This window comes from Nyctereutes procyonoides, unplaced genomic scaffold (genome assembly GCF_905146905.1).
Source record: "Nyctereutes procyonoides isolate TBG_1078 unplaced genomic scaffold, NYPRO_anot_genome, whole genome shotgun sequence".
NCBI classification, from domain to species: domain Eukaryota; kingdom Metazoa; phylum Chordata; class Mammalia; order Carnivora; family Canidae; genus Nyctereutes; species Nyctereutes procyonoides.
In genome coordinates this window covers 10887780-10956733 of record NW_026575037.1, presented here as the reverse complement: position 1 = coordinate 10956733, position 68954 = coordinate 10887780, and the positions used below count along the sequence as shown (strand labels likewise).

Below are 68954 nucleotides of genomic sequence, written 5' to 3'. Positions count from 1 at the left end.
TTGAAATTCGTAACAGTTTTACTCTCCATATTTTATCTCTTAAAAAGAGAAACCTTTTTGAAATGAGAATTTGAAATTATCTGTGGGTTACCCTTGCCAATTGATCAGTTGGTTAAGGGTTATATTTATGGCTCCTCACTCTTTTTTTTTTTTTTTTTTGCTCAGGAATGACATGTGCCGTTTTCTCCTATTTCCTTCTCCTTCAAGAGTAAGACATCAGAGTAAGAAAGTGAACTGCAGTGACTTATGTGAGCTTATATTCTCTCACTGAAACTTTTCTTTATAGCCATTAATTTGAAAAGGAAGAAAAGGGAGATTTTTGGTTGAGGAGGTGTCATATCCTTACATAAGTATACTAAGGCCAAATTAATTTTTTCAATGAAGATAAATCTTGACTATCCACTAAAGAAAGAACTCTGTTTTTGTTTTCATTCTTCTGAAGTCAGTGCTTAGATAGCTTGAAGATGTTTAATGAAATCTTGTGAACACAAAGAGAAATAAGAGAATTTTTTTTTAATGACCAGGGTTGAGTTTAGCTCTGTGTGTTCTAACATCCAACTCCTTGGAAACAAGTTTTACACAGCAATAGTTACTAATAATGCCTTTTATCAAAAGTAAACTTTTAGAGTATTATAAATTTACTGTTAGATTTGAATTTAGTTTTTAATATTGAAACTAAAATAATGATATGAAATTCTTCACTCAGCACACTAAAAGTGGATTTTTAACCATGTTTGTTTCAAGATAGAATTCTGAGATTAATTCATTGAGGCTGGTGGAAGGACAAAGTGATTCCAGGGACTGGTTTTACTTAGAATTTATTCACAGATGTAGGAAAATGCCATCTCACTAGTGTACATGGGGAGTGGGTAATGCATATTCTTCCCTGAAAGTCTGTTTGCTACAACTTGAGAGAAATTTCCTTTTTATGATCCATGAAGGGTACATAAAATCCCTTCTGTCAGGACTCTGAAGCCTGAGAGAAGGCTAGGTTGGGCTGGGATAAGGGACATCCTAAAATGACTGTAGTCCAAGACCAGGACCCAAGTGGGCTCCCTTGGGCTTTCACATGAGGAAGAATGGAGTGGGACTTACATGCGTGTCAAAGTAAGAAGAGCAAAGAATGGATCTAATCCATTTAACCACTATCTTTATCACACGCTCACTCAACCCAATTTCCTTCAGTTAAACTAAGAAGGAATCTTGGAATCAAAGTTGTACAAATGGCAGAGCTAAGCCCTAGGTAGAGGTAGGGCATTGCCTTGCACTCTGGGTTCCTGGGGCTGAGAAATGGCTACTTGGTGGACAGAATAACCCAAATCATGTTTTCACTGCCAACTCCTTTGGTGACTCTTGAGAAATCATTTGATACATAGGACACTTTTTTAGTACTTTAAGTTAGACAACCAGAAGGAAAACCTTACAGAAATTTCCTAAATCTTAATCACACATTAGCTTAGTAAAGATAATGGAACAGATTCCACAAAATGCACAAAATGTATATAGAGCCTATATCCAGCAGGACTTGTTAAGCTGTGTCTATATACCAATTACAGAGTGTTCAAGTTCTATGCCAGATGGAGCACCTAGGTGCTTGGACATCATGTTCACCTCCAATATTTATTCTGCACAGCAGCTAGAATGACCTTCATTAATGCCAAATTCCCAGATTTGAGCCAGATGTTGGATGAAGGCCTGTAGGCACAGAAGAAATTTTCAAATATCAACCTTTGATGTGAGGGACGGGCCTCTCACCCATCAGCAAGCACACATAACCAAGTTATCTTTGAGGTCCTGGAAGCGGGCTCCCACTGACAGGCAAGCATGTCAGGGTCTCAGAGTGATGGAGAGTCCCAGTCTAGTTGGCCCCGCTTAAGATCCCATGTCTCAGGTAGGAGGAGGTGGCACCAGGACAACACACCACATTCCTGGAAATGCTCAGGCTACACTGCAACCAAGTGATCAATCTCAGAACTTGAGGGAATGGGCACAATCTAAAGCATCTCTTACTAAGACTGCAGGTAATATTCCCAAGCCTGGGAGGTCTGCAGGTTGCAGTTGCTATCTGGACTCTCCAGTACATTGACCCAGTTAGTATTGTCCTTGTCCTTTCCCTAAGGAAATCACTTCAGTCAGCCTTGAGTTCCCAATGTGAGCAGCCCTCCTGAATCCTTCCACTGAGTATTCTCTACCTTTTGCTGCCTCTCTTTCTCTGTCTCTCATGAATGAATGAATAAAATCTTTTAAAAAAATATGCTCCTCCTCTAGGTTTGTTTTTTATTGTTATTTCTGTTTTACTGTCTCTGTTCACTTTTCACTGCAGGTGTAAAGCATTCTGACTTCTGAGTGCATCCCAGCATCTGCACTTTAGGCAGCCTCCAGGCATTGTGTCCTTTCTCCTAAGCCCCAGGCAGCTTTCAGTGAAAGAAAGCCCAAGTCCATCTGGGATCAGCAGTCCTCAGGGTAGATACTTACTTACATCAGGTTTCCTTGCCTCTTCTGATTCATTTTTCCTTTCACTTTTGTTTACCTTTAAGGTATATCTTTACTTTCTTGGCAGCACAGCTATGCATTTTTTAAATTATATTCAACATTTTTTTGTTATTTTTTCATTAGGTTTATTTGGAACATCTCCATTTTTTTTCAAGCTGGAATCTTTCACTGTAGATGTTTCTTCTAAATAGAGCAAACATATTTTGCTATGTGTTCCAATCTAAGAGTCATTTTCTCTTAATAGGTGAGTTTATCCCATTTACTTTTATTTAAAGTTTTTTTTTTAAAAAGGGCACCTGGGTGGCTCAGTCGGTTAAGTGTCCAACTCTTATCTCCGTTCAGGTCTTGATCAGAGGGATGTGAGTTTAAGCCCAGTGCTGGGGGCAGCCTGGATGGCTCAGTGGTTTAGCGCCGCCTTCAGCCCAGGGCGTGATCCTGGAGACCCAGGATGGAGTCCCAGGTGGAGCTCCCTGTATGGAGCCTGCTTCTCCCTCTGCCTGTGTCTCTACCTCTCTCTCCCTGTGTCTCTCATGAACAAATAAATAAAATCTTAAAAAAAAAAATTAAGCCCAGTGCTGGGCTCCATGCTGGGCGTGGAGCTTACTTTAAAAAAAAAAAGAAAGAAAAGTCTTTCTAAAGTAGTTTGCAGAGGGAAACATATTATTTTGTTATGACAAAATGACAATACACTAGTATCCAATGGGAAATTAACAATTCTGGATATGTGAAACTAACACTGAAAAAATGTAAAAATCTCACTATCTTTTAGATATATATTAGTATCCATGAAAGCTGATATAAGCAGATGACAAAATGCTCCAGTGCATGGGAAAATAAGCCCCACACCTTAATATGGGAACCATTAAAGCAAATGTTAATATGATGTTTCAGTGGCTACATAAGTGAGAAGCAGCCAAACTGTTAACTAAATTTAAACAGATTCCCATAGAAAAAAGGCAGAGAAAGCAAATAGAATTGTAAAAGCAGAACAAAGCAAGTTGCAAAATCCAATGACCTTGAATAAACTTGTAGATAAACAAATGGCTCCATAGAAACTGGTACAACAGATATAGAAAAATAACTCATGTGAATGATTTCCAATGTCATGTTTGCTTATTAAAAAAAAGCAAGTGTTCACTGATCAATATGCACAGCAAGCCACAAAAATGAATTCTAATAGAAACTGGCATCCATGAATACCGTAACTACATGACATGGAAGGGAATAATTTTAAAGGTATCAGATATGTTACGTTCTTCATCCTCAAAACCTATATAATCATTTCTGTTGGTATCTGGATTATGTACTTCATCTATGACATTCACCACATTAAACAAGTCATCCGTCCTTTAAATCTCAAGCTGTTAATAGTACCATTATTTATTCCACTTTTAATAAATGATTGAACTTTTGTTTTATTATGTTGTATTTGCTGTGTTTAGCATCTTTTGGGCCCTATCCTCACTCCAAGTCTGTATTGTTTGCTCAGGTAGTGAGCGTGCACAATTCCACTCAGCAGCATCTCTCTCTGGATCTATAGCATTAAGTTTGAACTTAATGTTAGCTCAGAGCCTCCCTGGCTTTTAAGCCATCAGTTACTGTAGTTAACACTTTTCTTGTTAAGTGTATTTTAGAATTGATACAACATAGCATCTTCCCATTTTAAAAATGAAGTAACTGTAGCAAGGAGAAGTTAAATACCTTATGGTCACACATGGTCTGTGGCAGAGCCAGAATATGAATCTTAACTGGCTGACACCAGACTACATTTCACACCGAAAATCTTAAAACCATATGTCTACTTTTAACAATACTTCCTAGCTAGTGTTCTCCCTAAGATTCAAGCCCAAGGACCTACTGATGTAGTGGAGATTCAGGTTCGATATAGTATGAAATGACAAACACTATACCATATTGTATGGCAAGCAGATTTGCCTCATGGTTGTAAGTATATGCTCAGATCCAGGCTGTGTGGGTTCAAGTCTTGGCTCCACTGATTACTATGTATCTGACCTACAATATTTTATTTAACTTCTTAGTCTTTCAGTGATCTATAACAGAATTAGTATACCTATCTCTTGATGTTATTATCTATCTCCTGGTTTTTATGAAGATTACACCAAATAATACATATAAAGTTCTTAGAATAGTATCTGGCACAGCATAAACACAGTGAAGTATTAGTTTTTAGAGCTATCCAAGGCATTCAGTATATGCTCTTTATACAACAGAGAAACATTACATCACTGCTAAATCTTTTAACTAATAGCTGGCAAAATAAAGTAGAAAATGATACTAAACCTGAGGCAAGAACTGCAATAGAAATTTGCATTTATTATTAATGGACCCCAGATGATAGTGCCAGTTTCAGATTTGTTTCCTGGGTTGGGAAGTTTTTACTGTTTCCATCTAACCATAGAGGGTAGGAAATGAAAAATATCTGTGGGCTCTTGAATGAGCCACATGTGACGATTTGGAACAGTGACTTATATAATGAGACAATGCCTTTTGCTAAGTGATTTGAGAGGAACAAGCAGATCAAAGATGCATGGATGGGAAAAGGGAAAACAATGAGTCATCACTAAAAAGATGTGCATATGAGATAGTGAAGTACGTGACACGACTTTGTATTAAAAATTTCACTCTTGAAGCAGTGTGATGAGTAGACTGGAAAGCAAAGACAAGAAACAGGTAGACCATTTGGTGGTCTATTGCAATTGATACCCAATGGTGAAGCTCTAACTAAGAAAGTGGTAGCAAGGAATGAAAGAAGAATAGAACCTAGATACAGAAGATAGTTGCATTTGTTATTTATTCCATATAACAAATCACCCCCAATCTTAGCAGCTTAAAACTACAAACATTTATTAACTCACACAGATTCTGAGAGTCAAGAAGAATCCAGGAGAAGCTTAACTGGGTGGTTCTGGCTCAAGGTGTCTTACAAAGTTCCAGTCAGGCTATAGGCCAGAGCTTCACTCATCTCAACATTCAACTGGGGCTGGAGAAATCTGCTTCTTGGTTCACTTATATAGTAGTGAGCAGGCCTCAGTTCCTTGCTGGCTGTTGGCTTCAGCTTGCTTTCTCTGGAAAGAGAGAAAGAAAGAATGTGCCAGAGCCCAAAACAGAAATCATAGTCTTTTAAAGCAATCTCAGGAGTGACCTACCATCCCTTTCCGTATGCTATTCCCCAAAAAGACCAATCTTAGACCAATGTAGGACAAGACCAGCCACTTAAAACCCTTCAATCCTAGCAATATAAAATTTGTTTACTCTTCCTAAAGCAAATAGGACCACAGTCTTTTTAATGTTCTACCAAGAATGTGACCTACAGAAATGTGACATAATAACCAAGTGTTAAGTTACCAAGTTTATACTAATTTGTTAAGTAGCAATAGAAAACTAAACTTTGAGATGATTTTGTGGAAATGGCCCTTTCAATCCACATTTTCTTTTCCTTTAGCCTCTGAATTTCTTCTTTAATAAGCTGCCCAAAGTCTTTTAAGTTCTTTCAAATCATGATCAGAAAACTCAACTATTTCTAAGCCTTCATTGTTAATAATAGTTGAATTAAAGTTTATAGAGCTGGGGCCACATTTTAATACAATTATTAAATATTGCCTTGTTGGAGTTCTAGTACTGCAAACCATTCAAAAGCTGTCATTTCTCCCCATGCAAACAAAAACTAAAACTAAAAGCAGAGAGGCCAAAGATTTAATCAGAAGTGTTCATAGCAACTCTATTCATATTAGCCCAAACTAGAAATTACTGAAATCCCCATTATCAGGAGGATGGATAAACAAATCGTGGATAATAAGATGGGGTACTAATAGCAATTTTTTTTAAAAAAAAAGTATGGCTATATTTAACAGCATGCATGAATCTCAAAAGTATTATGTTGAGTGAAATAAGCCAGATGCAGGGATCCCTGGGTGGTGCAGCGGTTTAGCGCCTGCCTTTGGCCCAGGGCGCGATCCTGGAGACCAGGGATCGAATCCCACGTCGGGCTCCCGGTGCATGGAGCCTGCTTCTCCATCTGCCTGTGTCTCTGCCTCTCTTTCTGTCTCTTCTGTGACTATCGTAAATAAATAAAAAAAAAAGTAAAAAATAAAAAAATAAAAATAAGCCAGATGCAAAACAGTACATACTACGTGATTCCACTTTTGTGAAGTTCAGGAACAAGCAAAACTATCACGATAAAAGTCAGAATGGTAGTTTCCTCTGAGACAGGACACAAGATAACATAGTGGATGATAGGAATGGCCGATATCTGGATTTGGGTGGTAGTTCTATTGGTGTACGTACACACAGGCTAAAAAACAAAAACATGAGGGGCTGTACATTCAAGGTTGTTCATCTTTACATATGTAAATACCCCAGTTAAAAGAAAGGGACCACAATTAACTGAATTAATTATGTATGAAAATTCGGGGTGAATTCTTTTAGTATAGTCTGTGTATAACTAAAAGCATGGTGACCTGCCAAAACAGTTCACTTCCCTTGAGGGAGTTCAGGAAAGACTTATGCTTGTGACCCACAGTCAAGGGAACCACAGAACTTTCTTATAGGGGATTCACGAAAAATGGATCAGAAGGAATGAAATAAAATGCAAAAACTGTGGCCATCAGCTCTGCTTCCAAGGGAGGAATTTGGATCATATGAAGAAATAACAGCCATTTATTTCCCCACCATCCTCTCCTCCCAAATATCCAGTTATCTGTGTTGCAGACATTTCCTACTAAGAGCTTAGGTGTTTACCGTAAAGAGTTGCCTTGGCCTGTGGTAGAGTTTCCCTTGGAAATGTCTTGTTCTTCAACTGATAATCTTCGGAACTGCTCGGCTGGGAAGATCATGGTGCTCAAGGTACTTTGAGAACACAGACATTGTTCTGTTTCAAACTTTATTCAGCCCTAACTGACTTGACTTGTTACCTCTTTTCCTCCTTACAAGGGAATATAAGAGCCTGCAGTTCTCTTCTCCTGATCCTCACATGGTTATCTTCTTGTCTGCTTTTCAGATGTTGGCTTAAATATTAACTTTTCAGAGATGATATTTTTAACCATCCAGTTTAAAATAGCCACCCAGGCAAATTCTATCTCAGCATTAGCATTACATTTAATTCTCTGCATAGCAACTTATTTCCAGTGAATATTTTATTTGCATTCTTTTTTATTGTCTGCTCAAATCCAAGCTTTCATTGAATCTGTGGTTTTATGTCTTCATTGGTTTTAGGTAACACTTCTTCAAATACTGCTTTTTCTCCATTCCTTCTCTCCTCCATTACTGAAACTTTCATTAGATGTATTCTATATCTTTTCACATGTTCCATTCATCTTTTAGGTTCTTTCGTGTATTTATCATTTGCTTTTCTCTGCAAGGTCCAACTGGATATTTTCTACTGATCTATTTATTTACCATTGACCAATCCTTTTTCCTGCTATATACAATCTATTAACCCATTAATTAAGTCCGGAATTTTGGTGATTCCATTTTCACTTTTAAAATTTCTATTTGGGGGATCCCTGGGTGGCGCAGCGGTTTGGCGCCTGCCTTTGGCCCAGGGCGCGATCCTGGAGACCCGGGATCGAATCCCACGTCGGGCTCCCGGTGCATGGAGCCTGCTTCTCTCTCTGCCTGTGTCTCTGCCTCTCTCTCTTTCTCTGTGTGACTATCATAAATAAATAAAAATTTAAAAAAAAATAAAATTTCTATTTGATACTTCATATTTATTCCAGTGTTTTCATCTATTTTCTTGAACATACTAATTGTAATTTTTATAAAGTCTCTGATAATTTCAGTATCTGAATAATTTATGATCATAGTTCTATTTTTTCCTCTTGATTTTCAGTCATTTGTTTTGTCTCCTGGCTTGCTTGGGGACTTTTTTTTTTATTGAATTTGGGCGATTCTATAAAAAAATTATAGAAGTTATAGGTCATTCTGTCTTCCTCTTCTGGCAGAAAGAGAAAGCTAGGGCACTTTGGTCCAATGAGGAAGTGAGATGATTCAAGGCTGGTTTTCATTCACCTGAGTTTGTCCTTCCTTTTAGAATGTTCCCCTGCAGGAGGTATCAGATGAAAGTCTGGGCTCTCTGCTTTGGTGAACTCCAGGTTTTGTTTCTCCAGTACCATGAGGCTCCTGAATGTTCTACCTAGCTTTTCAGCCTTGCAGCCTCTGTTTGCTACTTGGCTTCTCCATCTCTCCCGAGGCAGCTTAGGAATCAGCAAATGCATCAAAGTGAAAAGTGACACAAAAGCTCCGATGTTAAAATTTTTTTTTTTAAAAAAAGCACCGATGTTTCCCCTTCCCCAGGATATTAGCTGCCTTGCCTCTAATGCTTCAAATAGCTGTCTTGTTTTGACTTTTTTTTTTTTTTTTTGCTTCAGATTTTGGAGTTGCTTTTGGCAAGAGAATTGGTTTGATAAAAGCTACTCTATCATACGCAGAAGTCATCTCCAAATGCAAGCTCTGTGAGAAAAGGATCTCACACCTGTCTTATTTATGGCTATTTCCTAGTACCAATAGTGCCTAGTACCAAAACAAAACAAAACACCCTTCAATGAACATTTATTTTAATTCATGTAAGAACTAAACCCTATACCTGTCCTTGACATCTATATCATTTACAGCCCTCCATATCTATCCAAGGGAGTCTAGGGTAGGTAGCACAGCACGGGAAGAATGGGGTCTGGATCTCCTTGGCAACCGGACGCCACGCGCGGGCACGGTAGCCGCGGCCCCGCCCCTCCCCCCGGGGCGCCCGCGGCCCCGCCCCTCCGCCGGGGCGCCCGCGGCCCGAGCTCGCTCCCTGCGCATGCGTACGCGCGCTGGCCCCGCCCCCCTGGCGCAGCCGTCGGAGCCATTTTCTCCGCCGCCTCCGCGCAAGCTGCGGTGCGTTGAGCGGGCGTCTCTGAGGGAGGCCGCGGCCACGGAGGGTTCTGAGAGGGCTGCGTTCTCGGACACCGGAAGGCGGACGCCGGTAGGGTAGAGACGTCTTTGCCACCCGTTGTGGGGCGCGGGGCCCCGCGCTCCTGCAGCCGGGCTTTGTTGCGAAGCGCGGGCGGCGGTGGCGGGTGGGGGAAGGGGCGAGGCGCCCGCTGGGTTCCCGGATTACGGGCTGCCTGCGGCTCGCCGCGCCTCCCCCTCCCTCCGCTGCCCGGGCCCGTGCGGTGGACCCGTTACCCCCTCCCCCACACACACCCTTGTCCGCAGCCCCGAGCCCCACTTTCTCCCGCGGCCTGCACGCCCTGGCTGCTCTTGGCCGGGTCGCGGGGCTGGCGAGGCCGCCGTGACGCCGCGCACGCCCGAGGCCCTTCATCCATTCATTCCGGCCACAAAGACCGGGCGCTGTCCTGCGGGTGCGGTGGCGGGGCCGTGAGCACGTGGGGGCGCAGTCCCTCCCTCTTCCGCGGGGAGGCTTCGGCGGTGGGAGGAGGCTCCGGCGACACCAGCGTCTGCAGGCTGCAGTCAGAAGCTCGAGAAAATGGAAGGTCGTCGAGGGAGAAGGCTGGTGTCACCCGGGGGGGGGTGGGGGGGGGCGGGGACAGAGAGGACTTGCCGAGCCGACGAGGTCGAGGATGCGTCAGCTCCGAGATGCGGGATCAGTTAGCGCTTGAGGGCGGGACTTGGGGGAGAAACGGCAAGGAGGCCCTGGTACCTCGAGCGTATTTTGAGGGGTGGAGAGAATGGGTTTCAGGACGGTCAGCGTGAAAAACGGCGATCTAGATACCTAGATCCAGGGCGTGATTGCAGGAGGCTGGGGGGTGCGGCAGTGGTGGCAGGGGGACGGACGGACGGACAGACGCGCGGGGGGTGCAAAACTGGTTTTGGAGGCGGAATGGCGTGTAGGTCAGGAGTCCGCCTACCCGGCTTGGAAGTCTGGCTTCTCCCAGCTGAGAGCTCTTGTCTTCTCTGGGGCAAAGGATTTTGGGATTTTTGTGGGTTTTTTTTTTTTTTTTTTTTGGTCTCAGTTTATTCATCTGTATGTAAACGGGGAGAATAAGTATTCTCATCCGTATAATTATTGTAAGGGTCTAGGAAAAGTCGTTTACATGTAGATGACCCCCTAAGGCTTTACTGCCTGGTGTGCACACGGAGAGTCCTCCAAGGGATGGCTGTGGAGGGTATTATTTTTTTTTTTTTTTAAATTTTTATTTATTTATGATAGTCACAGAGAGAGAGAGAGAGGCAGAGACATAGGCAGAGGGAGAAGCAGGCTCCATGCACCGGGAGCCCGACGTGGGATTCGATCCCGGGTCTCCAGGATCGCGTCCTGGGCCAAAGGCAGGCGCCAAACCGCTGCGCCACCCAGGGATCCCCTGTGGAGGGTATTATTAAGGGAGCGTAGGACTCCCGGGTTGTGACGGGGGTAACTTGGCGGTGCCATTTCAGGAGGTGGAAACACTTGGACTGCGGGGAGGAAGGGGCAGGTGTGGAAAGGAAACGTCTGTTTTTACTGAGATGTCAGGTTAGCGTTTGCACGTGAGTGCCGTAGTTGGATGATACTTGATTTTGGAGCTTTGAAAAGACTATTTCAATATATATTTGGGCACGGTCAGCGTATAGTTGATAATTGAGTATAATGGCGTTCGTTGAGACTGCCCAAGGAAGGAATTTGATAGTGTAGTCTTTCATATTACATGGTACTCCTTCACCCTGAGGTTCTTGCTTTTTGGCTTTGTTTCTTTTTGTTTGTTTGGTTTTTTTTTAGTTGATTATTCAGGGGTGGAATTTACAGATGGACATCGGGAGCTTTCCACCGCTTTTCGGTCAATAGGATTTACCCAGGTTGACCTGTGGCTACAGAATAACCTTATACGAGGGTCCAGTATCATGATGTTAGATTTAGGTGCTAACAAAATGCACTGAACAGAAGAAGTAATGGGGTTTCTTCTCACACACAAGCTATTTTTTTTGCATATTTTATCCAGATTAGATTTGGTCTTAGATATCTTGCCTTTTTTTAAATATTTATTATTTATTTTGAGAGAGAGAGCGCGCGCACGCACATATGTGCAATGAGGAGCAGAGGGAGGGGGAAAGAGAATCTCCAGCAGACTCCCTGTTGAGCTCAGAACCCACCCAGGGCTCTATCCCATGACCCTCCCTGATTGTGGCCCTAGCCGAAATCAAGAGTCAGAGGCTTAATTGAGCCACCCAGGCATCCTTCATATATCTTTTGATTTAGATTCAGATTTTTTTTTAAAGATTTTATATATTTATTCATGAGAGACACACAGAGAGAGAGGCACAGACACAGGCAGAGGGAGAAGCAGGCTCCAAGCAGGGAACCCGACGCAGGACTAGATCCGGGGACTCCATGATCATGGCCTGGGCCAAACGCAGGTGCTCAACTGCTGAGCCACCCAGGCATCCCTAGATTCAGATTTTAGACTCATAGGCTCCATATCATTTGGTGTATTTATAAACTAGTTTAGAGGGAGAGTGCCAACAAATATGGTATGGTGCATATCAAGAAAACATAGTATCCTCAAATTATAATGAATAAAAAGGCCTAAAGGAGAGATTGGGTACTTAACAGATTAGTATTTTTATTTTTATTATCTTTTTAAGATTTTATTTATTTATTCATAGAGACACAGAGAGAGAGAGAGACAGAGACACAGGCAGAGGGAGAAGCAGGCACCATACAGAGAGCCTGACGTGGGATCCAGGGTCTCCGGGATCACGCCCTGGGCTGCAGGCGGCGCTGTACTGCTGCACCACCGGGGCTGCCCCAGATTAGTGTTTTTAGTCTAAGTACTGAATACTTGGTGTATTTGGACTTAGTAGTGTGATACATAACCTACAACTTTGAGGCCGGTCTCCTAGGAGACACCTCAGAATGAGAATAAACACTCCGATTTACACACAACATGATGGATGACCGTTTCTTAATCTTGTAGTTTGAATTTATGCCTCCACAGTGGGTGATTTGGAAGCTAAACTTTCTATTGCCTTGTTTCTTCTTTGCATAGAGGTGATAATAGTATAGTATTTACCATATAATTATCTCCCATTGTTTGAGGGTTAAATGAGTTAAAACACATAAGATGCCTATTGTAAAAAGGAGGACATTACCTAAAATTTTTTTAAAGATTCATTTGAGAGAGCACATGCCCATGCATGAGTGGGGGAGGGGCAGAGAGCATCCTCAAGTGGACTCTGTCCAGTGCCCAAACAGAGCCTGATGCAGAGCCCAGTCCCAGGACCCTGAGATCATGACCCCAGCTGAAATCCAGAATCACCTGCTCATCTGACTGAGCTATCCAGGCACCTCATAAAATGTTTTTAAGGAAAGGTCATGGGTACCTGGGTGGTGAAATAGAGACCTTTTACAGGTTCCGTGCTGGCTTGGAACCTGCTTAAAATTATCTCTCTTCCTCTCTCAGAATAAAAAGGGCGATTTAGAATCACTTGTAGTCACCCAAAGGTAACCATTTTGAAGGATATTTCTTTTTCGGTCTTGATTTATGCATGTATCCTTTTATATAGTTCAAATTGTGTAGTTTTGTATCCTGCCTTTCATATAACATGTTGTAGGCTTTCCAACTATGTCATTAAAATTTTGTCATAGGCAATTTTAATAGCCTGATAGAATATCCTGTGTTTAATCTAGATTTTTTTCGGTTAACCAAAGATACTGGTCCTTTGCAGTGTTTGCTCTTATAAATAATGTGATGTAATTTTTGTTTTCTTAGGTCTGAAGAAGATACTTGAATCATGGGTGATGTTAAAAATTTTCTGTATGCCTGGTGTGGCAAAAGGAAGATGACCCCATCCTATGAAATTAGAGCAGTGGGGAACAAAAACAGGCAGAAATTCATGTGTGAGGTACTACAGAATACAATTTACATTTATGTGATTTTTGACACTTATTTTGGTATTAGAACAGTATTTTCTGTTTGGAAAGAGTAATGTGTTGTTTGTTCTTTATTGTCGCTTGCCTGCTATTCTGTTTCATTATAAATCATTTTCAAGTGAGTGTTACTTTTAAAACAAATCTGAAAGGTGAATTATTCTGGTTAGAACATGTATCTTCCTCAGCTTCCCCAGTACTGCTGTTTGCAGTTTTACTAATTCCTGTAGAAAGTAGATTCCTGATTGCCTCAAGTTGTTTAAATACAGATGAGGAGCTTGTTCTTGAGTCTTATGAAATCAGATTTTAATGTGGAACATTCTGTTACAGAAGAGAATATCTGAGCCATATAAATTAATATTGTTTTTATATTTATCAGTGGAAAACAATTCAAGCTTTCTTATAAGTTAGCTTGTAAATTCTTTTGGATATGTTATTTTCAATGTTTTTATAGGGTATATCTTCAAAGTTTGACTATTACCTCTTAATGAACTATTGAATTACATATTTTTTAAATCCCAGAATTACCTGAGTTAGTCTCTTCTAATACATTTTTTTCCTGACTGTTAAAGGTTCGAGTGGAAGGTTATAATTACATTGGCATGGGCAATTCCACCAATAAAAAAGATGCACAGAGCAATGCTGCCAGAGATTTTGTGAACTATTTGGTTCGGATAAATGAAGTAAAGAGTGAGGAAGTCCCAGCTATTGGGGTAAGTGCTTATGGTCCAGCACTTAAAATATATGTCACAAGGTCATGCCAACCCTATGTATAAAGACACAGGGTGATGATTTTTCAGTGATGTTTTTAAATATATTAATGTGTTCTTTGGTGAACCTTAGAATCTTGTTTTCTCAGAGCCTTGGGATGAGTTCCTGAGGATTGGGATATTATTCTCATTATGTACCTGACTTGTGGGGTTGGGAAATTCCTTTATCTGTGTGTCTTATGGTTTTATATATTTCATTCATTCATGAGCTAATTTTCAGTTCTGTATACTTGAAAAGATATACAGAACATAAAAATAAAATATAGAGAACATTATATGCACACACACTATAAAAATCAGAAATACCTTAGGACACAGCGTATACCCCCATTGACAGTTCCTTGTTACAGCAGAGGAAAAATTCTATTTTGTGCAATGGCGTATCATTCTTGTGTTTTTGATACTGTGATTACTTCATTTATATTGTGTAAATATGCAACAAAGACTCCCTTCTAGTGTTTTTGATACACTTTATTTTGCATTTAATTAAAAATGAAAATTGAGTTTTCACAAAAATAGAGGAATTCATAACAATATAAGAAGATTCACATTATGATTTAAATAAATACCTAAGGTAACTTAAAAGATTCAGTTTTTATCAAAACTTTAGGAAAACTATATTTTAACAATTTATTTTCACTGTTTGTATTCTGACTTATTTATAAAGCTTAATGTGTATGTTTTATTTCCTTCCATTGCTTTGACCCAGAAGTTAAGAGACTCACTCTGTAGTATATTGTACCACTAGATAATTGCAAATGGTTGGCCTATCTGAGAAATGAAGGGATTGGACAAGATGATCTTAGAGATTCTTTCCAGCTATGAAAAGAATGTTGCAAATATCTTCCAAATATTTGGAACATTGGGATTTACTCCATCTGTTATGACCTATTCTGTATCTTTTGGCCTCTTCCTCTCAAAGTGTAGGTCTGCAGGTGACAAATTCTTAATTTTCTTTTATGTGAAAATATTTTTTATTTTATTTTTTGTCTTGCATATTTTCACTAGACATAGAATTCTCGTGTGCCAGTTTCCTTTTCTTTCAGCACTTATTTTCTTACATTGTTATCTGATGAGAAGTCCATTATAATCAAATCATTTCCCCCTCTGTGTAATGTATTTTTTCCTTTGGTTGCATTTATTTTTTTCTTTGGTTTCCAGCAGTTTGACTATGAGGTGACTAGGTGTGGTTTTCTTTGTACTTACTCCATTTGGAATTTGCTGAGATTCTTGAATCTGTAAATTTATGTCTTTTACCAAACTTGGGGAATCTTTAGCTATTTTTTCAAAAAAATTTTTTCACTTCATTTTTTTCTCTTCTCTTTTTGGGACTATTAAACTTTTGTATATTATCCTAAAGGTCCCTGGGGCTTTTTCTCTTTTTCTTTCTTTCTGTTCTTCAGATTGAATGACTTCTGATTATCTTCGAGTTTGCAGAATGTTCTGTCCATTTTGCTGTTGTCAGTCCATCCAGTGAATTTATTTCATATATTATCTTTCTCATTTCCAGAATTATCAGGTGTCTTTTTTTTTTTTTTAAGAGATTTTAGGGCAGCCCCGGTGGCGCAGCGGTTTGGCGCCGCCTGCAGCCCAGGGCGTGATCCTGGAGACCCGGGATCCTGGAGTCCCACATCGGGCTCCCTGCATGGAGCCTGCTTCTCCCTCTGCCTGTGTCTCTGCCTCTCTCTCTCTGTGTTGCTCATGAATAAATAAATAAATAAAATCTAAAAAAAAAAGAGATTTTATTTCTCTGGTGGCATTTCATTCATTCATTACCGTTTCATTCATTATAAGCATGTGTTCATAATATGAATGTGAGTTCTCTTTATGTCATTGAGCATAGTTACAGTAGCTGCTTTATTTTAAAATTCTTGATTACTAAATCTGACATTTGGGTCATCTCAGGTTGAGTTCTGTGGATTGTATTTTCTCTTGAGATTTGTTCACCTTTTTCTCTGTATGTCAAGTAATTTTGGATTGTATTTGGGTGTTACGATAATTATGTTGTAAAGACCCTAAATAATGTTATATTTCTCAAAAGATTATTGATTTTGTTGTACTGTTAAGCAATTTGGTTGGACTCCTACTACAAACACTATCTTTGGGTAATAGCTCAAATCTCACTTCAGTTTTCTGATGCTTGCTAGGCAACTTGAAGTTTGTCTTGTACATGTGTTGTTCAGGGGTTATTCAGTGATTTGGGCAGAGTTTTTTTTTTTGTTGTTGTTGTTGTTGTTTTTGGTATTTTTTTTTATTGGAGTTCGATTTGCCAACATATAGTGTAACACCCAGTGCTCATCCTGTCAAGTGCCCCCCTCAGTGTTAGGCAGAGTTTAAAAACAGAATTTGAGGTTCTTCCTTCTTTCCCTTCCAGGATTGCCTTCTTATATTCTAGCAGCATTTGTTTCCCAAGCTCATATTCTCTGTTCAGGCCAGAAAAACTGGGTTTTCTTTTGAAGTTTTAACTGCTTAACATGGTCTTCTTCAGGCTAACAGCCCTAATAGACATGTACAGCCTTTTCTATTCCTTGCTTTCTCATTTCAAGACACCTTCAGAATCTTCCAGCTTTTGTTCATAGGCCTGCATATAGCTTGGGGGTCTTTTGGGCAGGTGTTTTTGTATTTCCCATAGATTTCATGTTATTTGCGAGAAGGTCAGTCTAATCTATGCATTTGCCATTTTCCCCTTCATTCCTCTGTTCCAGTTACACTGGCTTTCTTGCCATTTCTCAATATGCCAACACCTTTCTATCTCAAGACTTTTGTATATAAGTATCCTTTCTATCTTGAGTGCTCTTCACGGCAATCCTTGTCAAAGTTAACTACCGTTAACCTGGTATTTCTTACCTCCTTTCATTGTTTCATTTTTCTTAGTAGCACTTCTTCTAACACAGTGCTTGTCGGCTGGAGGTGATTTTGTCTCCCAGGGATGTTTGGTAATGTGTGGAGTCATTTTTGTTTTTACAACCTGGAGGGGGTGTCAGGGATACTGACCCAAAATAGTTGGAGGCTAGGGATGCTACTAAACATCCTGCAATGCACAAGGTAGCCTCCTACAACAAAGAATTGTCCAGCCCAAAATGTCAGTTGTACTGAATGTAAAAAACCCTCTTCTAACTTCATTTTCCCCTCAGACTTTCATAAAGAATAAAAGTTCATAAGAGCGAGTTTTTTTTTCTTTCTTTTTTTTTTTAAGATTTTATTTATCAGAAAGTGAGCCTGCACACAAGCATGGGGCAAGGCAAAGGGAGAGGGAGAGAAGCAAGCTCCCTACTCAGCAGGGAGGGCCAATCCCAGGATCCTGAGATCTAGACCTGAGCCAAAAGGAGATGCTTAACCGACTGAACCATGAGGTGCCCCTAGCTACCATCTTTATCTCACCTCCTCATCCCTGCCAAATCCTTGTTCATGTCACTTACTTGCCCTTTTAATTCCACAAATTGCTTTTGCTGAAAGTAACCTGTTTTTGAATGCAAAGGATACTTTATAATTTTTTTATTTTGGAAACGTCAAATGTGTGCAGAAGTAGGAATTATAGTATGAATGCATGTTTTCATAATCCAGTTGCAATATTTTACAATATGGCCAGTCATGATTCATCTCTAGTCTTTCTCTGCTTTCTTCAGATTATTTTGAAGCATATTCTAGGCATCCTATTAGTCATCTATTATTACTTCAATTAGTATCTTGTAAGGATAATCCATTTTAAGAACGGTTCCATTATCAAATCTAAAAAATTTTAGTAATTGTTTCTTAATGTCCTCAAATACCCAGTTAGTATTCAAATTTTCCTGTTTCACAAATCCAATTTTTACATTTTGTTTAAATCATGTTCCAAATGATGTCTGTATTTATATAGCAAGTGATTAATGTCTCATTTAATCACTACATTCTCTTATCCTCTTTCTCTTTTTTCTCTGTAATTTGTTGAAAAAAAGCACATCATTTATTCTTTAGTTTTCCAGAATTTGGAATTTGCAAATTACAATCCTGTGGTGTCATAAAATTTTTCTCTGCCTCTCTGTTTCCCATGTTTGGTAGTTAGATTTAGAGACTTGATTAGATTCAAATTTGAATAGGGTAGAGGGGCAAGAACAAGGAAATACCAAAGGTGATGTTCTGTTCTATCAGGAGGAGGCAGACATGTAGTAATGTGATATTAGCAGTGGTTGATAATCACTGTGTAGATTTATTTCATTAGCAGTGTCCTTTGATTTTGAGCTAGAATACTTTATTTTTATTTTTAAAAAATTTACTTAAATTCAATTTGCCAACATGTAGTATTAACACCCAGTGCTCATCCCATTGAGTGCCCTCCTTAGTGCTTGTCACCCAGTCAAGTCAACCCATCTTCCCTTCCACAACCCTTGGTTTATTTTTCAGAGTTAGGAGTCTTTCATGGTTTGTTAGAATATTTTTATAACAAGAAACCTCTTTTATCAATAATTTAGTCACCCTGAGTTAGAGTTCAAACAGGGAAAGTGAGATGTTTGATTCTTTTCATTTTATTTAGCAGTTTTCTCTAAATATCTGTCGTCCATCTACTCTAACAAGTCATTTAAATCCAGTGTTTCCTTACTGATTTTTGTCTGGATGATTACCCATTTGATGGATTTGGGGTATAAAGTTCCTACTGTTACCTGTTTCTCATATTTGCATTTTATATATTTTGGTGCTCCTGTGTTAGTTGCCTAAATATTTACAAATGCTGTATCCTTTTGTCTGATTGACCCCCTTTATCATTAGGAAATGCCCTTCTTTGTTTCTTATTACACATTATTTCAAAGTCTATGGTCTGGTTACTACCCCAGACAAATGGAAATGTTCATTTCCACTGCATGGAATATCTGTCCTTTCACTTCAATCTGTGTGTACTTCCATCCAAAGTGTATCTCTTGGATCACTTCTGGCCTCCCTCTGGCTGCGATCTTGCATCCCCATGTGTGTACATCTTAGCTGGTCCCCCAAGACCCCCTGAATGCCAACCCTGTTCCCTCATATTGTCCCATTTCCGCTCCAACAAAATGGAAGAAACTGTCATAAACCAGGAGAAACTTGCCAAACTGCAAGCACACATGCACATTGGTGGGAAGAAACTGCTTACCAAAAGAAGGTAATTCACAGAACAGCTACAGCAGATGATAGAAAACTTAAGTTCTCTTTAAAGAAGTTAGAGACAAACAATATCTCTGGTATTGAAAAAGTGAGCGTGTTCACAAACCAGGAAGCAGTGATCCACTTTAACAACCCTAAATTTCAGGCACTTGGGCGGCAAACACTTTCACCATTACGGGCCATGCTGAGACAAAGCCGCTGACAGAAACGCTACCGAGTATCTTTTTTTTTTTTTTTTTAATTTTTATTTATTTATGATAGTCACAGAGAGAGAGAGAGAGAGAGGCAGAGACATAGGCAGAGGGAGAAGCAGGCTCCATGCACCGTGAGCCCAATGTGGGATTCGATCCCGGGTCTCCAGGATCGCGCCCTGGGCCAAAGTCAGGCGCCAAACCGCTGCACCACCCAGGGATCCCTGCTACCCAGTATCTTAAACCAACTTGGTGGAGACAGACACCTTTAAGAGGACTGACTGAAGCTCTGTCCCAACCATCTGTGGATGGAAAAGCACCACCTGCAGGATACCTGGGTGGCTCAGTCATTGTCTGTCTTTGGCTCCAGTTGTGATCCTGGGGTTCTGTGATCAAGTCCCAATTCACACACCCTACCAGGAGCCTGGATGTCTCTCTGCCACTCTCATAAATATATAAATCTTAAAAAAAGGAAAAGCCCCACTTGCTATCAGAGAGGATGATGAAGTTCCAGATCTTACAGGAATTTTGATGAAGCTCCATGAATGAAGCAAACTGAATTGAGTTGACTTCTGAAGACGATAAAACTTGAAGTTACTGGGAACTATTTTATATTATGACTGCTTTTTAAAATTTTGTTCATGGATCTGATAAAATCTAGATTTCTAATATTTTTAAGCTCAAGCTCCTAGGATGACACTACAGCTCTTTTCAGTTTTTGCTTATACATAATTCATTCTTTGCAGCTAATTAAGCTGAAGAAGCCTGGGAATAAAGTTTGAAACAAAGTTAATAAAGTTATTTGCCTACTAAAAAATAAAATAAACTGTATCTCTTGTAGGCAGCATATAGATGGTTCATGTTTTTTTTTTTTTATCCATTCAGCCACTCTGTTTTTTGATTGGAGAATTTAATCTATTTACATTTAAAGTAATTATTGATAAGTATGTGCTTATTGCAATTATGTTAATGGTTTTCTATATGTTTATCTAGTTTTTGTTTTCTTTTGCTCTCTGTGGTTTGAGGATTTCTTTAATGGTATGCCCATATTCTTTGTATTTTTAAGTCAGTAACTTAAGTTCTAAAGCTCAAGATTTTTACTCCCCTCACCACCATGTTTTATTTTTTATATACTATTTTACATTTTTTTATTTTGTGTATCCTTTATTACAATTATAGTTTACTATATTTTTTAATGTTTATATTAGCTTTATAAGTAATTAATTCACTACTTTTACTATATAAACTTTTCCGGTGAGATTTATTCCTTCATGTTTCTTGTTCCATAGCTTAAAGAAGCCCCCCCCCCCTTTTTTTTTAACAAAATTCTATTTATTTGAGAAAGAGAGCACAAGCAGGGGATACAGCAGCAGGAGAGGGAGAAGCAGGCCCACCACTAAGCAGAGAGCCTGATGCAGAGCTACATCCCAGGACTTTGGGATGGTGACCCTTAACTGAGCCATCAGGGGCCCCAAGAAGTCCTTTTAATATTTCTTGTAAGACGAGTTTAGTGGTGATGAACTCTTCTAGCATTTGCTTGCCTGGAAACTTATTTCTCTCCAGTTCTGAATGATGACTTTGCCAGTAACTTATTCTTGGTTGGAATTTTTTTTTTAAGGTTTTATTTATTCATGAGAGAGGGGAGCAGAGGGAGAAGGAGAAGCAGGCTCCATGCAGGGCCCAACAGAGAGAGAGAGAGAGAGAGAGAGAAGCATGCTTCATTGCAGGGAACCTGACACGGGACTCGATCCCAGGTCTCCAGGATCACACCCTGGGCTGAAAGCGGTGCTAAACTGCTGAGCCACCCGGGCTCCCTTGGTTGGAATTTTTTTTCAACACTTTGGATATATCCTGTTACTCCCTTCTATCCCATGAAGTTTCTGCTGAAAAATCTACTCATTGGTTGGTTGGGGTTCCCTTGTGTGTAATGAGATATTTCTCCTGTGCTGCTTTAGTCTCTCCTGTCTTTACCTTTTGACATTTTAATTATAATGTCTTTTTGGTTTTCCTTGGATTCATTTTACTTATAACCCTCCAGGCTTTCTGGATTTGGTTGTCTTTTTTCCTTCCCTAGTTTAGGAGAGTTTCCAGCAAATTATTTCTTCAAATAAGATTTCTACCCCTTTCTCTCTCCTCCTAGAAGCCCAGTGATAGGAACATTAGTCCATTTGATGTTCTCCTGTATGTCCCTTAAACTGTCTTTACATTTTTTCACATTTTTTTACCCTGTTCTGATTGTTATGTTCCACTACCTTGGCTTTGAGTTAACTAATCCTTTCTTCTTTTCCATCTGGCTATTTAACCCTCTAATGTATTTTTTCAGTTCAATTATTGTATTTTTCAGCTCTGCAACTTCTCTAATTGGCACTTTCATGTATTTTCCATCTCTTTATTCATACGTTCTTCTCCCCAGTTTGGTGAGCATCTTTATGACCATTATTTTAACGTCTTTATCATAAACTTTGTAGTTCCATTTCATTAAGATTTTATCTGGTTCTTTGATTTAGAACACATTCCTGTTTAATTTTGCCTGACTTTATTGGTTTCTATACAGTAGATGAAACAACTACTTCTCCCAAGTCTTGAAGAGGAGGCCTCACGTAGGAGATGAACTTTTTCATTCAGCCCTGCCCCAGCTCTTCATTGTTTCTTAAACCTCTTTGCTTGTCCAAGCAGATCTATTATATTTTTAATGGCTCCTAGTAGTTGAGGATATGCTAAGACAACTCAATATCCCAAAGGGTAAGATCTCAGCACCTAGATTCAGGTAGATTAGAAACCTGACCCTCAGGTGGCAGTTTTTAAAAGTTGTAAATATATTTAGTTCTGAGGTGCCAAAAGCTGCTGGCCACCAGAGACAGTTAATCTAGAGGTGTTCCCTGGGCAGCAGTTGCAGGTATCTGGGCTCTAAATGAGTGCATAATCTCCTTTTGGGGAGATATCAACAAGCTGAAACAAGGCAGAAGGAGAGCACTAAGATGGCATCCACTGTATGTGTTCCTTCAGAGCAGCTCCATAGGTAATGTGTGTCAAACCTGAAGCCTGCCTCTGTCTGAAGATTTAGGACAAATGAAGTTACCTCCTTCACAGAAAGATTGGAGATGTGCCTCAGTCCACTTAGTGCACAATGCTCCGGGGATAGTAGTCTGCAAAGAAATGTTGCTCCAAGTGACAAAACCCCATGGAACCCAAGAATGCAAGCCCCTCTGGCCACCAGAGCCAGATGATTGAGGGGCATCCCTGGGTATTAGCTGCAAAATCCAGATACATGTAAAGCTTTCCTTCAGGAAACACTGGCACTCTGGAACACAGTAGAAGGAGGTAGTGCCTTCCCTCATAGGTCTCTGGAAAAGATTACAGTCAGCCCCTAGATTCCTATTTAATTAGAAGCCTACTACTTAGGCCATAGTCATGATGATTAGCTAATAGGGCTCCTTCCACAGAAAGACTGCTCTTGGATCTGTTGCTTCTTCCCATGCCATGGGTGTGTTAGCATAATACAGTATACACACTTGTCAAATCACTATGTTGTACATCTGAAACTAATGACACATTGTGTGTTGATTATACTCAAAAGTTAAAAGAAAAAGAACTCTTTCTCCATTGGTTGCCATCTTGTGGGACTCCGGAGGGTAAGTCACAGTGGCCACCTGACCCAGGCAAAGTAGAGGTGTCCCCTGGCAGCAGTCATGAAATATGGGGCCACAGACAGGTTTTGAACTCCTTTCTGGGTGATGTTGATAATTACAGTTCTGTGTGACCAGGAATACAAGTTTCCCTGGCCCTCGAGAGCCAGGTGATGAAGAGGTATACCCTTTGCAGCAGCCACAAAATCTGGGGCACCACACACATACAAAGGTTCTTTTCTAGGAGATATTGGTGCTCTGAAGCATGCAAAGGTAGAAACTACTGGTTTCTATTCCTGATTGGTGTTCCAACAGACTTGTAGAGATGCATATGTTAAAGTAGATGCCTATCCCTTGGACCAAGATGTAATGTAAGCCAGTGTCTTGTTCACTTTAAGTCTGGGTGCAGTTGGCTGCTCTGAGCTGGGCCCTGGGACAGGGGAATCCAACACACAAGCCCTGTAAGACATTTTACAGATTGCTACTGTTTTGTGGGTCTTGGAATATAAACTCTGTTGGTTTTTAAAATTAGGTGTTTTGGAGGCCTGTTTCAAGTGTTTGTCTTAAAACTTGGGGTGCCCAGTGGGAGTTGAAATCTTTGCTCATCAGGGAGGAGTTCCAGGTTGAGTTCACACCTGGCTCTAAAATTTACTAATTTATGAGATGAAAGATAATAGTTTGACTTAATATGTATTTCTTTAGTTATTCAATAAATGGAATATTTCTTTTATGTGTTAACTCTTTCAAATATTTTTTGCCCCCCACCCCCCACCCCTGAGACAGCCAGCACAGGAGTGGGACAGGGGGAGGGGGTGGATGCAGAGGGATAGAATCTTAAGCAGGCTCCATGCCCAGAGTGGAGCCGGATATAGTGCTCAGACTCACAACCCTGAGATCATGACTTGAGCTGAAATCAAATGGGACATTTACCCAACTGAGCCACTCAGGTACCCCTAATTTTTTTCATTTGAATTGTCTATCCATTTGTCAGTAGCTCATGTTTTATTATGTATATTAATTTTTCTAGAATTACACATTTTTAGAGTGTTTAATACATAATAATTGCAGAAATTTTGCAAAACAAATTGTAAAGAGCATGAATGAACTATTATCAGATTTTTTTTTTAAACATTTTATTTATTCATTCATGAGAGACAGAGAGAGGCAGAGACACAGGCAGAGGGAGAAGCAGGCTCCATGCAGGGAGCCGACGTGGGACTTGATCCTGGATCCTGGGATCATGACCTGAGCCAAAGGCAGGCACTTAACTGCTGAGCCACCCGGGCTGCCCTATTATCAGATTTTTGTTTAGATATTTAAATGTGAATTTTAATTGCTAGAATGCATCCTGCATATACTACTTCATAACCTGTTTATTTCACTTAAAGTCATAAACAAGTTTTCAGATCATTAGATCTTCCTTAGAGCCAAAGTTATTCACTATGGCACAGGTTTAATACCCTCTTTATTTCTTTATTAGTTCCAGTATAGTTTACAATGTCTCAGGTGTAAAATATAATGATTTACACTCCATACATCACCCAATGCTCATCACAAGTATGCTCCCTCACCCCATCACCCATTTCACTCATCCCCCCACCCTCCTACCCTCTAGTAACCATCAGTTAACCATCAGGTTCTCTATGGTTAAGAGTCTGTTTCTTGATTTGTCCTTCTCCCCTTCTTTTTATCCTTTGTTAAATTCTACATGAGTGAAATCATATGGTATTTGTCATTCTCTGACTGACTTCACTTACCGTTATACTTTTTAGATTCATCCATGTTGTCACAAATGGCAAGATTTCATTTCTTTATGGCTGAATAATGTTCCATTGTGTGTGTGTGTGTGTGTGTGTATGTATATATACCACTTTTTCCATTCATCTATCAGTACACACTTAGACTGCTACCATAATTTGACTATTGTAAGTTATTCTGCAACATACCTACAGACGCATAATATCCTTTCAAATTAGTGTTTTCATATACTTTTGGGTAAATACCCTCTAGTGGAGTTACTGGATCATATGGTATTTGTAATTTTTAATTTTTAGGACCCTCCATACTATTTTCCACAATGGATGCCCAATTTTCATTCCCAGCAACAGTACATGAGGCTCCTTTTTCTCCACGTCTTCACCAACACTTGTTGCTGCTTGTGTTTTTTATTTTAGCCGTTCTGACAGGTATGGGGTACTATCTTATACCCTTGTTTTGATTTTTATTTCCCTGATGATGAGTGATATTGAGTATCTTTTCATAGGCCAGTTGGCCATCTGTTTGTCTTTGGATAAATATGTGTTCATGTCTTCTGCCCTTTTTTTTTTTTTTTTTAAGATTTTATTTATTTGAGAGGCTACAGAAGTGGCTGTGGGGGGAAGAGGTGAGGGAGAAGCAGATTCCCCACTGAGCAGGGAGCCTGACTCAGGGCTTGATTCCAGGACCCTGGGGCCACAACCTGAGCCAAAGGCAGGTGCTTAGCTGACTGAGCCACCCAGGAGCCCCAACTTCTACCCATTTTTAATTGGATTATTTGTTTTTTGGGTGTTGAACTGTATAAGTTCTTTATATATTTTGGATCCTAACCATTTATCGGATAGGTCATTTGTAAATACCGTCTCCATTTCACTAGGTTGTCTCTTATTTTTGTTTCCTTTTTTTGTATAGAAGCTTTTTATTTTGATAGAGTCCCAGTAGTTTGCTTTCCCTTGCCTTGGGAGACAGAGCTAGAAGAATGTTTTTCCACCCAATGTCCGAGATATCTGTGCTGATGCTCTCTTCTAGGATTTTTATGGTTTTAGGCCTTAAATGTTAGGCCTTTAACTCATTCGAGTTTATTTTTATATATGGTGTAGGAAAGTGGTTCAGTTTCATTCTTTTGCATGATCAGTTTTCCTAGCACCATTTTTTTTTAAGATTTTATTTATTCATGAGAGTCAGAGAGAGAGAGAGAGGCAGAGACAGGGGCAGAGGGAGAAGCAGGTTTCATGCAGGGAGCCTGATGTGGGACTTAATCCCGGGACTCCAGGATCACCCCCGGGGCCAAAGGCAGGTGCTAAACCACTGAGCCACCCAGGGATCCCCTCCACCATTTTTGAAGACAGTCTGTTCTATTGATCTCTGTGTCTGTTTTTGTGCCAGTACTATACTGTTTTGATTACTGCTTTGTAATATAATTTAAAGTTTTGATTGTGGTATCTCCAGCTTTGTTTTTCTTTTTCAGAATTGCTTTGGCTTTTCGGGGTCTTTTGTGGTTCCATATAAACTTTAAGACTGTTCTAGTTCTGTGAAGAATGCAGTTGGTATTTTGATAGGGGTTGCATCAAATCTGTAGATTCTGCTTTGGGTAGTGTGGACATTTTAATAATATTTGTTCTTAACAGTCCACGAACATGAAGTATCTCCATTTGTGTCTTCAGTTTCTTTCATCAACCGTTTATAATTTTCAGAGTATAGGTATTTCACCTCTTAGGTGTATTCCAAAGTATCTTATTTTTGGTGTGACTGTAAATGGGATTTCTTTCTTAATTTCTCTTTGTGCTGCTTCATTATTGTATAGAAATGCAAGAGATGTCTGCATATTGGTTTTATATTCTGCATATTGGTTTTATATCCATTTCTAGAAGTTTATTGATGGAAACTTCAGGGTTTTGTATCTGTAATATATTATCTGCAAAGAGTGAAAATCTGACTTCTTCCTTAATACCAATTTAGATATCTTTTATTTCTTTTTGTTGCCTGATTGCTGTGGCTAGGACTTACAGTACTATGTTGAATAAAAGTGTTGAGAGTGGATATCTTTGTCTTGTTCCTGATCTTAGTGGGTAAGCTCTCAAGTTTTTCACCAGTGAATATGATGTTAGTTGTGGATTTTTCATACATGGCTTTATTGTGTTGAGATCTGTTTCCTCCAAACCTACTTTGTTGAGGGTTTTTATCATGAATGGATGTTGTACTTTGTCAGATGCTTTTTCTGCATCTATTGAAATGATCATACGGTTTTTATCCTTTCTCTTATTGGTATTAATGTATCACATTGATTGGTTTGCAAATATTGAGCCATACTTGCATCCCCCCCAAAATTCCACTTGATTGTGATGAATGATTTTTTAAAATACATTGTTGGATTTGGTTTGCTAGTATCTTGTTGAGGATTTTTGCATCTTTGTTTATTGAAGATACTGGCGTATAGTTCCCTTTTTTTTGTAACATTTATCTGGTTTTGGTATCAGGGTGATACTGACCTTGTTGAATGAATCTGGAGTTTTCCTTCTATTTTTGGAATAGTTTGAGAAGAGTAGGTATTAACTCTTTAAATGTTTGGTGGAATTTGCCTGTGAAACCTGATCTTGGACTTTTGTTTGTTGGGAGGTTTTTTTGTTGTTTTTTTTTTAAGATTTATTTATTCATGATAGACATAGAGGCAGAGACACAAGCAGGGGAGAAGCAGGCTCCATGCTGGGAGCCCGATGAGGAACTCGATTCCAGGTCTCCAGGATCACGCCCTGGGCCAGAGGCAGGCGCCAAACCGCTGAGCCACCCAGGGATCCCTGTTGGGAGTTCTTTTTATTATTGATTCAGTCTCCTTGCTGGTAATCAGTTTGTTCAAATTTTGTATTTCTTCCTGTTTCAGCTTGGTAGGTTATATGTTTCTAAGAATTTACCTATATCTTCCAGTTTGTCTAATTTGTTGGCATACATTCTATAATACTCTCTTATAGTTATTTGTAATAGTTGTTGTCTCCTTTAGTTTGTGGTCATGTTTGAGCCCTTTCTCTCTTTATCTCTTTCTCTCTCTCTCTCTCTTTTTTTTTTTTTTTGTAAGTCTGGCTAGAGGTTTATCAACTTTCTTGACTTTTTCAAAAAACCGGCGTCTGGTTTCATTGATTTGTTCTATTATTTTAGTTTCTATATTAATTTCTGCTCTAATCTTATTTCCTTTCTTCTGCTGGTTTAGGCTTTCTTTGTTCTTTTTCTAGCTCCTTTAAGTGTAGGATTAGGTTGTTTATTTGAGATTTTCCTTGTTTCTTGAGGTAGGCTTATGTTGCTATAACCTTCCCTGTTAGAACCACTTTTGCTGCATCTCAAAGATTTTGGACTGTTTTAATTTTCACTTTTTCCCACGTACTTTTTGATTTCTTTGATTTTTTTAGTTGATCCATTCATTGTTTATTAAATGGATATTATTTAACCCCCTGTATTTGGGTCTTTCAAAATTTTTTCTTATGGTTGATATCTAATTTCATAGCATATGGTCAGAAAATTTGTGTGACTTCTACCTTTTTGTATTTGTTGAAGCTTGTTTTGTGGCTTCATGTTATCTATTCTGGAGAATGTTCATATGCACTTGAAAGAATGTGTATTCTATTTTGGGATAGAATGCTCAATATATTTGTTAAATCTATCTGGTCCACTGTGTCACTGAAAGTCACTGTTTCCTTGTTGATTTTCCTTTTGAATGATCTGTCCATTGATGTAGGTGGTGTGTTAAAGTCCCCTACTATTAATTGAATTACCATCAATTACTTCCTTTATGTTTATTATTAACTGCTTTAAGTATTTGGATGCTGCCATGCCAGGTGCATAAATATTTATATTTGTTATATCTTCTTATTGGATTTTCCAATTTATTAATATTTAGTAATATTTTTGGTACAGTATATATATATATACACACACACATATACATATATAGGTACAGTCTGTTTTGTCTGAAGTGTTGCTGCCTTAGCTTTTTTTGACACAAATATTTCTCCATCCCTTTACTTTCAATGTGCAGGTATCTTTCTATCTGAAGTGGGTCTCTTGTAGGCAACATTTTGGTCTTGTTTTTTTATCCATTCTGTCACCCTCTTTTTTTTTTTTTTAAGATTTTATTTATTTATTCATCAGAGACAGGGAGAGGGAGAGACATAGGGAGAGGGAGAAGCAGGAGGCTCCCTGGGGGGAGCCTGATGTGGGACTTGATCCCAGGATCATGACCTGAGCCAAAGGCAGGTGCTCAACCACTGAGCCACCCGGGTGCCCCTCTGTCACCCTCTTTTGATTGGAACACTGAACCCAAGTAATTAGGATAGATAAATATCGCTTTTTTTTAACTTATTTTGTGATTGTTTTTGTCATATTTCTCTGATTCTTTTTCATCATTTGCTGGGTTTCTTCTGTAATTAATGTACGTGGATTGCTTTCTCTTTATTCTTTGCATATCATTAATGGTTTTTGATTTGTGGTTACCATTACGTTGTGTATAACATACTCTGTATGTAGCAATCTGTATTTGTTGATGATCACTTAAGTTTATACCCATTCTTTACTCCTCTTCACCCCAGTGTTTTATGTATATGGTATCATATTTTACTACATCTTTTATTTTCTGGATGTATTGACTTATTTTTTACAGAAATACATTTGACTAGTTTGTATTTCTTATTTTTCATGCTCTCACGGTCTTTCCTTTCCACTGTAAGCCCTTTTTAATATTTCTTGTAGGGCTGGTTTAATGATCCTGAACTCTTTTAGCTTGTCCTTGTTTTGAAAACTCTTAGGTCTTCTTCTATTCCAAATGATAGCTTTGCTGGATAGAATATTCTTAACTAGATTTTTTCCCTTTCTGCACTTTGCATATTTATTGCCATTTTCTTCTGGCTTCCAAAGTTTCTGCTGAAAAATCCACTGATATCCCTGTGGGGTTTCCCTTGTATGTAACTCTCTTCTCTTGCTACTTTAAAATTTTTTTCCTTTATCTCTACTTTTTACCATTTTAATTACTGTGTCTTGATGTGGACCTTTGGTTGATTTTGTTTGGGGATCTGTGTCTCCTGGATCTAGATATGTGTTTCCTTCCCCAGATTAGGGGAGTTTTTAGCTTTTATTTCTCCAGGTAAATTTTCTGCCCACTTTTCTCTCTCTCCTCGAGATTTCTATAATGTGAATGTCATCATGCTTGATGAAGTCATTGAGTTCCCTGAGTCTGTTACTTTGCATAATTTTCTCTCACTTGTTCACCTTGATTAATTTGCATTACTCTCTTCTAGTTCATTAGTTCATTCCTCTGCTTCTTTCAGCATATTTATAAGGGTCTCACTGATGTCCTCCGCTGTTTTCAAGTCCATTGGAGTATCTTTATGATCATTACTTTAAAGCCTCTGTCAGGCATGTTACTTATATCTGTTTTGCTTGTGTCTCTTGCTGTGGTTTTGTTCTGTTTCACTTGTGACATACTCGTTTGTGTCCTTGTTTTACCTAACTCTGTCTGTTTCTGTGTGTTAGGAGAGTCAGCTACATTTCTTGATCTTCAAAGTAATGGGCAGGATGTATACTTTTAACTAGGTGGCACTGACCCTTCTTCACAGGGGATGCGCAGCTATAATGGAGACCAAGCTAGCCGGGGTGCTCCATAGAGTGTCTGGAGGTTAATAACCTCTTTACCTCTGCCTTCATCTTAATTGATAAATATAAAAAAGCAAATCCTCCTTGTTTAGTTCAGGCTGCTAAAACAAAGTACCATCACACTGACTGGGTGGCTTATAAACAACAGAAACATATCCTCACACTTCTGGAGGCTGGGGAGTATAAGATCTAGGCTCTGACTGATTTAGTGACTGGTGACAGCCTACTTCCTGGTTCATGAAAGATTCTCTCACTGTATCTTCATATGGCAGAAAAAGCAAGAGATCTCTCTGTTATTTTAATAAATCACCAATTCCTTTCATGGGGGCCTCATCTCCATGACCTAATCACCTCTCAAAGACCTGCCTCCTAATACTATCACATTGGAGTTTAGAATTTCAAAATATTAATTTTGGGCATTCCATTCCTTATATTCCTGGTCACTAAAAACCAAGAAGTTATCCCATTCAAATACCTCAAGACTTGGGGCAACCTGGGTGGCTCAGCAGTTTAGCACCATGTTCAGGCCAGGGCGTGATCCTGGAGACCCAGGATCAGGGAGTCCTGCTTCTCCCTCTGCCTGTGTCTCTGCTTCTCTCTCTGTGTGTCTTTCATGAATTAAAAGAAAACAACCAAGTCTTGAGGAAGAAATTGTTTCTTAAGTTTATGTTGAAAGAAAATAGGTAGAACAGGATTTTGGTGTGGTTTTTTTTGTTTTTAAGATTTTATTTATTATTCATGAGCGACACAGAGAGAAAGAGGCAGAGACACAGGCAGAGGGAGAAGCAGGATCCATGCAGGGAGCTCGACGTAGGACTCGATCCCGGGTCTCCAGGATTACACCCAGGGCTGAAGGCGGCGCTAAACCACTGAGCCACCTGGGCTGCCCTAGAACAGGATTTTGGACCTGGAGTAGGCAAGGTGGCGGAAAGGAGAGGTCCGCACCATTGTTACCCACTGTTTTGTTTTGTATTTTTCCTGTGACTTGGCTAATAGGGTGTCCTTAGAATAAGGTGTACTTTGCTTTTGCAGCCCTAATCTTGAAAAAGCACTGTGCTTCAAGTTATATGCTATCTGTACAAAATCTTTCAGTTAGACGGATTGAAAGTAAAGACATGAGTAAAGCTATAGCAAACAAATGACATACAAAATAAAATAGTATCTATCAAAATAAACTTTGAGGAAGAAAGAAAAAGACAAATATTAGTTCACAATATACTCATCCTACCTAGTATTAGAAATGCTCCTGTGTATACTGGCCAAATAAAATGGTAATGTGAGAAAGTAGCAAAAATCCTAAATATTAGGAAATTTAAACACTGATTTTAAATGAAAGTTAAAAATTATAGACTATTTAGAGAACAAGGTCAAAACTTTGGAAGGCCAAAGGAATTGTCATTTATTCAGAAGAATATCAAATACTTTTTGCACAAGACATAGTTTTTTATTTTTTAGATGAATAAACTGGTAGTGTTTTTAAGACCCTGTCTATTAATTTAATCATGAAGAGAGAGAGAGAGAGAGAGGCAGAGACACAGAGGGAGAAGCAGGCTCCTCACAGGAAGCCCAACGTGGGACTCAATCTCTGAACTTGGATCGCGCTTTGAGCAAAAGGCAGATAGATGCTCAATTGCCGAGCCACCCAGAGGTCCCTAGTTTTCAACTCAGTAAAATGAAACAAGTAGAACAGGAAGAAATTAATAGAGATAAAATCAAATTGTAGAATTAGAAATAGTGATGAGTAAAAATTTTAGGTAATAAAAATTATGAATAATATCTTTGTAAAAAGGTCTATCCCATATCTAAGAAAATAGTAAAAAGCTATAGATTCATAGTCCTTTATAAAAAATCCATGTGGTAAGATAGGTTTGAGAATTCAGGATTTTTCATATTTTACTAAAGTAATATGGTGCACATTCCATATTTTATATGACACCTCCAGCAAATCTGAAGCAAAATCTGGTAATAATCAAACTTCTTGCTACATCACCTTAATGAGTTCATAAGAGAAAAATACCTATCTACTCAGTGTTTGACTTAATAGAGCTTTTTTTTTTAAAAAAAGCATTTGAAGGGGGCACCTGGGTGGCTCAGTGGTTGAGTGTCTGCCTTGGGCCCAGGGCGTGATCCCGGAGTCCCCGGATCAAATCCCACATCGGGCTCCTTTCATGGAGCCTGTTTCTCCCTCTGCTTATGTATCTGCCTCTCTGTCTCTCACTGTGTCTCTCATGAATAAATAAATAAAATCTTTAAAAAAAAAAAAAAGCATTTGAAGGCCGCTTAGGTGGCTTAGTAAGTTAAATGTCTGCCTTCAGCCCAGGCCATGATTTCAGGGGGATCAAGCCCCACTCAGTCTCCCTGCTCAGTGGGGAGTCCACTCCACTTTTCCTTCTGCCTCTCCCCTCGTTCATGCACATGTGCTTGCCTCTCTTTCTCTCTCCCCCTCTCTCATAAATCTTTTTTTAAAATTTTTTATAAAACCAAATGCTTCTTACCAATAAAGTACTTAGGAAATGGAGTAGGAAAATACTTCATTGATAATGTTGAAAAGTATCATCTAAAAATAATAGGTGTGCTTAGCTGGCTGAGTTGGTAAGCACACACTCTTGATCTCAGGTTTCTGAGTTAAAGCTCCACATTGGGTGTGAAGATTCCTTAAAATCTCTTTAAAAATAATAATAAATAACAAAAATCATAGTATACCCTGTACTAAAAACAAGTCATAAAGTAGTGCTGTTCAGAATGTTAAGGAATTAAGTTCAGAAATGCCTGCACATTTAAAAATACTAATGGAATTGTGACAGCAATTTTACGTTTGTTGAATCTGATAATTAGAAAACTTGGGCTTGTATTTTGTATGTGTTTTATATTCTAGTAGGAGTCCATTTTTTGTGTATATACAAGAATATTGTTTCCAGTGGATTAGGTGGGGGAAAACCCAGTTCTTCATTACAGATAGTTTGAGATGCATTGCGCTAGGGGAATTTCTGTACTGTAAAGTTAAGACAAAGACCAAGCACGGTCACCACCAATCTCAGTGTCATGCAGTAAATAAAAAATAGGGGTATAAGAAAAAAATCGGTAGAACTATTATAACGAATTTAATAGGGAAAAATCCTATTCACTGTAATAGTGAAATTACAAAGAATTTAAGACTATGTAGTTTAAATATAAAAATTAAATTGCAGAACTTCTTAAATCATCCTAAGTGAAAATCATGGACCTTTAAGAACAGTGTAACAGATTTTTTATTGAAGGATAGATCATGAAGTCTTATAAAGAGCCCTGAGATTTTACCATACTTGCAATCTAATGATTTCAGCCTGCTTGCTGAAGACACAAGATTCTGAGTCAGAGACAAAAGGGTATTATTACTCATAGAATAGCAGGCAGCGTGTACTTCATGTTTGTGTTGGTTCCCATGTATCCCTAAAACTTTTGGGGACAATATGGAGCAGGTCCATGTGGATACTGAGGGCACGTTGAGTTTATATTACGCTTGAGGTACTTCTGAGTTTAAGAAACCCTCAGTCTTAGAAAGGGGCTGCTGGCACACCTGCCACCCTCCCTACCTTTACTATCCTCAGTAGGAAACAAATCTGCTTCCTACCCTGGAGGAAAATACTATCTTTACCTTCCAAGGTTATTTGCTATTCAGACATTCTTGAAAAGATGTTAAGTAAGACTTAGAGAACCACAAGATATCTATGGAGAATTGTCTCAACAGATAGAAGACTTTATGAAATGTAGAGCCATACACTGTTTCTGAGTGGGAGTTCTGTTATCGTAAGATATCAGTTACTTCTTGTAAGAAAGGCTGTTCTCCCTGAGAACAGCCCTAAATTTTATACGTTTAACATTATGTGATAAATTAGAGAAGTTAGGAAAAATAATGCTGAAAAATAGCCAAGAAGAATTTTTAAAAGTTAGAATAAGTGGTCCACATATTAATAAAGAATTCTAATTATTGTAAGATAACAGTAACTATATTTACATGATGCTATCTCCAAATGAAAAAATATTTATAAACACATATATGAAAATATTGCAGAATAGGTCTTGGACAGGAAAGGCCATATTATGAAGGATCTCACAGGCAGAAACTAGATTTGACTACAGAAACAAAAACAAGGGATGCCTGGGTGGCTTAGCAGTTGAGTGTCTGCCTTTGGCTCAGGGCGTGATCCTGGAGTCCTGGGATTGAGTCCCACATTGGGCTCCCTGCATGGAGCCTGCTTATCCCTCTTCCTATGTCTCTGCCTTCTCTCTGTGTGTGTCTCATGAATAAATAAAATCTTAAAAAAAAACAAAATAACTTTTGGTCAATAAGCAGCATTAACAAAGTTGGAAAAGGACAGCAAAAATTATTTGCAGCTTGTATCTTTAACAAAGAGTGAAATAAATAGCACTGAAATGTTAAATTCTTAGAAATTAGAACAACAAATATCCAGATAGAATAAAAGGCAGAGAAAATGTAAATTAAAATGATAGGCTACTGTAACAAAAAACTAAACTAATATTGGTAAAGATGTAAAACACTTGATGTAATTCCCAGAATTGGAGACGATGTGAAGAAATAGATTGTCAGATATATAGTGCAGGAGCACATACAAAAGTCCAAGCTTTCAGTAATGCACTATGGTGCTTTTAAAATGTTGATGGCTTTTGACCTAGGAATTTCATTTAAGTAAATCTTTCCTGAAAGGAATAAGCCAAAGTACAAAGGGTGTATGGCAGTGTTGTTTCACAATTTAAGATTGGCTGTAAGCTAAATGTTCATCAACATGGTATAGCTTGAGTTATATGTACTACATCCATACAATGGAATTAAGTCATTAAAATTCATATAGATTAATCTTTAAAGAAGTAGAAGATGAGAGGCATTTGGGTGGCTCAGTCGGTTAAGCATCTGCCTTCAGCCCAGGTGATGATCCCAGGGGATCCAGCCCCTTTCTTGACTCTCTGCTCAGCGGGGCATTTGCTTCTCCCTTTCCCTCTGCCCCTCCCTCCTGTTTGTGCTTGTGTGTGTGCTCTTTGTCTGTCTCTCTCTCTAGCGTGCTCACTCTCAGATCTTAAAAAAAAAAAAGGTAGATGTACATAAAATATTTTATATCTTTCTTGGAACATAATCTCTGGAAATCTCACCTCCCTATACTCTTGGTTGTATCCTCACCTATTTCATTTTTTTTTTTCATGTGTAACCTCTAAGTATGGCTTTGCCGGTTCACTTTAGTGTTCTCACACAGTCCGTATTTCTCTTTTTCACTTCATTTTTCTCTATAGTATTGTTATACTTGACGTACTTTATTCATTATTTAGTTCTGTAAGAATTAGAATATTTGAATATGGCTTTAAGTACAGAACATCCATCTCTTTTGTTCATTTTATCCTCCATACCCAAAACAATGTCAACTCTATAGCAGGTTCCTAACAGATACTTCATGAATGTGGAATGAATTTATAAAACTACTAAATGGAAAAAAGTTAGCTATACACCATAAACCAATCCTACTTTCTTTTTAAAAACTGTATGTGTTTATATATTACACATGTAAAATTTCCAGGTGGCGAATTAACAAGTAATTTTTACTACTCTTCTTTTCTGCTTCAAGTCAGAACATAATTTTATAATTATTGAAAACATATTACTATTACAGGGTTAGGAAGGGGTGACTCATGGGCCTCCTTTTAAATATAAAAAAATTTACTAGTCTGTGAAGGTGAAATTACTCACCCTGTCCTGACTTTTCCTCTTGCAGGTAGCACCTCCTCCACCTCCACTTACTGATACACCTGACTCCGCAGCAACTATGGGTGGAGGTTTACCAACAACCATGGGAGGGCCTCTTCCTCCACATTTGGCTCTTAAGGCAGGTGAGAGACTTGATTGTGTGCATATGATGGTGGTAAGATACACATGATCCTTCTTGGTCCTCATCTCTTTCTCATTTGGATAGAGAAAACTGCAGTAAAATTCCTAATGTCAAGACAACCCAAGGCCTTCATAAATTTACAAATATCACCAGTGATTTCTCTTATTACAAAGTGTGACATAGCTTAATTCCTTGCTGTCATTACTAATTTTTATTTCTGGATAGATTTTGTACAAGCTAGGACATTTGATTAAAGGGTCTTATTTATTATCCTTTCTTGTTTCTAACTTATTCCTATCAAATATATTGTAGATTTATACCTTGTGGATCCAAAGTGTTTCTGAATTCTGTGTATTATCAAAGCTTTTATTGGTCTGGTCTGCATAGGATAGATTAACTAGGTTCTTGTCAAGTTATTTAAGTCTCAGATCCAGTATTTATGAAATGAAAATATCAGTCGTATTTATTTCATAAGATTGTTGTGAGGAATGAATTTTTTAAAAAGCATGTCATAGACTTAGTAGAGTTAATAATCAGGCAGTATTAGCTGTTTTTAGCTACTCTGCTTTCTTCCCAAGACTCATCACTTTCTTTTTTTTTTTTTTTTTAATTTTTTAAAGGCATTTTTTATTTATTTATGATAGTCACAGAGAGAGAGAGAGGCAGAGACATAGGCAGAGGGAGAAGCAGGCTCCATGCACCGGGAGCCCGATGTGGGATTCGATCCTGGGCCTCCAGGATCACGCCCTGGGCCAAAGGCAGGCGCCAAACCGCTGCGCCACCCAGAGATCCCGACTCATCACTTTCTTACACCTTTTTAGCTTCTACTTATCCCCATCATTAGCGCTAACAGGTTTCTCTCAAGGTCATATTTAGCAAAGAAGTGGTTTTAATAAATTTAATCAGTTAATGAACTTAATTTTAATGAACTTGAAAATGTATGCTAGATTGTCAGTCACTTATGATAATTGCTAGTATCTCCTCCCTACATACCAGCCTTGGGATTATCAATTTATACCTCTATTTCAATCATGAAACACTTTTCAAGTAAATCATGAAGATTTGGGGCACATTTCCAAATAATTGAAATTTTGGCTTTTTAGTTATAGAATACCAAAATCTAAGAATATTCTTTAAAATATTTTGGATCTTCCTACAGTTTGATTAATTAAGAATACAATAATTTTCTTCCTAATAGAAAATAATTCTGGAATCGGGGCCTCTGGCTTTGGTCCTCCTGGGCCCACCTGGGATCGAGGAGCTAACTTGAAAGATTATTATTCAAGAAAGGAAGAACAAGAAGTACAAGCGGTAAGATTATCATATCACTCTTTGTCACATATCCAGGATTGTGACTTAGTACTTGGTTCACTGCAAGGCTTAAGATACTCACAACTTAATAATTTAGTGATTCTCTTTAAGTCATTACTTGAGGCTGCTTGTTCACACAAGACAACATAACCCTAAGCTACACATTATAACTGATCACTAGAACTGCCTATGAAATAAAACCGTATTTTTCTGGTGGTACAATGTGTCCCCAACTGTTTTACAGGAAATATAATTAGTTACCTTAGTAAACTTCATTTCCTGAGCACTCAGAGTAAATATGTCTTCATAGAAAAGGTTATTAAGTATTAAAGCCAACACAAGAAAATTTGTCAAGGTTTCTTAGGCATAATGTAAATACACAGTACATTAACTAATAACTTGTTTATATAATAGGATCACCAGATGCAGCAGAAACTAATTCTAGTTCAATTTTGACTAGGAATAGGAGCATTAAAAACAGTTTTTGCGGGCAGCCCAGGTGGCTCAGTGGTTTAGCACTGCCTTCAGCCCAGGGCCTGATCCTGGACACCCAGGATCAAGTCCCACATTAGGCTCCCTGCATGGAGCCTGCTTCTCCTTCCGCCTGTGTCTCTGCCTCTCTGTGTGTCTCTCTTGAATAAATAAATAAAATCCTAAAAAAGAAGTTTTTGCATTATAAGGGATGATACAAAGAAGATACTGTTATATATTTTTATACCTTAGACATGTATAACAAAACTAAAATTAATGCAGCCAACTGTAATTATTGATTCCATAGACTTTAGAATCAGAAGAAGTGGATTTAAATGCTGGACTTCATGGAAACTGGACATTGGAAAATGCTAAGGCTCGTCTGAACCAGTATTTCCAAAAGGAAAAGATCCAAGGAGAATATAAGTACACCCAAGTGGGTCCTGATCACAACAGGTTTGCTTGTTTCAGTCTTTTCCTTCTATAGTAAGTTAGAGTTGTTTTGTATAGTCATTGTTCTATTTTTGTATGTTTTATCTGATTCAGTTTGTGGATTGGCAGTGAATTGTGAAAAGAAGATACTTTGCACAAGAAAAATTGTCACTGATTTGTAATTAGTAGTTTACCATGATTTTCACTTAGGATGATTTTTAGTTCTGCAAAATCTGTCATTTGTGTTGCTAGACTTTTGAGGTTCTCATTTGTATATGAGAGGCACATCATAGCCACAAGTGGTGGTTTGTCCGTGATTTAAAAATCAGCCCTAGGTGGTGAGTTTATTCACTGTGATATTGTTGAAGGTAGTTACAAGGATTTATTTCTTTAATGGGTCAGGTTAGACACTTCAGTTCCAAAGTCTTAGGTAGACTGTATTGCATCTAGATCCATATTTTCCTTTAGCTTTGAAAGTTGCCAGCTCTTAAGAGTTCCGTTGAAGTGTTTAAGGGCTTTTTGTAAAGCTGAAGGATAGCTTCAGTCTTTGTATGTGAGTTAAATTAGCCTACTTTTATTCTGTTAAATATATAAAACAACATAAAAGGAGGTCATTGTAATAGTTGACAGTATGTTTCTCAGCCTGCTTGCTATTCTTCCTGAGAGCATTCCAGGGTGTAGTAATTATTACTCCCAGGAAGGCTCATATGGATTAGACTCTTCTGGGGGCACTGTATTTTTATTGGAAGGTAAAGAAGGCTATAGTGGAAACCTTCTGAATGATTTAATTTGCTGTCCTTTATTTATAAAAAATTATTCAAAATACATTAAAAGTATTTTCCTTGAAAATCAGAGTGTTCTCCCTCCAATACATCTAGTAATCCTAAAATCATTATTACTAAAATAAAACTTTGACACTATGGTCAAGATGATGTTCAGAGCATGGCTCCCCCTGCCTTCTACTACTTGTTCATTCCTGAATTCTCAGATACTTAATATGACATCAGATTTTTAAAAACCCTCAGAGGTTATAAAGGAAGGATCCATTTGTTGATTTTTTTTTAATATTTTGTCCTTCTGAACTGATTTAGCTTATTAGTAGCACTTGGTGATTTTAAGAACAGATAAATGTATCTGGAGCTTGTTGTAAACATGTTTTGATACCAATGTTTTATCATTGACTCCTGATACAAAGAAATGAAGAATTCAGGATATGACAGGGAGGGAGGCAGAGACACTTGGGGGAGCTAGGACACAGCATCTCCTTGTATGTCCTTTATTTAAAGGCATAACAGACAGCAACACCAGAGGTCTGTGTTCATACACACATGTGCTGCTGCTTAGGCTGAACTAAGCAATCACATGGAAAACTATTGTAAACTGATTTCTGGTGTCGCTGTTCCCCCTAGGTGGAGGAGAATGAGATTGAGTGCTGACTTTAAGCCTGGCTGAGAAACATACTGGCATCGGTGTCATTAATGAAAGGGTGGATGTTGTTCCCCTGAAAGCCAGTGGCCTTTGACCCCTGAAGCCGCTGTGCCTGAAGGTCAGTTCACAAGAGGTATAGGAAGGAGTCTAACATTTATTTTTTTCTTAAGCCTTACCTAACCTTTTATTCACAGCACAAAGTCAAGGCTAGAATGTACCTGACCAGTGGAAGGATCAGAAAGCATATAGTTTTCAAAGGACAGTTTATGCTTTATTGAGGCCTAAGTTCATCCCCTAGAATCTGCTAGCGATTTCCAAAAACATTTTGTTCTCTGATTTAAATAAGTGTGATATAAATAAGCTAAGTTTTTTTGTCATCAAGGGCTGCTTCCAACTGCAGGCATATAGCAGACCCCTGCCTCAGGAGCCACAGATACAAGCCTAGTGTTTGTATGTTCATGTGTATGTGTGCATGCATGCATATATTTAGCTTAACAGAAAGAAGTCATTAATGGGTGGCCCATGCAAAGCAATAAAATAAAACTGTAATTTAAAGAATTTGGGGCCTGTGTTATTTCTTGGCCCCAGGCTAAATGGAAAATTCCTTTGTGTTCTAGCTATTGAGACTGCAACCTCTGGAGTAAGTAAACACAGAATCTAAAACCTTAACATTTTCTTTTCGTGAACAGTTGGCTTGTCAACTTTGATTATAGTTGTCTTGTGCCATGTACATTATTTGAAGTTTACATATACTTGATTTGTTCTAGGATTGAACAGAAATAAGTGTTTACAATGGTTTTTTTGCTGTGACTTGCCTAAGCAGTTGGAAAGCCTGCCTGATTTGGGAGTCCTGGATTTAGAAATTTCTAACAGTGAAATTCCTAACCTTGTTTGTATATGTTCTTACAGGAGCTTTATTGCAGAAATGACCATTTATATCAAGCAGCTGGGCAGAAGTAAGTGTTACTGTTTCCCTGCTACTTTGAATCTTATATAGTGGAGTAATACATTAAAGTCTTCAGCCACATAAATATAAGCTTTATTAGTTGGAGTATTAATTGAGAGGTAGCATCCTGGGGTTTTTTAGAATATTAGTAATTATATGAATTAGAGGGCCCGGTTTCCCAGTTTGCATGTAAAAAAAAAAAAGGATCATTGCTGGTAGTTTATTTATTTCAAAGGGTAAGAGATGACAGGTAAACTACTTAGGAGCCCACTAGTGTCAGAGAGCATTTTTAAAAAATCTTTCTACATAAAAGTCTTTTTTGAATTTGTTCAGGTAGCTAGGTGAAATTTAGAAAGAAATATATTGGATGATAACATTTGAAACCTCAAGGTGGATGTGCATTTAAGAGTCACAGAGTCCAGAAGAGGTGAAAAAGTTAGCCCAAGAAAACAGGAATGGTTTGGGGTTATTCATAAAGGAAGTGAAAAGGCAAAGATATGATCAGGTATTTGCTGTTCTTAGACAGTAAATTTAAAGCAGGCAGTGTGTTATGCATGAAAGTAAGGAACTGGCTCTTTGTACCTGGTTTTGTTACGTTGGTGGGACTTCATTTACTTATCTGCAGATTGAGAGAAATGGCCTAAGATTTTTTTCAGATTGAGAATTCTGCGACTGCCACTAAGAATTTAAATGTATAATGTGTGAAAGACTTTCCTCATAAAATCAAACGTTCAAATGAATCATCAGGAGTTGATATTGAATTTTTTTATCCTAGACTTTATAAATAAGTTAGACTTTGGGTGGGATGTTAAGGGAAAGAAGCTAAAGACAGTCCAACTGAAGGTCAGTTGATCTGACCTTCAGAATTAATTTGACTAAATTGGCTAGTAGGCCTGAAGGTATCTGTGCCCCTTCCTTGCCTTAAGCCATCTCTTAAAGCTGAATGATACTGGGGGAGAAAAACTTTGTATTGGCATTTTCTTTAAGAATTTGAGTAGTTGTTGGCTTCAGTCTGGTGCCAGGATCAGCAAACTGTAGGCCTCTGGCCAAATACAGCCCACTACCTGTTTTATAAACAAAATTTTATTAGAACACAGCGACGCTTATTTGTTTATGTCAGGGGCTAACAAACTTTGATAAAAGGCCAGATTGTAAGTATTTTAAGCTTTTTGCAGGTCACATATATCACCTGTTGTTATTTTTGTCTTATTTTTACAACACTTTAAAAATATATAAGCCATTTTTAGTTCCTGGCCCCATCGTTTGTAAAACCCTAGTTTCTATGTTGTCTATGGATGCTTTCATGCTTTAGGCAGAGTTGAGTGGCTGTGACAAACTATGTGGCCTGCCAAACCTAAACTATTTATGATCTGATTCTTTATAGAAGATTGCCAACTCCTGGTCTCAGTAACTACTTTGGACCCATTTTCATTTCTTTCTTTGTTTTGCCTTTCAAAAGTTAAACCGCTTTTTTTTTTCATTGTTTTAACACCAGGTAATATTAATGACAACTTGGTAGAAATAAGTTTTCTGCTTTTATAATGATTTGTCCATATCTTAGTATCTGCCTATAATCAAGATGGTTATTTAATATGCTGTTAATGGAATTGCTTTTGGTTAGCAATTAGCATGAGAAAGTCTGTAATATACTCTGTATTTTAGAGAGACTTTTGTACCTAAGACCCTAGTTGCCATGATGATATGTTTCTTTGCTCAGATGATTTATCCTATCGTCTTTGGTAATCTTGAACTTAAATTATAGGGATTTTCGCACGTGAACATGGATCAAATAAAAAATTGGCAGCACAGTCCTGTGCCCTGTCACTTGTCAGACAACTCTACCACCTTGGAGTAATTGAAGCTTACTCTGGACTTACAAAGAAGAAAGAAGGAGAGACAGTGAGTCTTTAGACTTAGTAGGCCAGAGGGATATTTTGCAATTCCATTTAGCTTTTGATTAGTATTTGGCTAAAGAAGTTTAATTCATAATTCTTAGAATCTTATTTCAAGAAATGGAATGATCATCAGTCTGGCATGATACTGTGTTCAGAGTCGGCAATAAGTAAATAATCATTATTCTTTTCATGGGGAACTGACTCGTTGGCTTTAGGAATATTGAGGCTTAATGCTGACTACATGGCCTTAACTCTGGTAGATTTGAGTACTACTCATATGTTTGTTATGTAATTCTTACGGCTAACGGCTATCCTTTTTCTGTAGGTGGAGCCTTACAAAGTTAATCTCTCACAAGACTTAGAACATCAGCTGCAAAACATCATTCAGGAGCTAAATCTTGAGATCGTGCCCCCAGTAAGCATATAATTATTTAGTTCACCTTTGTATTGAACATTCCTAGTCAGACAAGCAACTGGTATTGCTTTTTTTGTTTTTCTTATTTTTTAATAGCCTGATGATCCTTTTATGCCTGTGGTACTGAACCTTGGCAAATTGGCTCACTTTGAGCCATCTCAGCGACAAAACCAAATGGGCGTGGTTCCTTGGTCACCTCCACAGTCTAATTGGAATCCTTGGACTAGTAGCAACATTGATGAGGGGCCCCTGGCTTATGTAAGTCCATCATTGTTTTTGAGCTCAGACTCCTTGTGTTTTACTTTTGAATATATTTCATTAAGGTCTCTAGATTTTTAAAAATGTTTTCAATTTGAAGTTATGTGCTTTTGTTTTACTGTTGCCTTACCATTTTATAGGCTACTCCAGAACAAATAAGCATGGACCTCAAGAATGAGTTAATGTACCAGCTGGAACAGGATCATGATTTGCCAGCAGTAAGTCACTGAAGTATTTAGACATATGGTCCCCAGAGTTCAGAACTTTCTAGGTATGGGCAAAAGAATAGTGAATAATACATTTTGCCCTTTCTAGGGAGGTAGATCAAAGGTATTTACCAAACTTCTAATTGTAGGTACCTCTGAAGATAATTGCTTTTGAGTTAAGGGCCTGGGATTCTTAATGTAATGGAGATTCAGATAAGTTTTTTTGGTGTTTTTCACTATTTTTAAGGTAAAACAACATTAAAATGTTGTTAAGAAGGGGAATGTATGGAATGTCCAGGGAGAAAGGAGGAAAATAAGGATGTGGACAAAGCCACAAGAGAGTCTTCACAAGTTCAGTGGAGAGAAGCATATATTCTGTTAGAGATATAAATATATACATTGTTTTATGAAAATATATATTTTTGAGTATGATGCCAGTGGGAAGGAATGTTTTCATAGAGATGGGAAATTTTTTTTAGAATTAAGACAGTCGCTTCTAATGTATATGTTGGTAAAACTTCGACTGCTGTGGAGCTTTTCTGAAACAGATCTTGGAGTGCCTGGGTGGCTTACCTGGTTAGGTGTCCTGACTCTTGGTTTTAGCCCAAGTTACGATCCCAGGGCCATGAGACTGAGCCCCATGTTGGGCTATGTGCTCAGCACGGAGTCTACTTAAGATTCTCTCCCCTTGCCCTGCCCTCTCCCCAGCCCCACACCTCCACACATGCACACTCTCACTCTCTTACTCTCTTCTCTCTCTTTTCTTTCTCTCACTCCCCCCCCCCCAAAAAAAAAAAAAAAAGATCTTACAGGAGAGAGAGTTGCTGCCTGTGAAGAAATTTGAAAGTGAAATCCTGGAAGCAATTAGTCAAAATTCGGTTGTCATTATCCGAGGTGCTACTGGATGTGGTAAAACCACACAGGTTCCACAGTTTATTCTAGATGACTTCATCCAGAATGACCGAGCAGCAGAGTGTAACATTGTAGTAACTCAGGTAAGTAGTGAGCCAGCTTACAAGGGGGGTGTCTGGTGTTGATAGAGTTTGAGAGGTGGAAACACCTAGAGGTCAGGCTATTTCTAGTTCTTTGTAACTCCCCTTTGTAGCCACATTAGGCTCTTTAAAATTATTTTTAAAAAAAAGTTAAGTCTGGTTCTAATCTCCTTCACTGATAAGCTGAACTGAACCATGTAAATGATTCTTCTTGTCTGGGCTAGAGGTAATCTTTGGTCCTAGAATCAGACAAGACTGAGAATATTTTCTCCTTAAGTTAATATGTAAATGTTGGTCCTCTCAATCTTAAGATCCACCTTACTACTCAGAGCAAGAGTAGGCAAGCCAACAAAACAGGTAATGGTTGACTCTAACTGAATGCTTTATGTATGCCAGGTTCTATTTGAAACAGTTGGTATTTTTTAAACTCACTTGAAGTTTATTATGACTCTAAGATGTACATATTATCTTATTTAGTATTTCTCCTTCATTAAACTAAGGCACAAAGAACTAAATAAATTGCCCAAGTTATTAACACAGGAAGTAGTGGAACTAGGATTCAAAACCAAACGATTTGCCTTCAGGATTCTTCATTTAACTACTACATTGTATTACCTTACCAGCAATAAGTGATGCCTGTGAGTTTGTCCCAGAGCTTAGGGAAGAACTAATTAGCCCTTTCAAGCCTTGGGTTGAAGCAGTTCCCGTCCATTCTAACCCTGTACTTCTGGCACTTAGAAGGAGAACACTGTATAGAAAGAAGCCAGATACCACCTCTTAGGCAGCCTCAGACCTTGACTTAGGGACTCTTAACCTGGGACACATAACTGATACTTGGGGAAGAGTTGTGAACCTCAAAATAGCAAAAATTGTTTATACCTATGCATTTATGTGTATATGTACACACCATATTTTTAAAAATTTTTGAAATTGATGTAGATCTTGATTGTTGTCTTATGTTTGATATAAGAGTTGGGTTTTTTGGGACACTTGGGTGACTCAGTGGTTAAGCATCTGCCTTTGGCTCAGGGTGTGATCCCAGAGTCCTGGGATCAAGTCCCACGTCAGTCTCCCTGCATGGAGCCTGCTTCTCCCTCTGCCTATGTCTCTGCCTGTCTCTCTCTGTCTCTCATGAATAAATAAATTAAAAACCTTAAAAAAAAAAAGAATTGAGCTTTTTGACTTAAAAAATTACTAGATTATTGAAAGAATGGATGTTGCATTTAAATCAATGGCATTTTAGGCTTAAAAAATATCATAGGTCTACATTGTTCTGGGAAAGGACTCTTTTTTAAAAAATATTTATTTATTCATGAGAGACACACACACACAGAGAGAGGCAGAAACACAGGCAGAAGAAGAAGCAGGCTCCATGCAGGAACCCCGACAAGGGACTTGATCCCGGGACTCCAGGATCACGCCCTAGGCCAAAGGCAGGCGCTCAACCGCTGAGCCACCCAGGGATCCCCTGGGAAAGGACTCTTAACTTTCTTCTTAAAATGTTTGATTGCAGGGGATCCCTGGGTGTAGCTCAGCGGGTTAGTGCCTGCATTCGGCTTAGGGCATGGATCCTGGAGTCCCGGGATCGAGTCTCATGTCAGGCTCCCTGCATGGAGCCTGCTTCTCCCTCTGCCTGTGTCTCTGCCTCTCTCTCTCTCTCTCTCTCTCTCTCTCTCTCTCTATCTCTCATGAATAAAAAAATTAAAAATCTTTAAAAAAAATGTTTGCCCTTCCCATTCCCAAAACTGGCTATGAATCCTTTGCCTGATAGTGAAATTTCCAGCACCCAGTACTGTGACCAATAAAATGTTCTTGGTCTTTGTTTTGTTGTTGTTTGTTTGTTTGTTTTGTTAACATCTTTGCTCTTAATGCTTATCTGTCTTATAGGAGGTATATTTTTCAGGAAGGCGTGTTGTTTAGAAGAGGAGTCTTGAACTCTGCTCTGCCCTCCTTCCTTACTGCCACTCACCCTTTTCATCTCAAAAAACAGTTCAGTCATATAGGAAGAGATGCAGAATTCAGCAGATGAGCTGAAAACTTGTCTTCTCACTCAGAAGTTGATCACATGTCATGAGTAGAATAAAAGTCATTTCCTGTTGAAGTGAGAAACTTTTTTTCACTAGCCATCTAATAGATATCAAAGCCAAGTTGATCTAGCTAAAAATGGCTTTTGTATAAACACTTTTTAACTTTCAGTAGGTTGTGTCCTTTCCCAAATAATTTGGTCATTTCCACTGGTTTTATCTGTGAAATGCACAGGTTTTAATATATAGGCTATAACAAATAAGTAATGAGTTACAGAATGGTATTCTACTTCTTTGCATAAGAACAGCTTTCACTTCTATTAGTCCTCTTTTATTTATATTCTTTCATAAAGTGATAGAATCATAAAGTTGAAAGATACTTTGGAGAATTATTCCATCTTTTTCTCTGGGTGGAATGTTTATTATAGATGGTCACTTATGCTTGAAAATTTCCATCTGTGGGATGCCTGGGTGACTTAGTGGTTGAATGTCTGCCTTTGGCTCAAGGGTGATCCCAGGGTCCAGGATTGAGTCCTGCATCAGGCTCCTTGCTTACTGGGTAGTCTGATTCTGCCTCTGCTTGCCCTCCCTTCACTCCCTCCTACCCCCACTTGTATGTGCTCTCTTTGTCTGACAAGTAAAATCTTTAAAAATAATTTTCCATTTTATGCACATGCTGTTATTCTTAAAGGATGGAGATTTTTAAAGACTGTTTCTAACATTTTGGTATTATATATACTGAGATGAACATACTTGCACCTAAATCTTTATGTATTCCTTTGATTATTCCATTGAAATAAATTCACAAACATGGAATTTTTGGGTCAGATGGTATACATATTTTAACTTTTTTTTAATATTCCATTTATTTATTCATGAGAGACCTGGAGAAGTGAGAAGCAGAGACAGGCAGAGGGAGAAGCAGGCTCCATGCAGGGAGCCCGACCGGGATTACGTCCTGGCCTGAAGGCGGCACTAAACCGCTAAGCCACCCGGGCTGCCCCTATATTTTAACTCTTAATGCACTTGGCTCTATACTCACCTTAGGAAAAATCCCATCAAATTATTTATGAATAAAAGAAATGTTTCTCTTCAGTATGTAGCTAAAGGGGTTTTTTGTTTTAAAATCAGAGCTGTTAAGGATACTAGAAGCTGAAAAATCAGAGAAACATACAAAAATATGGGTAGAAGATTGCAGAGTCCTTTCTTTAGCTGTTTAAATGAATAGTCATCTTGATACTGATTTGTGTGCATATTCAAGGAAATGTGGCCCGTAGTGCTTCTGAAGATGGTTTCAGAACCTTTTATGTTAATTTTTAACCTTTCCCATGGATGGCTTTCTTGAGTCTCTCTCTCTTTTTTTTTTTTTTTTAAGATTTTTATTTATTTGACAGAGTGCCCCAAGCAGGGGAAGATGCAGAGGGAGAAGTGAGACAGGTTCCCGCCTGACGTGGGGCTTGATTCCAGAACCCTGAGATCATGACCTGAGCTGAAGGCAGATGCTTAACTGAGCCACCTAGTTAGTGCCCCTTTCTTGAGTCTCTTAAGACCATTGTATTTGGAGGCCATATACATATGCTATCTGCTGTCCATGGTAATTTTAGAAGGCTGGAAACATAAAGATAGTAGACCTGAAAGTAGCCCCAAGGAGATAAAAGCAACACTTGAGTACCCAGTAGTAACTTCCTCTGCAGAGTCAAATAACCTAATAGATTTGAAGTTCTTCTAGAAGCCTTCTATTTAGTAGGAATGTTGAAAACTTTAGGAAAGACAAAAATGGAGCAAGGAGACAATAATGGGGTCAAGAATTTACCTGATTATAGAAAGCTGTGAACTTGAAAAGTCCCAGAAAACAATGTATTTTTGTACCTTTTGTGGAATATCATTTTTACATTTTCTGATGTAAGTATATAGTCAAACTCTTAAAGGATACATACAGAGCTCAATTCTTCATGTAACACTTATTCATAGTTAGGTGCAGAGTACGGGTCAGTAGTAAAAGCTAGCATAACTCGGCAAGTCAAGGTGCAAAAAAACGAAAAAAATAAGCTCGGGAAAACCCAACACCATGTTCAGGGGGGTGTCTTTTAACCCCTTCCCTAAAGGACTCTTAAATTAGGGTTATGGAAATGAATAGATCATGTTTTATTTTGATTTAAAGATAATTAACAGCTTTAGTGAAGTCACTGAGGTTTTGTTTTGGACTTTTTTTTTTCTTTAAAGATTAGTATTCGTCTTAGATTTCCTAGTTAGTCATGTCCTAACCTGGAATATCATTGGTATTTAATTATGAAACTCAGAAGAGTTTTCTCTAAGCAAGGAACTAAAGTACAACCTGTTATCAAGAACTTTTTACAAAATCAAATTCAAGGCAACTTAACATTCAGTGTTTATAAATCTCCATCTACCTCTGTATCTTTACCTTTAGGACATAATAATAGCCATCGTATCCACCACATAAGTATTGTTTGTATACCTACAAGAATATGAAATAATTTAGAAAATTTTATTTTCAGAAAAATTAAAGTCCAGCACTTAAAACATTAACATGACATTCTCCTTGGGCTTGACATCTTTATTGCTGGAAACTAATAAATACTCTATTTTCCTCACTATGTAAGCTCATCAAGAACAAGAGTGATTTCATTCAATTTTCTGTCTCTAGCACTATCTATAGCACCTGATATAAATATGTATGAAGAGTTACTTTATGAGTTAATAAAATGATTAAATGAAAGGTAGCCATAGTAAATATGGCAAAGAAGGAGCTAACCTTCCTAATACCTATACAGCTCAGTTAAATAATTTTTTAAACACGTGCCTTTATTTTGGTAGGCAGTTATAAGAACAAGCTCCCAATACATAATCTGTTTACTGGAAAATTACTCTGAATATTAAGAGTTTTGGCCAATGGTGAAGAGTTTATTTTCTATAAAAATGTAAGAATTATTTTATATACAAAATGAAAAACTCTTTAAGACTGTACCATAGAATTAAGTGGTAGTTTTTTTGTTTTGATGTATTCTAATAAATTATAGAGCTTGCTAAAAAAGATCGTTATTACTATTGTTGGTGTTGATTGACGAGCTGGGAGTAGGACAGATTTACTATAGTAATTTAATAACCCTAATAAGTGTAACTAATTTTGTGTCTTGAATCACTTTCTTTTTTCTTGTCTCAGCCCAGGAGAATAAGTGCAGTTTCTGTGGCTGAGCGAGTTGCCTATGAGAGAGGAGAAGAACCTGGAAAAAGCTGTGGCTATAGTGTTCGATTTGAGTCTGTCCTTCCTCGTCCTTATGCCAGTATAATGTTTTGTACTGTCGGTCAGTAGTATGTTTTATTTTGTTCCTTCACTTGGGATTTATATAGTATTATTTATGAAGAAACTCAGTAACAGTGCAGAGTGGCAAGAAATAAAAAGGCAAAGAGCCAGTCTCAGAATTCTAATTTCAGTAGAACTTTTGGCACTTTCTCTCCTGATGAGAGCATGATGTTACCCATTGGTTGTTGCAGCTTAGAGAAGATAAAATCTGCTTAAGTTACTAGAGTTATGTCTTTTAATACTCTATTTCAAATGTGTTTCAGAGCACTCTGTTACCTTTTTAATAATAACAACAGGTTACTATTTCTTCCCTAAAATGATGCTGGGGTTATATTAACTGAAACATAGTTAATTGTCTAGAAGTTTGTTTCTTTGCACTTTTTTATACCTCCCTACTTTAATTAACATAGAAATGCAACCCCAGTTAGTGGGCTCATTTCTTTTTCCAGGTGTGCTCCTAAGAAAATTAGAAGCAGGCATTCGAGGAATCAGTCACGTAATTGTAGATGAAATACACGAAAGGGACATAAATGTAAGTAAATTGAAAGTTATAGCAAACTTCTAATATTCTGAATAAAAAAAAAATCAAAACAATGTTTTCTTTCCCTTTTCCCACTTTTTACATCTTCTATCAAAATCAGGAACTTCAGTCACTAAGATAATGGACACTTGTTTTTAGCAAGCAGATAAACCTTTTTTTCTTTGTTAGCCCAGAATTCTGAAAATAAAGTCCTCTCATTAAGTATCATTACAGTGAGAGGTAGCATAATTCAGCAACTGAACAGTTGATGATTGAATCATTCATAGAATTGTAATAATTAGTTTTTCTTTGAACTGGAGATTTATCTGGGATAAATTTTGTAAGTTATAAATTCAATACGATTAGTAATGTCTTTTTGGATGTTTGCAGCTCTGATCTTTTCCAATATTAATGATAATCATGACAAATTAGGAAGAAACTAGAATTTCATAAAGTCAGTAGTTGTGTTTTATGTATTATAAAAAAAAAACCACAGCTAGGAAACCACTCAAAAGATCCTATTGTAATAATCAAAACGTCAGATACTTAAGAATAAGTCAATCCTGTAGATGTTAATTCTCTCCAAGTTGAGCCAGTTTGAATGCAGGTCTAATCAAATTTCCATCAGAATTTTTCATAGACTTTTAGTAAGGTGATTATGAATATGTACGGAGATGATTTATGGCCAAAAATAACCAGGGTTTCTAGAGAAGAGCAGAATGTATTGTCTTGGCTTGACAGATATCAGGACTTAATTCAAAATCATAATAATTGAAATAGTACATGGATTGACAGTTTGAGCATTGAATTATTCAGAGTGTAGAAATAGGTGGTGTGTTGAATGGAGCTTTGGTATAAGAGGGTGATACATGTTGGGTCATTGGGAAAGGTGAATAGGTTCTTCAATAAATTGAGCTGTAAACAAATGGTCATCGTAAGGAAATAGTTGCATTTGTATCCTTGCCTTCTGTCCAGATACAAAAATCATTTCCAGATAGATAAGGACTTAAGTGCCAAAGCAATTTAAAAAATCTTAAGTAAAAAATATAAATAAGCATCTAGACAGCACTGTCCAGAAATAAGACCTTTCAACATTTTAGAGATTAGTTTTGCAGGTGATCGGATTACTGCGTTTTGGCTTATCATGACTTTTCCCTCTTTCCTAAAGTATGTATGTGTACAAATAATAAAGTTCAATGAAAATTTTGAGATGAATTCTTTGCTGTCATTAATTTTTTTTTCTTCCCTTCTCCTACCCAAATAGCACTTATTTCTAATTCCCATAGCTGTTAGGCTACAGCTGTTCTTAAAAATACTATTGAACCCCCCCCTGCCAAAAAAAAAAAAAAAATACTATTGAATCCCACCATAACCCTTTATCTTCTACTTCTGCAAGCCACCAAAGAATTTCACTGAATTTCACTGATGTCTGCCTAACACAAGAAATCTCTTAGGTGTTGATTAGCATGAATTTCTTAACGCAATTTTTTCATTTCTATTTTAATAGACTGACTTCCTCTTGGTAGTGTTGCGTGACGTGGTTCAGGCTTATCCTGAAGTTCGCATTGTTCTCATGTCTGCTACTATTGACACCAGTATGTTCTGTGAATATTTCTTCAATTGCCCCATCATTGAAGTTTATGGGAGAACTTATCCTGTTCAAGGTAAATAGTTGGGAGGTGGAATGGGAAGGTGAACAACTTTTATTCCATTGTGTTTGGATTTTCTTAATCCCGGAGGTTGGAGTCATAGTTCAAAAGATATTTAAAATACAGGCCAGAGTAGAATATCAAATACATTATAGCATTCTCAGGCTTTTTGGTCCAGCAGTAATGAGTATAGTCTGAGGAACAAGAACAAGTTTCATTCCTACTTGAGGAGTTGGCATATCCAATAGATTTCTTGCCTTTTCCTTACAGCTAAAGATAACTTTCAGAATTACATACTGTTGTGTAAATCATAATAGCAAGTAGATGTTTATGGGAAATACTACTAAAAAGTTTAAGCAGCCAGAGTCAAATTATAAGAGAATCTTTCTTAGAGTTGGAGCAGGCATGTTTTAAAATGACATTAAGATGAGTGTTTCATGATAAGTATTTCTGATAAGGGTATTTTTGAGCTTTTTTACTTTCTTTTTTTTTTCTTCTTACTTACTTTAGAGAGAGAGCAGGGGGCTAGGAGAAGCATGCTCCCCACTGAGCATGGAGCCTTAGGAGCCTAAGGACGGAGGGCTTGATCTCCCCCAAGGATAATGACCTGAACCAAAACCAAGAATAGGACACTTAAGTGACTAAACTACCCAGGCGGCCTGTTCCTTTACTTTCTTCAAAATATTTTACCTTCACCATTTTTTAAGGACAGTCCTCTAATAGCTTGGTTAAAAAAAAATGGATTCTATCTAGCAGTCAAATTGAGGGCATGAAAATGAGCTAAAAAATTCGCTGTGTGCATATGAAATTATAAATATTGGCTACATGAGGGTGCTATTTTTGAAATTCAGAAGTAAGGTCAGCTCTAGCTGTACAGTAAAAGCCAACTGCAGTTGTATCTTGTGAGGGTATAGGTTGACTGTTTTAAAACTGTTTACATGTATATTGAGATTGATAAAATAAGTGGATGGCAGATGGGGGAGCCAGGTTTACTGTTGGATTGAGAGGCTGTAGGTAAGTAGGAAGGAAAGCTTGAATGAACCATGTGGTATACAATTACATGTGGAAACGTCAGTAAGAAGTCCAAGTTCCAATACCAGGGAATAGATATAGAAATCATTACAGATATGTATGAATACATGGGTAAGAGTGCATGTGTATATTTCTTAGCTCTGTCTGCTGACACAGTGATGGAGATGGACACAGGAGCCAACCTGAAAGAGATGGAATAATTTGAGCAAAAATAAACACAGTACTGGACTATAACCCTAGGGATAAAATAAATACCCATGAGTCTATATGGTGGTTGAATAAATAAATGGGTAATACAGATCTTGCATATGGAATAATTTCAAAAAAATTAGGTAGATATTCTCCCTCCTACCTCAGAAAAGTGAGGCTTACCTCCCTGTTCTGGAGTGTCTTGTGTTTAATGATTTGCTTCCACAGAGTAAAGTATGGAAAGAGAGAAAGAATAATAACTTCACAGTGACTTGGAATATGTTTGTATACTCTCGTATATACTATTTGCAGTAACTTGGAGTAACTTGACAGTCACTACCTCAAGTGAACAAGTTTAACGTCATCAGTGATGAGTCATATTGGTTGTGTGTACCCTTGATATAAGGTGATGAGTAGCACTTTGTGGGGCTCTTTGCATATAGAGGAGTATTGTTTATAGATTATGAGACATTTCTGGGCCCAGCAGAGAACCACAGGAATAAAATTGATCAGATATTCCAGCTTTGCTGATGTCCTTTTTTATTGTAGTAACTAAAAGGAACCCATTTTATGTGTGCATCCTGATAGAGGAAGGATGGGTTACAGTATGTTACCATATACACATTCTTTCCTTGCCTAACTGCCATACCATGGGAGTGTATTGGCATAGTGTATGCAGTGTATACATAGTGTATACCTTGTAGACATTCCACAAATGATTGAGTGTTGTATACAGAGGGTACCCTATCTGGCTTAGGGGGACCATGTAGGAGAGATATCTCACCTTCTTTCAAAGCCCAAGTTATTGGAACACTGAGTTTGGAAAAAAAGGGTTTTCTATTATGACTGGAATTTTTTGCTATTTATGAAGAATCAGATTGAAGGGTTTTAAGGTAATTTTGAGTTTTAAATGATATTTACCTACTGGATTGTCTTGGCAGAATATTTTTTGGAAGACTGTATTCAGATGACCCACTTTATTCCTCCACCAAAGGACAAAAAGAAGAAAGATAAAGAAGACGATGGTGGTGAGGATGATGATGTAAGTGAATCTTCATTGAAAATTTTCATTAGTGACAAATTGATATTATCACAAACAATGATTTTAGTAAAAACATGCAGTGAGTTAGCATTGTAGAAAACTTTTTTGGGGCACCTGGGTGGCTCAGTGGTTGAGCATCTGCCTTTTACTCAGATCGTGATCCCGGGGTCCTGGGATCTAGTCCTGCATCAGGTTCCCTGCAGGAAGCCTGTTTCTCCCTCTGCCTATGTCTCTGCCCCTCTATGTCTCTTATGAATAAATAAGTAAAATCTTTTTTAAAAAACTTCTTAAAAAAGTGACTATCATGTCTTTTTTTAATTGATATATTTTACTCCAATGGATTCCATTTCGGGTGATAAGCTTTTTTCATATTGTAAGTTAAATCCTCTCTAGATAAAAGTCAAAAGAAAAAGGAAAAAAGAGATGTTTAAAGGCCACATGTGGTTAGAAATAACTCCCAATTTTACAAGGGTTTGTTTTCCATGGGTCACAGTACCTAACAAGCTGGTAGAAAAGTAAAATTTTATGCTCCACCCTAGATCTACTGTATCACTGTACATTTTAACAAAATCTCCACTTGATTGATATGTACAATAAAGTTTTCGAAGCAGCAGTTCCCCTCCTAGGTTATAGAGCCTGTGTAGTGGTGGCATCAGATGGAGAGTATTAAACCAGGGAGTCATGAGGGATTTCCTAAGAAGACCATAAAGGAAAATGACACTTATTTTGAGATGTGGACCAATAATAATATAAAAAGACATCTTGTATATGGAAATTTGAACAGACCATGAGACAGCAATGCAGAACTTGATAGGAAAGAACCTCGCATGTTTTTATTATTTAGTTAGTTATTAAAGATTTTATTTATTCATGAGAGACACAGAGAGGCAGAGACACAGGCAGAGGGAGAAGCAGGCTCCATGCAGAAGGCCCGACGTGAGACTCGACCCCGAGTCTCCAGGATCACGTCCTGGACCGAAGGCAGCGCCAAACCATTAAGCCACCTGGGCTGCCCCTAAGGCAGACTTTTTAGAAAATACAGACCACATTATTTTGGAAATAGAGTATCAAATGAAGCTGCCAACAGGACAGTGATTTAAGAATTAAAGGACTTGGGACACCTGGGTGGCTCAGCGGTTTAGTGCCTGCCTTCGGCTGGGGGCATGATCCTGAAATCCCGGGATCAAGTCCCACATCCGGCTCCCTGCATGGAGCCTGCTTCTCCCTCTACCTGTGTCTCTGCCTCTCTCTCTCTCTCTCTCTGTGTCTCTCATGAATAAATAAAATCTTTAAAAGAAAAAAAATAGAATTAAAGGACTTCATATTTGGTATGTGATGAACCTGGGAATTACACAGGTTTTGTGTATAGAGAAAGCACTTAATTGATACACAGGCAGGATTTATAGGAGCAGTTCATTAATCAGAAGAATATTTTTGAGAAACCAGTGGAGTATGGTCATAAGAGAAATGGACTTGGTAGAAGAAGCCATTAGAAGTTTCAGAGTCAAATTTAAGAGTTTGTGCTTGAATTTTAGACATTGCTTATGGGAAATACTGGTCATGAGAAAAATTCAGTATCCCAACATGTAGTAGGTTCTACATTTTTGGAAATTGTTTCTTCTATATGCCAGATATGACTAATCAGCAGAATTAATAAGAGCATTAGGTGTTATTTGAATGTTAAGAACAAATCTAGAGACCTCTCGTGAGCTGTAGTAATTAAAACAATTCAAAATATGTCTTCCTATTTATTTGCAGGCAAATTGCAACCTGATCTGTGGTGATGAATATGGTCCAGAAACAAAGATGAGCATGGCTCAGTTGAATGAAAAGGAAACTCCTTTTGAACTCATTGAAGCTCTACTTAAGTACATTGAGACCCTTAATGTTCCTGGAGCTGTGTTGGTTTTTCTGCCTGGCTGGAATTTGATTTATACTATGCAGAAGCATTTGGAGATGAATCCAGATTTTGGTATGAGTATTTTTGCTTGTGCCCTAGGCAGCATGTGAAAAAATGTAGTGTTGTGTCAATATTTGAATTAAAATGTGCATAATGTAGAGCAGTTTTCAAATAGACTATTATTTTTTGGCCTTAACCTTTCCTTATTGTTATAGGAAGCCACAGGTATCAGATTCTACCTCTGCATTCTCAGATTCCTCGAGAGGAACAGCGCAAAGTATTTGACCCAGTACCAGCGGGAGTTACCAAGGTAAGTATAAACATTTACACTTACCGGGTTAGAAGTTACATTGATATTAAAAAGGTATTAGAGGCCTTCAGAGAGCTACCTCCCTCAAAATTGTAATTCATCTAAATTGAGGAGGGAAAGAAAGGGTCTTCTCTTCCTGAGCTTACTAATAAATAAGTTTTTTATTAGGCAGTGGGTGAATTTTTTTTTTAATGCTCCTGGAATTCTCATCATTTGTTACATGAGCAAATGATTCTTTTAAGTGCGTAAGAGGAAAATATCTTCTGAGGTATAATTTTTCTTAATATGTCTTCACAGGTTATTTTGTCCACAAATATTGCTGAGACTAGCATTACCATAAATGATGTTGTTTATGTCATTGACTCTTGCAAGTAAGTTTCCAAGGAACCTATTTGCCTAGAATAAATCTTTAGAATGTTCCATTCAAAAATCACACCTTTTTTTTTTTTATCCTGTGTTCTGTAGTGTCTATATTACTGTGACTATATATACTTGGTTATAGGCTAATTACTAATACTTGGTGTTGATTTATCACAAATCAGCTATCATAGAAAGTGACCAAGCTTAACACTAACTTTTGAGCTTTCCCACTGCTCTTGTTAGTGGATATTTGCTCATTTCTCATTGGGTGTTTCCATCGATCACAGCCATATAGTAGTATACTGTTCAGTGTATAAAGATGATCAATATTTATCTTATGACAAATATCCCACCTATGGGACATTCACTCAAGAATTAAAAGGATTCATATTCGATAATGCAATGAGCCGGGGAAATACACACGGATGCATTACGTAGGGATAAAAAGTACACAATTACATGGTAATTGATACACAGAGAGGACAGAAAAGTCAAAACTTTGTTCTGTCTGGCCAGCTTGTGCCCTGTGTCTTTCTACATAGTACCTCAGCCTCCCGGGGTAATTGAGAAAGATCTACCAGTGCCCACTATAGGGAATGGTGAGTAGCAGGCAGCTCTTCTGTGCCAATTCGCCATTTAGTGCCAGCTGCCTATGTGGAATGTTGAAGGATTCTGAGGTTGCTTTAGAGGTTCAGCAGAACTGTGTGAGCACTGGTTGGTGAGGTCATCAGAAGTGCCACATACTCAGGTTTATCACCTAACTTTTAGATCATAGATATGCTGGAAGTTATACGAAATTTTGAAATAAATTTTGCTTGAGTAATTACTGATTACTTAAATATATGTGCTAAATCCTATTTGAATGCTTTCCATTTATTAACTCACTTAATGTTTATAAATAAAAACCCTATGAGGTCAGTAAGAGTACGTTAGCCATTTTCAGATGAGGAAAATGAGGCACAGAAAGGTTAGTAACTTGTCCAGGACCTGTCCAGCTGGTAAGTGGCACAGACATGTTGTGACTGCTTCTTAGGAGGTTGACCGCTCAGAGTGCAGTCCCATTCTTCCTGCTGTTGCTCAGGCTTCATGTCAGCATAGCTACCTGAAAAGTATCCATCCTCTAGTGGAAATACCATAGTTATGTACTGGTGATACATGTGAATCTTAGAATTAGCCACTGTTTCCTATTTAGGCAGAAAGTGAAGCTGTTCACTGCTCACAACAATATGACCAACTACGCTACAGTATGGGCATCCAAAACAAACCTTGAGCAGCGGAAAGGACGAGCTGGCCGCGTGCGGCCTGGATTCTGCTTTCACCTCTGTAGCCGAGCTCGTTTTGAGAGGTAAGAACCAATTCTTGAATCAGGATTACAGATTTGTTTTTTTACCCCTTCATATAATATATCCCCCCACTCTACCAAATATGAACTTCATAAACTCAGCACATAAATGCTTTTGGTTACATATATTGAAGGATAGATACTTGGCTTAAAAAACAAGATTGTCCAAGAATGAGATTGTCAGTGATTTGCATGTTTGATACTGTTTCCTGCTTACTACAAGTCATTATTTTGGCTCCACATAGGTCACTTTAGGATTACTGATACTTACGGAATGGTTAACTTATTGTACATTTAAAAAATACTGTATGCCTTTTGGGGAATGTTTGTGGTTGGGACTTGATTTAAAAAAAAAATATCCTTATCTCTGAACTCCAGGTTTGTTTTTTTTTATTTATTTATTTATTTATTTATTTATTTATTTATTTATTTATTGATATTGTATTTATTTATTCATGAGAGAGACAGAGAGAGAGGCAGAGGGAGAAGCAGGCTCCATGCAGGGAGCCTGATGTGGGACTTAATCCCGGGACTCCAGGATCACCCCCTGGGCCAAAGGCAGGCGCTAAACCACTGAGCCACTCGGGCTGCCCTGAATTCCAGGTTTAATAAGATGCATAGTTATATGTTTCTGAAGATCTGTGTGTGTGCATTAGCTTTAACTGATTAACCATAAGGTAGAGTTAGGGCTTTTCTACATGTGTATATTTATCACAATAAAGAATTGCGGGACAGATTTAATTTAGGTGGCCAAATGTGTATATAATGCACTGAAGAGAAACCAAGGAAACTTCGACTTGTTTTTGTCCTGGTAACTTAAATGGCTCCCTGGTAAATTGTAAATGTGGGTTTATTTGAGCATCAGAAGTTAAGCTCAGGAGACTGGCTGCAACATTTGGAAGATACTTACTTTTTAAAGGTTAGATTGCCCTTTGTTTTTTGTTTTTTGTTTTTTTTTTTAAGATCACAGAGCGAGAAAGAGGCAGGGACACAGGCAGAGGGAGAAGTAGGCTCTATGCAGGGAGCCCGACATGGGACTCGATCCTGGGTCTCCAGGATCATGCCCTGGGCGGAAGGCAGCACTAAACCGCTGAGCCACCCAGACTGCCCTAGATTGTCCTTTGAACCGAAGAAACAAGTGCTGTACTTGAACATCTTAGTGAAAATCACCTACTAATTAGTAATGGCATGAACCCATAATATTTTTGTTCTTTTCTCTGTAGGATAAGAAACAGATAACACTATATGCTTTTTTTTTCTTTTTGCTATCTACATTTATGTAAACTTTATTTAAGCTGACTTAAGTGTCTTGCCAGCAGTGTTGGAATCATCTGTAAATTGTTCCATGAATTTAATCATGAACAGTGAATAGCCAAGAAGTGAATTAGAAATGTAGAGAACTGAGGGCCCCTGAGTGGCTCAGTTGGTTAAGCAGCCAACTTTTAATGTTAGCTCAAGTCTCAATCTCAAGAGTTGTGAGTTCAAGCCCCATCATGTTGAGCTCCTGCTAGGCATAGACCCCAGTTAAAAAAAAAAAAAAATTGAGACCTGGATTTTAATACCATTTATACCTATGATATCATGTAAACCTGAATATTTACACTCTTGTAGACCTCTTTCCCCATTTTGTAAAGTGAGATCAAGTTGCTTAACTTTGTTTCTTCAGTTGAAAGAGGAAGATAGATAATACCTAACCCACAGGATTTGAGAACTAAATGAGTTAATAATGTAAAATACTGAGAACAGTGCTTGGCACATGGTAAGCTCTCAGTAAATGCTAGGTATTATCATTGTTAATATTAATTTGTAATAGTAACTTATTACTAAAATTTTTAAGGGTTAGATGATCTGTAAAATACTTTCTGGTGGCACTAAATTTTATGAACCAGAAAGGGAAGGTGATTGTGGGGAAATGTTAATATTAGCCCAAATCTCCACAGAAAGTCTTATTACCATTTAGGAGTATGGGGGGGGGGTGAGAGGTGTTTGTTTTTGAGTATTGATAACTGATGTTACATTAGTTTCAGGTGTACAACATAGTGATTCAACAACTCTATACATTATGCTGTGCTTCCCACAAGTGTAACTGCCATCCGTCACCATATAATACTTTTACAATACAATTGACTATATTCTTTGGGGTGTACCTTTCACCCTTGTGATTTATTCACTCAACTGGAAGCCTGTATCTCCCACTCCCCTTCACCCATTTTTGCCTGTCACCTCACCCTCTCCCTTCTTAGCCATTGTTTATAACTCAGGTTTGTCAGCAGGCAAGACCTGAAATCATAGATATGGGTAATAACATTAAGAATTCTTTTTTTCACCCTCCTTCACTCTTCAGACAAAAATGCTATCAAGCTGTAAGTGGTAAACCACTGCTCAAGCACTTAAAAGGGTCTTGTCCAGAGAGTCTTTGTGGTAAATACCAAACATTTTTTGTTAATTATAAAAGGGTGAGGGAAGGAGAGCTCTATAAACCTGATTATCTCTCTGCAAAGATTTTGTTAAACAGACGTGTATATACAGGAGTGGATGGTTATTTTATGCTTTTCTTCACTTAGACTTGAAACCCATATGACACCTGAGATGTTCCGAACACCATTACATGAAATTGCTTTGAGCATAAAACTTCTGCGTCTGGGAGGAATTGGCCAGTTTCTGGCCAAGGCGATTGAACCTCCACCTTTGGATGCTGTGATCGAAGCAGAGCATACCCTTAGAGGTACCTATAAACACAGAACCTACCTAACACATGTTAATTATGCCATTTGTCTTGCCCTGGCAACTAACATGTAACAGATGAATCAAGATACATTAGGCAGGCTGTGATAGGACTTCCAGTGCTACCTTATATATTTAGTGTGGGCAGTTTTATAAAATGAGCAACATGGGGTAAGAAAGGGGTAACATGAGTCTTCTTTTGGTAAAAAAAAAAGAAAAAAAAACCACAAAACTCTTCACCAGTATTTAACAATTAGAATATGAATTACTATCTAGTATTTTATGTATATCTGTTAAAATATCTATTTGTATTTTCTAATCATGTCATAGAAGTGGTGTAGTATCATGGGAAAAACTCAGAACATTGGCCAAGGGAATCTGATTTTGAATCCAGTACTCATCTGCTATATGAACTTTAGACTTTGGCTCTTCACATCTCATTTCTCTCTAAAAATTATCTGTAGATGGCATGAGACTTGTTTAGGGCATATGTACTTCTGCTGTTATTTTAGTTTTTATTTTATCTATAGAGTTTGCATGGGCTGTATTCAAGCTTTACAGCTTACAGGACCTAATTCTAGTACCTTCTTCCTATTAGGTGCTCCAGAATTTGGTTTTGTTCTATTTTTTTTTATTTTTTTTTAATATTTTATTTATTTATGATAGTCACAGAGAGAGAGAGAGAGGCAGAGACACAGGCAGAGGGAGAAGCAGGCTCCATGCACCGGGAGCCCGACGTGGGATTCGATCCTGGGTCTCCAGGATCGCGCCCTGGGCCAAAGGCAGGCGCCAAACCGCTGCGCCACCCAGGGATCCCGGTTTTGTTCTATTTTTGAGTGAAGAGAATTATTGGCTATGGGCATGGTGCTGGCAGTTGACTTGACAAATATTAAAAACTCCATTAACCTTAAATTTTTCATCTTTGCCTCAGTTAAAGGAGTGTTCATTACTGTTTCTGCTCATAAAGAAATATTTCCCCACAGAACTTGATGCGTTAGATGCCAATGATGAGTTGACTCCTCTGGGACGAATCCTGGCTAAACTCCCCATTGAGCCTCGTTTTGGCAAAATGATGATAATGGGATGTATTTTCTAGTAAGTGCTTTGTTTTATTGCTGATACTTAAATGGTAGAAAAACAATTTCAGGATCTTAGTCCCCTTGCCATAAAAAACAGGATGGGCTCAGAAGAAAAAATTAAATTCTTAGAAGTGGCATACTTCAGATATTAAGCAAAGTATGAAATGAGAATGCATGATACCAGTAGATGGGTACCAGGGCTTGTTGGGGGAAAGAGCACAAGTTTCTCAAAAGGGAAGCGCAGTTCCTCTGAGGAGCATAAGTGGTTGTCTTTAAAAGAGAACTGGAACTAGGAAAACAGGTATACTTTATCAGGAAATTTTGAAGATTAAGAGATTTGAGAAGATGGGGAAGAGAATAAGGAAAGGAAAAATAAAATACTTGGTCATAATTTATGGTAAATATTCATTAATACCAGAGCTCCTTCATTTTTTTCTCTTTCTGCTTCTGGAGGGAGCAACTGTAAAAGTTCTTTGTTAAACCAGTCTTGGTGCTGATAAAGCAGTATCATAGCCAGTAAAGACTGACCCACAGTGACAGTATGGCTCGTGAACTGCTGGAAAGAAACTATGAGACTGAATTCTCCTGTCTGTTTCAGTGTGGGAGACGCCGTCTGTACCATCTCTGCTGCAACCTGCTTTCCGGAGCCTTTCATTAGTGAAGGAAAGCGACTGGGTTATATTCATCGAAATTTTGCTGGAAACAGATTTTCTGATCATGTGGCCCTTTTATCAGTCTTCCAAGCTTGGGATGATGCTAGGTATGCATTTGAAAGCAGAAAGTTGTAAAGCTGTGAGAACTCTCTTTAGTTTCTAATGTGTTTTGGGGCTTTGAGAATGACTCTTAAGAGTCATTCTTTTTTTTTTTTTTTAATCTATTTTAGAATGGGTGGAGAAGAAGCAGAGATACGTTTTTGTGAGCACAAGAGACTCAATATGGCTACACTAAGAATGACCTGGGAAGCCAAAGTTCAGCTCAAAGAGATTCTGATTAATTCTGGATTCCCAGAAGGTATGACTCTCAAATTCTAAGGATCTATCTAAAGTGACATTTATGTAGCATGTGCACGTTGACAGTGCAGTGTCTTTTAGCTTCAGACTTTAGACCCTGTGCTCGTTGAATAGCCTCAAATAGTGTTTTGTGAAGTGATTGATCATTCTGCCCACATTTGTGTTTAGACATGAAATTTACCATGTTAAATATTAAGTGCCTTTAAATGTGCTGGAGAGTAAGGAGGCTTCGGTATTTGATGGAGAGAGAGTAATTTAGCTGTTTATTTCTTATATTTGTTGAGCTTTTAAACTTTTGTTCTCCAACTATATTAAAAGAGCATCATTTCCTAAAGTTGGGAATTGAAGCACACAACTGGACATAGCTGTATTCTAGTTGAGAGAAAGAGAACATAGTTGGGCAAGATGGCAAATTTCAAAAGGATATAATCTAAGTTACTAGACAGATGTTTTCCTCTGTTGTAAGTGGACTGAATTTGTAATTTTTTAAGTCAAAATCAAAGGAAAAAAGGAAGAACATATCTTATATGATAGAATCCTCACAATAATCCCAAGATACAGATATTACTCTGTTTTATAGAAGAGGAAACACAGAGGTTTAAATTACTTGTCTAAACTCATTCAGTTAAGTGATGAGACTAGAACTTAGGTTTGTCCAGCACAGAATATATCCATGTTCTTAGTGGTCACTGTCATGCTTCTCAACCATGAGGAAGTACTTCTAAAGCATAGTGTGGGTAGAAACATCATCCCTCATTCCAGTGGGCTCCCCTTGAACTGTCATTCTTCTCTAAAAAAAAAAAACAGCTATTGAGGAACAGTAGATGTTCCACTTTACTCACCTGTTAGGTCTGGCTCACCTTTAGCAAGTAGATGATAACATGAGAATGAGGAGTTGGCTTTTGTCTTTAAGTAATCACTCAACTCTTATGGTTGAGTCTATAAGAGAATGTAAGTATTTTAGTTTTTTGTTGTGGAGACTCAGAATTTCTCCTTGAACTTAAAATGTGGGTGCAAAAGTTCTGAGAAGACAGGAAATCTGAAAAAAGAGGTGGGAAGGAGTCAGTCCTAATTTTCTTAACAAGTTTACATGCAATCCAAGGATTAGCCAGATAATCTGATATTTTTACCCCATTCCTCTTAACAGATTGCTTGTTGACCCAAGTGTTTACTAACACTGGACCAGATAATAATTTGGATGTTGTTATCTCTCTTCTGGCTTTTGGTGTGTACCCTAATGTGTGCTATCATAAGGAAAAAAGAAAGATTCTCACCACTGAAGGGCGTAATGCCCTTATCCACAAGTCGTCTGTTAATTGTCCTTTTAGCAGCCAAGACATGAAGTACCCATCTCCCTTCTTTGTATTTGGTGAAAAGGTAAGAAAAGATTAGAGATTAGTTTAGAAAAATTTGCATTGAGGGGCGCCTGCGTGGGGCTCAGTATGTTAAGTGTCCAATTCTTGATTTCAGCTCAGGTCATGATCTCAGGGCTCTGTGTCGGGCTCGGTGCTGAGCATGGAGCCTGCTTGAGATTCTTTCCCTTTCCCTCTGCCCAGCACACTCTTCCTCTCTCTCCCCCAACCTCAAAAAAAAAAAAATTTACATTAGAAATCTACATTGTCATTACTTATTAATGCGCAGTAGGAACGTGAGTTTTTATTTTTAAAGCATAATTCAATAAATTATATGGCATTTGACAACCTGGAATGTCATCTGTTTCCTCTTGCCTCCTTTTCCATCTGCAGATTCGAACCCGAGCCATCTCTGCTAAGGGCATGACCTTAGTCACTCCCTTGCAGTTGCTTCTCTTTGCCTCCAAGAAGGTCCAGTCTGATGGGCAGATCGTGCTCGTAGATGACTGGTATGGATTTTCAGATGTGAACTTCAAACCACATTCTTAGAATTGAGGTGTAATGGGATTTAGCTGCTAATCTAACTTTATTTGTGGAATAAACATGACAAAATTTCATGGCAAAAATGAAGTGTTTTTATAACATTGTTGCTTCTTGGAGAGTGGTATATCTTGGTGGTACAGTTCATACTTGATAGTAAGTCATACCAGTGGAAGCAATTGCATAGGCATTGAAGCTACATCTGCCCCGCATGAATATTACCCTAGGGAATAGGAATCTACTTGAAACTTGGATACCTTTTCATGTACTCTGTATGTTGGTTAGAGACTACTGGAAAACATGTAGTAAGCACTTGACAAAAAGGGAATAGATCTTAGTTGACCAGTCAGTAGTCTCAGTCATATTCTTGACAACTCCAGCAATGTGAGTCTCTTTCATTCTTTTATTGGAAACTGAATGATCTATATTGCTTACAGTATTTTAAAAACTGTTACCATTCTTCATACCTGTGTTTGCCTAAGTAGGGTTCATTGCAAGAGTTGAAAGTATTGGTACTTAGTAAGAAGTTAAATTTATTCCATCACTTAACCATGTGTGAAATTGAGAGACAGTAGTCTTTGCTATATATACCCTTCTTGTACCTTATCATTTTTCTTTGCTTTAGGATCAGACTGCAAATATCTCATGAAGCTGCTGCCTGTATCACTGCTCTCCGGGCAGCCATGGAAGCTCTGGTTGTTGAAGTAACCAAACAGCCTAATATCATCAGCCAGTTGGACCCTGTTAATGAACATATGCTAAACATGATTCGCCAAATCTCTAGGCCCTCAGCTGCTGGTATCAACCTCATGATTGGCAGTACACGGTGAGTACCACAGTAACTTCTCTTTGAACCAAGCAGAAGACAGTAATCTTATACTGGCCTAAAATTCACAGTTAGCTAATAGAGGCCTTGTTTATTTACGTTAAAATTCTAGACAAACACTGAATATGAGATTTAATTTAACACATTCAGAAAAAAAGGATGTTACTAACTTTTGTCTGTGTTAATAGTATATATTGTATCAGTGCATGTCAGAGAAAGTCCAGGGTCGGTCACATGACAGGAAAGTGACAGAGCCCAAACCATTCTTTTTCCACGGTACTCTTTTGCTTTCTCCAATGAAAAAATGTTGATTGAGGGGTTAAATTAGAGCTTCTTCAAATGAAAAGCCTCAAGGTTCATCTTACTAGGGGAATGCAAGAATGCAAATATCTTAAGTGTGAAATTTCTCTTCATTCTTAAAATGTCTTATTTGGTTGACTTTTTCCACCTTTTTAATCTTTGCTTACAACTTTTTATTTGCAAATATTTGATATCTGCCGAGAAGGCAGAAGAATAGTACAGTGAACACCAATAAAGTCTTAGAACCTAAACTCACTAATTGTCAGCATTCTGTGACACCTGCTTTTATACATTTGTGTGTGCACACACCTACTTTTGCTTAATCATTTGTGACTAAGTTGCAGAGCTTAGGACATTTTACATCAGTATACTTCATACATCTTTTAAGCACATAGCAATACCATGATCACACCCCAAAATTTTAAATGTTAACTTATCTAATATTATAAACATACTAAAATTTTTCTAATCATCCAAGAAAAATTCTTTGATCTTCCTTTCAAGGATCACTTACTGCATTTGGTTATAAACTGTTAATAATTTTATTATATAGAACTGTGTCCTGTGTGAATTCTGAGTCCCATTTTGCTATAACTAGTTTACTTTTTAAAATTTATTAATCATACACATAGTAAGTATTCAGTGTGTACCAGGCACTGTGCCAAGTGCTTTTCTGATATTAACTCATTTTAACATTTGATCTATGATGTAGGTAGATCTTTTTCCCCTTTAATATGAGTAAGGAAACTAACACAGAGACATTAAGATCCAAGGCTATACAGCCAGTGAATGGTAGGACTGGATTTCAAACTAAGGCAGTAAATAGCTTCTAAAACAGCGCACTTATTTATTGTATATACTTTGCTCTCCCAGTGGGTCAGATATATAGAATTATTGAGGACAGTCTTCAAAAAGAAAGATAAAGAAGTGTCATGGGTAGGTAACAATTCTAGGTGTTTAGAATAGGAGAGATTACTTTCAGCAGGAAGGATGGTGATTAAGGAAGCTTCACATATAATCCCTGAAGGACAAAATTCCAGAACCTACAAAGGATGGGATAAATATCAGAGTTTAGGATGCATGAATATAATGGTGACTTGAATTTACAGTAGGGAGAATTGAAATGGGGAGGAGTAGATTAGACTGGTTTGTAGGACAATTGGGAGGAATGGGTGATGGATTGAAATGGGGGGTGGGAACAGAGGAGCAGTGAAGGAATGAAGTTAGATCCCAGCTATATTTCTGACTTGAAAAGCTGTGAATTTCATAGTGTTTATCTTTAAGAAAAGCTGCATAGGAAGAATAAGGGTATGCTGAATTGGAGTTGTTAACAAGTGAGACATCTTGATTTACGCAGTTTTTCATTACACCTCATTTTTTTGTTTGCCACATGAATCATATTTAGGTGTAAATAAATCACAGGCATTTTTCAAAAACATATTTCAGAGTTAATGCAAAAAAGTACTTGGTGATAAAGATCAAGCTACCAACTCCAGGAGCCTCTTACATATTACTGCTTTTGTAGAATGCTATATAGCTGAGGCTCAGTAAGTGAACCATCTAAAGCTGTAAGGACCTACTGTCAAAATGTAAGATCTTTGAGAATGAACCAAAAAGAATTTTAGAAAAACAGATGGTTACAGTCGATGCATTCTTCTGTGGAGAATTTTATTTTTAGTCAGATTTTATTTCTTTTTGTATTTGTGCACTTGGCTTCATCTCCTTTATGTATTAAATTTTCAAATATGACTAAATGTTTATGCTTTGTAACTAGTTGAGATGTATTAAGGATGCTTTGCTAAAGTGATTTTGTACTTTTCCTAGGTATGGAGATGGTCCACGTCCTCCCAAGATGGCTCGATACGACAATGGAGGTGGATATAGACGAGGAGGTTCTAGTTATGGTGGTGGAGGCTATGGCAGCGGAGGCTATGGAGGTGGTGGAGGCTATGTTGGTGGCGGAGGCTACAGTGGCGGTGGCTATGCTGGTGGCTCCAACTCCTATCGGGGAGGCTATGGCGGAGGCTATAGAGGAGCTGTCAGTGGTGGCTATAGAGGTGGTTCTGGAGGAGACTATAGAGGGTCTAGTGGAGGAGGCTACAGAGGTTCTGGGGGATTCCAGCGAGGGGGTGTCAGAGAGGGCTATGGGAGTGGTTACTTTGGACAAGGAAGAGGAGGTGGTGGCTACTAAAACTTGTTATGTCAGTGCCTATGCATAGACAGTTAAAAAATGCATGCAACCTGTTTTCCCAAGTTGTTTATTTGATGCCAGTAAGTAAACCCATTTTCCACCCATTTTGTGGTTCATTATAGTTTAAGGAAACCAAGCATATAGATACATTAGTGGTTTTGTTTATATTATGTAAAATATACTGATTCTGAAACTACCAGTTTGTATTTTTTTCTTTAAGGAGTAAAGATTTGCCTTTAAAATTAACTTGATATTTTCTTGGCTTTAGTTTAATACAATAGAAAATAAAGTATTATACCAAATACTGGTCATGTAGTTCATTGTTGACATTACACATTAGAATAATTATGCAATGCCAGTTACATCTTAGTTTTATGCATCACAGGAAGAATTGTATTGTTTTTCAAAGTATACCAAGTGATACTGTTACTTGTATTTAGAATAAATAGCCTTGAAATGAAATTGTTGTTCTTCTAGTAAATACTGGTCAGTGCACAATTTTACATGAACCTCTAATCCCTGAATAAAACTTTTGACCTAGGGCTGAACATTTTGACTTTTTCCCAAGTTTTG

The 68954-nt window shown here is 38.0% G+C and overlaps 1 protein-coding gene and 1 pseudogene across 2 annotated transcripts; both read left to right on the top strand.

The window, feature by feature from the left end:
* Positions 1–9344: 9344 nt before the first annotated feature.
* Positions 9345–68627, top strand: DHX9 (DExH-box helicase 9). Of its 2 annotated transcripts, XM_055319304.1 has the most exons (28): positions 9345–9472; positions 13194–13326; positions 13924–14064; positions 36202–36316; positions 37514–37626; positions 38405–38553; positions 40867–40913; positions 42666–42802; positions 43124–43213; positions 43310–43471; positions 43612–43689; positions 44481–44672; positions 49875–50016; positions 50465–50547; positions 52043–52199; positions 54347–54447; positions 56206–56419; positions 56563–56657; positions 56955–57028; positions 58210–58362; positions 60924–61084; positions 62067–62178; positions 62761–62922; positions 63046–63173; positions 64320–64549; positions 64918–65033; positions 65690–65890; positions 68015–68627. In XM_055319304.1, the coding sequence occupies exons 2-28, from the start codon at positions 13216–13218 to the stop codon at positions 68379–68381; spliced, it is 3831 nt and encodes a 1276-aa protein (XP_055175279.1). In that variant the 5' UTR covers positions 9345–9472; positions 13194–13215; the 3' UTR covers positions 68382–68627. The 2 variants fall into 2 exon arrangements, with proteins under 2 accessions (XP_055175279.1, XP_055175280.1); XM_055319305.1 differs by lacking the exons at positions 9345–9472; positions 13194–13326; positions 13924–14064; ... (1 more) ...; positions 37514–37626; positions 38405–38553 and adding an exon at positions 39953–40075.
* On the top strand, positions 19146–19986 carry LOC129505939 (transcription factor BTF3-like; annotated as a pseudogene).
* Positions 68628–68954: the final 327 nt, after the last annotated feature.

Bases quoted from the DNA above. Each gene is read 5' to 3' on its own strand.
- DHX9 (XM_055319304.1), top strand. From the start codon at position 13,216: ATGGGTGATGTTAAAAATTTTCTGTATGCCTGGTGTGGCAAAAGGAAG. The intron at 44,673-49,874 runs GTAAGTAGTGAG...TTCTTGTCTCAG, and splicing joins GTAACATTGTAGTAACTCAG to CCCAGGAGAATAAGTGCAGT. The intron at 62,179-62,760 runs GTAAGTGCTTTG...TGTCTGTTTCAG, and splicing joins ATAATGGGATGTATTTTCTA to TGTGGGAGACGCCGTCTGTA.